Here is a 52,683-nt window from a genome sequence, read left to right as displayed (position 1 = left end):
GTTGCCAAAAGGGCCCATAGTGTGTGTGTGAGTCCAAAAACAGTGGCTGCCTCATTAGTCGTTACTTTCTCCAATCCCAATATCTTTTCCCCTTTGGCTACACGTAACCCTCAGTCATATCACACGGTCAATTATTCTGCTATCAAACTTACACTTTAAATAATCAACTTGATTGGTTGAATGATCAATTTATTTGTTTGTTTAAGTAAATATTGACAATTTAAATTTCGTTTTATACATACAATAGATAAAAAAAAATACAGTTTAAATTACTCTTTAATTATAGAAAAAAAGTATATTAATATATGTCCCAAAAATTTATTTTTATTTAAATTTTTAACTGTATATTAAATTAGTGAAATATATCATTTTTTGTTATAAATATTAACTTTTAATTTTTATAATTAAAAATTATAATTTACTTCATTACTACTTTTATCTTCCCTCATTCACCCATGTCCCAACACGCCTTTTATTTTTATTGATTGAAACTTGAAAGGGTAAATTGGTAAAACAATTTTTCATTTTTGTAAGGGATAATACATGTCACGTGCCTAATGTCACGTGACCCATATCCCTTTTGGACCATTTAGTCCCTATATATAGCATCCCCTTAAGTCCTTGTGGATAAGCATCAAAGAACAAAGATCAAAACTTTCATCCTTATCCTCTTCACTCAACAATGGAAGTGATGTCTGCTTCAAGATCCTCTTCTTCCACTTTGAATCCCAACGCTCCCATGTTTGTTCCTCTTGCTTACCGTACGGTCGAGGATTTCTCTGACCAATGGTGGGAACTTGTTCACTCTTCACCCTGGTTCCGCGACTATTGGCTCCGTGAGCGCTTTCAGGATCCTCAGAACGAAGCTTTCGACTTTGATTTTGATGAAGATGCTATCTTTCGTGAGCTTCATCAACTTGTTGACAGTAAGCTATGATTTCATTATCTTCTCGTTACTGTTTTCTTAGATCTCGAGTTCTAGCATGTAAATGTAAATTTTTCATGTTTATCTCTGTGTGAACAAGTGAATCTTGTGATATAATGTAATTGGGGTGTGAAAAGATTTAATTTTTATGGGGCAAATGTTATGGGGGTGATTAATTTTGATGTATAAAGTAAAGGGTTTAGGTTACTTTCTTTGTTGATGCAATTTATTTGATTGATGCAGCGCAAGAAGGAGTTGAAGAAGGAAGAGAAGGGAAAGAGTTGGTGAAATTGGGATCACTGAAATGGCAGAAAGATGCAAAATTTGTTGAAGTTCCAAGGTATGCAGAGAAGGCACCCAAGATTGTGAAGAACAATAGGGTGAGTCCAAGGGCAATTCACCAACCTAGGTAGAGAGATAAGATTTAAGAGAGAGAGTGTTTCACTCCGTTTGTGATCTACTACCATCTTTGTACATATATAAGAGTAGGGTTGTAGATGATAATGATGTTGTGGCTTCTAGAGCCTTTGTGTTAAGATTTCCCCATTTCCTAGGTTTGTTTTTTATTTATCATTTCTGAACATGCTGTTGTTCTTCGCCTTTGTTTCATGTAAAGAAAAAGAAAAAAAGGAAAAAAGTAATAATAACTGAATTTGACATCTAATCGGATTCCTCTTTGTTCTCTCAGCACAACTCATCCTTCAAAATTGTCTCTAAAAGTTTAAAAAGCCTTAAACAGTTCATAAGGAAGCAAAAGAAGCTGCAATTGTGAAGCAATAACTGGTTTTGACAAAGATAACAAACTAGCATAATAAGATGGCAATGGAACTTAATTGCCTCTAAAATCTAACATCAATAATAGTTATTAGAAAGTAGGCAAGTAATTCGTTCATTTTAGTACTGAATTTGTTACAATTGAATTGCTTCTATTCTAATGATTATGCAGAATCTGGTATATGCAGAAGTTAATTTGTGTAGGTAAATGAGAGAACTGTTAACTAGGCTTCAAAGCCTGAGGATTTTACACTCTTTACAATAACACTACTACTTGAACCTAATGCAAACCCAAAATATCAAAGTCGTTTTCAATGTCAATTGTGGGTAACAATTGTGGTGAAACAGGTCACTCCATCTGTCACGATGAGCTGAAAAAATTTTGACTTTTATTCACAAAAGTCTCATTCAGTCTGACGTGTAATAAAGTGCCTTTGGCACTCTCCTAATTATTAATTTTAAGCCGTGCAAATATAATTATCTTGCGTATTTATCAATTATCACTATGTTGCCGGTCGCAATAATAATGATGGCAAGTTAAGAAAAACTTTGTCCTGTTTCAAAACAAAAGTTTGCCACCAACTTTATACACTTATTTTTTATTTATATCAATATATTTACGTATAAATATATATGGAGTTATATTTTATATTAATAATTTATTTTAATAATTTGTTATGTTGGTTAATCGGAGATTAATGGGCTGGACTCGTTAGGTTGGTTCAATCGTTTGAGGAAGGAAGCCTTCAAGCGGAGTGGGTTTGCGTCTATGGGGCCTCCGTCCGACTTGTGAGTGTGAGAGAATGGGGTAGTACCTGCAAAGACATTTTGATGTCTCTAAGTTAGTCAACAAAGGTGTGAGTAGGTCTAAAGAGTATTGGGACTTAGAGATATTTGAGGGGTGTCAGTGTATTTATAGTGGTGAACCAATAACCACCGTTGGAGTAGTTCCACCTTTTAAGGTGGATAACCGTCCCTTTATCTTAGGGAGGTTACGATATAGCTCCTGGAAGTGAATTGAGAGATTTTAGGGGCAGTTATTATCTGCCAGCTAATCTTTGCTTCCGACTTCGTTAGGACAAGTCGTGAGGAGTACCGACTTCTTAGAGAAATGTCGGTATATTGTGAGGCTCAACCTTGTGGGTTGAACCTGTCGTTTGGACCTGAGCCTTAGTGTTGGGTTAGAGTATGAACATAATTAATTGTAGTGTATACTTAATATAATTCATTTATAATAGATGAATATTCCTATGATGAAAATAAGTATTAAAAAGTGGAGATGTTTAATTTAGAAATAAGTTGGTGAAGGATATCAAATCCCATAAAAACTGTTTCCTTTTATACAAATTTAGTTATGCCAGCACCATCAATGTTTCATAGTTAAAATAGAGAGTAAATGTAAAAATAAAATAAAATAATCATTTTGACCTAAGTATAGATTTTGACAAAAAGTATATTTTTAAATATGGTAATGAGAAAAACTTCTAAAAAAATGTTTTATTTAACAAAACTAACAGATATACTTGGTCAAATCTTAAATTTATTTAGCCAGCGATTAATATTTTATGAAGTTATAATTTAATTCTATTAAAATTTCTGCTATATTCATCTCCATATTCATCTAGTTAAGAGTTAAATTAATAATTTCTTAAAAGTTAATCGTTGATTGAATAAGTTAATTAAGGATTAATTATATGGCAGATACATTTTATCAAAAAGACTATATTCTTTTAGGATTATTTTATTATTTTAATTTTTAAATAAAAATTTTGTCAAAATATATATTTTTAGAGATTAAAATAATTATTTATTAAAAAAATATTTTTTCTAATAATTTTTTGCTTGAAATTTTTACTGTAATGGTTAGTTATAAGTTATTTAAATAAAAACTCTCAACACATAAATACTATCTAAAGCTAAACTAAAAATCACAAATAATCTTTTAAAAAAAAAACCTCTCCTAAGAGACCTTTATTTATTCAGAAGACTAATGGCACCCTACTTTGGTCAAGATAGAAAAATATACATATATACTAGGGGTAGGGGTGTATAAGGCCTAGTTCGGCTCGAATTCGAATACTTTTGGTACTAATTTGGTGTAATTTTATTAGATAATGGTATTAAAAATAGACCTGATCATGAATCACCTAAAGAGAGAATTCCATTACTTCTCAAACCTCAACCTCTTTTCGAAGTCGATCTTCTGCGCATAGCAGGATGCTACTTTGCTCCCATGGTGAGAGGTCGGTTTTGCAAACTTAAGGGACAAAGGAGAACTCTAATTGTAGATTCTGGGGTTGCGTCTATTTTAAAGTATGCTATTTTTTTTTCAATTAAACTGCTTGTGTGGTGGATTGAAGGGTGATAATGGTGAATTTATGTAGGTTCAACAAGGGTGCAATTTCTTTCATTGGGCAGACCCAAAGACAGAAGTAGAACAACATTCAGAAATTGCAAGAATGAGGAGAAAAATTTCGCCTCTAAAATCAAGAACGAAAGTTACAAAGTGAAAGCTGAAGGTCGTTACTGTCTTAGGATTTATTGGGTGGGTTGGCTTTGTTTATTTGCTGTTGTAGAAAATTTTGAAAATAAGGCTACCGTGTGTAATTCCATTGAATCTTGGCTGAACAGTGTGTTAGAGTTTGGATGGAGTATGCTGTTTTGGTTTAAAATTTATCGTGAATTTTGTTATTTTAAGTGTGTGCTTAGAATTAAATGGATAAATTGGGTTAGAATTTATTATTTAGATTAGTCTCCTATTTCAGTTAAGCTAAATTCTATTTCAAGTATGTATGAATGACAATTATGTAACAATGGTTGGTTTTTGAAATAAGATAAGAATTTCAATTTGGCAATTAGATGGATTTTGTTATTTTGTTTTGCATAATTTTCCTGTTATAAGTCTACTGATAAATGAACAATTCCATAACAAAATCATAAACAACAAACTAAATAACATCAACATAGTAAATATCAAAATAATATACCATATGAACATAATTTTTCACAAGAAATTAAATCCCAATAGGACAAATGGTCCAAGCTAATAATGCAGAATAACATTGAATAACCCATAACTAAAATATCACCAGCATGCAAATAGTTCAGAATAAAATAGAACTAACAGTACCTGCTTGACATTACTAAATTCAATACTAACTTAACCTAAAATAAGACCACATACATTTTATCTAAATATCAAATATTTTTTAATCGTCCAAATTTCTTAAAGTTGGCCCCATTTTTTTGAGGCAACTTTGCCATCGACCTCAATTTTTATGAAAAAACATGAGGTGCTCTAAAATTTTTCATAGAGAATTATGCATGTTGTCCAATTGGTTGGTTTGAAGTCTGTCTCATTACATGTTTATGTTGGTGTGGTGGTTATGTTGAGGGTGCGGTAGGGGTTGTTGAGATGCTAGAAGGGATGTGGTGTTTAATTGTGATTATGAAGGAGCTGACTTCTTAGACTGTGAGGATAAAGAATGTGTTGACTTCTTGGGCTGTGAAGATGAAAAATGTGTTGTCTTCTTGGGTTATTGTGTTGCTTAGGCTGAAGAATTGGACTTAGTTGTTCTTTTAAGCCTACTTTTAGACCTTTTGGACTGTGATGCAGAGTTGGATTGAGGGTGAAGAGTTAGGCTGTGTTACTGAAGAAGTTTTTTTCTTTACACCTATCTTAGTAGTAGGTTATAAAGATGCAGTTTTCCTTCCTCCTTTGGCAGCTTGAGGATGTGAGTTGGTGTTTGTTGTCTTCTTCTTTCCCTGTTTAAGATTTTTTGATGGTTGGGCCTAACAGACATATGCAAATTAAGTTTATAGCAAATATAAGACAAGTGAAAAATTAAAAAACAACGTAAAGACAAGTTGTGAAAAATTAAAAAACCAACATACCCTGTTCAATAGGTTTAGGGCATCTCCCCTTCTTGTGTCCAGCTGCACCACATCTTGAGCATCTTTGGATCTGTCCCCTCATTAACAAGTGAGTATGGCTGCTTTGTTCTTCTTTTTTAGTAGATGTTCTTCTCTTTTTCACCGATTGGTGACTAGGTCTTCTATAAGTTGGTGGCATAACATTATCATATTTTGTCATCTCCCAGAGATCATGTCCATTCAATAGGTGTAAACTGACTCGTAGTACTTCAAGTATGCTTCTTTCTTATAGCAATCGGCCACAAATGCTTTCATGTCAAGTCCCTTGAAGTTGATGTAACTAATAGCATGTGCACAAGGTATGCTACTCATCTGTCACCTTCTACATAAATACTCATGAGTACTTATGTCCATAACAAACTTTTCAATATCATTAACTACCTCATATTTTTTAGCTGTAGACCAACATGACCACCACTCTCCAGCTGACTTAGACCTTATCTCTAATCTTAGTCTAATTCTAGGTAAGATAGTCCCTAAATAGTTCTGAACCACCTCTCTGTTTTGTGCCCACCTAGTCATTAACTTAACCTTAATCTCTTCCAACATTATAATTATAGGCTTCTCTCTAGCATCTACTATAGCATAATTAAAACTCTTAGACATGTTGTTAAGTAGTATATCTATTTTAGAATGAACGGTGAACTTAGATTTAGATCAATATCTAGTTGCAATAGCAATTAAGTGGTGAAAAGCTTCTTGATTCATAGATTTGAGTTCTGCCATGTACTTCTCCTATTCTTTCTAGTGAGTCACCTTAGCACACTTCTATATCATTTGCTTCAAACTCAATCCTAGAAATTTTTTTCTGAAGTTGCTATATAAATGTCTCACATACAATAGGTTGTCTACACCTGGTATCATATCTTGGGATGCTAGGAACAAACCTTATTCAAAGATGATATTTTACATGATATAGTTAATCATAAATTACAAACTAAATCATAATGTATTGTACTTTACAATTTAAATGTACAGATGCTATTAGTGAACTGGACTTACTTTCTGTTGGTCAGACATGAATGTTGATCTTCCTATCTTCTCAATCTCGATGTCAGATATAAGATGATTCAAGAGCCAAGTCCATGAATTCTTGGTCTCGATCTCTACGACCGCATATGCAATCGGTAGCATTTGGTCATTAGGGTCCCACCCTATTGCAATAAGCAATTATCCACCCTGAAGTGTCTTAAAAACAAACATTCATCCAGACTAATGAATAGCCTGCAATGTTGAAAGCTCTGCTTGCATGCTTTCAAGCACACATAGATTCTTTGAAAGATACAATAATGGATCATGGATGAGGTTTGCACTTCATTAGCAAAATTAGGAGACCTTTACACTTGTATATGGACAGAGGAGTCTGTGTTTTTCCTCAATAGTTCATGACCATAGTCATATATTCTCTTATATTGCTCTCTAAATGTTCCCTGAGTTTCATTCAATGTAATTTGCTTTGTCCTAGAAGCCATTGATTTAGTCATAGTCAAGTTCTACTTTTTCAGAGGTTTGGAAACTAACTCATTTATCTTCAATTTAGAATTTGATTCAACCTTCTTTTTAAATACCTTGCCAAGTCATTTGGAGTGTAAAATTCTCACTCTATGTGCCTGTGTATATGTGCGCTTCAAATTCGTACTTCTAAACTGTCAACTATCCTTTTTTCTCATTTTGGCAACATATAGCCAAAAAGGACAGTCATTAAAACAAACTGCCCCTATCCTCTTAAGATCACACTTTCTAAATGTAATGGCTCTAGCAGTCTGCACAGTATATACAGTGACAGTGTCCTTGAATTTCTCCGAAGCTGCATACAATGTCCTAACTTTTCGCTTGTATTGCTTTATATCTTTTTGTGTCTTGTGAACTGGATACCTCACTCCCTTATGGTTTGACTCTGACCTCTCATTTTCACCATCCTCATCAGTCCAGCTCCAACCTCGTGGTCCAACTCTAATTTATCACTATCTGCTCGTTCATTATCTTCAAAATTCTCATTTGCCACACTTTTTTTCTTTATTGCCCTACATTTATCAACCATGACATTCACATTCTTGAACCTACTAATATCAGGATCAAGTTCATCTTCACTGTCGGTGAAGTGCAAATCATCTGTACTGTCATCTTTCTCTTCAGATGGTTGATACTCTCAATTGAGACTATCACTATCACATCCACCAACATTAGCAAACTCAGGTTCGTGATGCTCATCCTCATCACTATCACTAGACTTTGTCCTAGTATCATCAGCCTGGTTCATTTTGCTTTTTTTCTGTCTCATTAGATCTATCGACTATATCAACCACATTGTCACTTTCTTGATGTAGCTGCTGACCATCCTCAGCATGTTCTCCAGCATACACTACCACCTCATGTTCCTCACCTTTATCACCAACCCCTTGATTTTTCCAATATCACTGTAGCCAGCTTCAGGGAACACATCCTATCATCTTGAAACAACTTTAGATTATCCTCTACGTCTTCATTTATAGGATCCTTGAACTACAATGCTGAGATATTCTCCTCAAAGTAATCAAACTACTTTAACTCTGCATAAGTTTTAAACAAAGACCACCCATCATAGTCAATATCTTCTATAATGGTTATTTCTTCTCCCACATACTATAATGGCCATTTATCATAACTAAACCAACTTCCGTGATAGAACTTCAGTTTAAAATATTCCATCTTCTTCTTCAACACCCTATTAGTAAACAACTATCAGAACACATTACTAAATTAGAAGAGAAAAAAAAATACACAGATATCCCTATTTCATGGAGATATTAATCTCTAGTGCACTACAAATATATTTGGTCTCTATTCAATCATCAACAAAAAATGCAAGCTAAACCCTCAAATCCGAAACTAACTATTAGAAGAAGAGATACCATAGTCAATGGAAAGAGAGAAATCATATCTACACTAACTTTGCGATTACTGGTGGGCTAACTGTTCAAGACCCTTCCTTAGAACAAATCATGCTCGCCTGCTCTCTTTTCTCCAAGAACAACCTTTGTCATTTCTGATTTCGGATTAGAGCATAAAGCATTTTGGTTTCTAAAACATTATAGTTAATGTTTTGAGGGTTTAAAGACAAATAAATATATATGAAGTATTTTGCGCGAAACTGTAAAAAGCAAATTGGGTATGTTTGTTATTTTAAACAATATTTTATTTAAAAAAAATAATTTTAATACCAAATGAAATATTAAAGATAATTTTAAATAAAAAATAAGACTATAAACAATTTTTATTTTGACTATAAACTTTAAAACTAAAACAGTATTTATCCTTAATAATTATTATCCAGTTAGAAAGTTGCACAATACACTTACAGGTAATGTGTGTAATTACTTGTCAATCTTATAGTTTATTTGGTATTGTTGAACTGTATGTTTTGCTATTCTACTTTTTTATATATATAAAGAGATGCATTAAATTTTTTCTAATTCACTTTATGTAATAGATGGAAGATAAATCTTGTATCAATTCATTTCATAATAGAATGATACAAAATTAAAAAGGATAAAATATTATTTTAATTTTTAATATTTAAAGTGAATTTTATTTTGGTCTATAATATTTTAATTATTTTATTTTTATTTTAAAATATTTAAAATGATATTAATATTATTTTTAATAATTAACAAAATTAATGTACTATTAATAATGTTTTTATTAAAATTATGTTTGCTCAAGTTTCTTTTTTTACTTTTACTTTTTTATCAAGTCCAAATTTTATGTTTTTATTCATTTTTTCTTCTTTTTCAAATTTTGGGAGAGGGGTTTGAGGGAAAAAGAAGGAAATAGAAGAATGAAATTTAGACTCGTTGAAAAGGTGAAAATGGGAGAGGAAATTAAGCTAACGTAACTTTAACAAAAGTATTATTGTACATCAATTTCGTTAAGTGTTAGTGAAAAATTTAACGGTAGAATAACATTGATACTATTTTAGACGTTTTGGGATAAAATAAGACGATTAAAATTTTAAAGACTAAAATAAAATTCACCACAAACAAAGGTTGAAACAAAAATAATAGTTTATCTAAACTAAAAATATGCACAGTACACCTTATCTAATAGCAGACGTTCCTAATTAAATTAGTACAAGTAAATAAATATATCATTGGGTTGACTTTTAAAAAATTGTTAATAATAATAATAATAATAATAAAACAAAACTGAAAAGAAAATGAACGGTGATCATGAGATATCATAGTATATCCCAGAAAAAAATTAATATTTTATGTGAAAGATTAAAAAAAAAACAGGTGTCAGGTTCTAATGAAAGCTCAGTTGGGTGTTGATGACAAAACTCAGCAGGTTCATGGTGGTTGCCAACTTGCTGAATGAGTGGATTCCAATTACTCCCAAATCAATAACAAATAGGAATAAAGTTTTCATCAGCTTTTCAATTTGTTCACACAAAAGTAAAGGATGCCATAATCCAATTACAGAATCTAATTCCATCTTCACCTACATGCAATGTTCCTTATTTCTATATAAATCTTTTTGTTCAATCTCACAATCTGTTCAATACATTAAAAACAAACTTGCTCCTTTATTGAAGGCCTTTGCAGAAGAAAAGAAACATTTGTTACTAATTTTCTCCTCACAAGTCAGAATGACCAATGTAAGAGTCTAAGAACCAATGCACATCCATAAGCAATTGGATCATTTAGTTTAATTTTCAACAGAGGACTTGATCAGTATTACTTATTTTTCTTTCTTTCTTTTTTCCTTTTTTTGGTTCAGTTGGTAGAAGTAAAGGTTGGTTTGCACTGTGATGAATGTATCAAGAAAATTCTCAAGGCCATCAAGAAGATTGAAGGTAATTTCATTAATCAATTCATTCCCCAAGCTTATCATATTAATAAATAAACCTTGGCTCTGAATCTACGATTTTACTTTAATTTCTAGTTAGTTAAGTTGTTTCTGGTTGCAACTTTACAATTACACTTTGACAGCTTAATTTTGTTTCTTAAGTAATGTTGGAATCTTGGGTTTTGCAGATATTGAAACTTATAATGTGGATAAGCAGCTAAACAAGGTCATTGTTACCGGTAATGTGACCACAGAAGAAGTGATTAGAGTTCTTCAAAAGAATGGCAAGAATGCAACACCTTGGGAACAAGATCTTCAACCTCAACCCAATTGCTGAATTCACAATCAATTCTCTTACTATTATTATTATTATTACAAGTTTTCTTTCCCCATAGAAACATAATATATAAACTATTCATGATCATCTATCTATATGAATTTGTAAAACCTACCCAAGTTTTGTAATTCTTGTGACCTTTATTATATTGTCATATATTTTATTTTAGAGTAAAGTACTATTTTAGTCTTAAATGTTTGGTTAATTTTTAATTTAGTTTTTAATATTTCAAAGGTTTTATTTTAATTTGAAAAAGTTTTAAATATATTCAATGTTGTCTCACCTTTAAATTTAATATGAATAATTAATAAAGTGACGTGAACATTAGCAATATTTTTAATCAAGTCATATTTTTTTATTTTCCTAGGTTAGAAAAACATACATAACCAAAACTTTTTTTTATAACACTTTTTTTTTAATTTTTCTTTTCGTATAAAATCTAAAACTCTAGCAATCAGTCGTCAAAATTCTAAAATTTAAAAAAAATCATTTATATTGGTAATTGTTAGAGAATCAATTTTATTTACATACTGAAATCGAACGTTATTATATTTTCAATATGTTAATATATATGTTATTGTTTATATCAAATTTAATAGTAGAACAATATTAAATTTATTTAAAATTTTTTAAGATTAAAATAAAATATTAAAAATATTAAAAATAAACTTTAAATTTAATTCAGATATTAGAAGCTGAAATAGTACTTTACTCTCTATTTTAACTATGAAACATTGGCGGTGCTGGCATAACTAAATTTGTAAAAGGAAACAGTTTTTACGAGATTTGATATATCCTTCACCATTCACCAACTTATTTCTAAATTAAATATCATCTCCACTCTGTTAGGATTTGGTTGAATTAGTCCTACATTGCTTAGGATAGCAAATGGAGTGGGTGGCCTAGGCTATAAATATGAGGCTAAGTTCTTCATTTGTTTTTGCACCAGTCAGAAACACTTTAAGCTTGTATCTGATTTTTCTTTTCCTCTGTACTCTTTATTAGAGAGTGTTGTGAGGTGTAGTTAGATATTTGCTTTGAGAGAGTGTGGGTGTACTGGGGTGCCGGTGAGAGAAAGAAGTCTATGTGTTGTAACAATTTTCACATAGTGATATTCTCTGGTTGTCATTTGACAACGGCCGTGGTTTTTTCTCCGGTAATTGGAGTTTCCACGTTAAATTCTTGTGTTGTGATTGTGTCTATTTTATTTCTCTGTCAAAGGTGTTTTCTCAAGGGGGAGTTGGTGTATTATTCCCAACAAGTGGTATCAGAGCTTCGGTTCGGTGGGATTTATTCTTAGTATGCTCTGTGGTTGCAGCCTAGTCTAATCTCTTTGGTTGCTGTTGTTGTTGCTGGAAGGCAGTGTGACTCTGTGAGAGTGCAGTTTGGAAAAGGTTCTGGCTAAGGAAAGACTTGGTATTTAAGTGTGTCCATTGTGACCCACCTCTCTTTCCTGGGGACCCTTCCTAGTGCACGGTCTACAGTTGAGTTATAATATTCCAGTATACGGTTGCAACAATGTCAGGATATTCAAGTGCTGTGAAGCTTGAAATAGAGAAATTTGATGGAAGAATCAATTTTGGCTTGTGGCAAGTACAAGTCAAGGATGTGTTGATACAATCAGGTTTGCACAAGGCGTTGAAGGAGAAGATCTCTGGTTGCTCTCTCTATGAGAGAAGATGATGTTCTCTAGAAGACAAGAAGTATCCTCATGGTATTACCGCACTGCCATGGATAAGGATGAGTTGTGGCAATCAGGTCCACAATTGCACACGGGCATTGGTTGGCGTTGAGATGCAAGGTGTGTGGCGGAGTTAGGTCGATGGCTGAAGAACTTCCAGGAAAAGCCAATTTGGAAGTTGCACCATGAATTTTCAGCAAGGTTTCGATCTGTACCAAGGCGAAATTCTTGGAGTGGTCTAATTCCAAGTGAGTATACTTTCATGGTGGAGTATGATAGTTCTCTGAACTATGATTGTCGGTATAGACAATGGCAGCAAAGAATTGTCGGTGTTGACAATGGAAGCTGAAGATGTGTGACTATTTCAATCAAGGTGGAGATTGTTAGGATTTGGTTGAATTAGTCCTACATTGCTTAGGATAGCAAATGGAGTGGGTGGCCTAGGCTATAAATATGAGGCTAAGTTCTTCATTTGTTTTTGCACCAGTCAGAAACACTTTAAGCTTGTATCTGATTTTTCTTTTCCTCTGTACTCTTTATTAGAGAGTGTTGTGAGGTGTAGTTAGATATTTGCTTTGAGAGAGTGTGGGTGTACTGGGGTGCCGGTGAGAGAAAGAAGTCTATGTGTTGTAACAATTTTCACATAGTGATATTCTCTGGTTGTCATTTGACAACGGCCGTGGTTTTTTCTCCGGTAATTGGAGTTTCCACGTTAAATTCTTGTGTTGTGATTGTGTCTATTTTATTTCTCTGTCAAAGGTGTTTTCTCAAGGGGGAGTTGGTGTATTATTCCCAACACACTCTAATACTTATTAAGTAATTGGTAGGATACAGTTCGAAATAATTTATATTATTCAAGATATTTGAACACCAAAAGGTTTTTTATGCATATAAGATTGTACTTTGAAATGACCCTTTTCAAGTAGAGTCAATTTTATGTGAAGTTAATAGTTGAAAATTATTAAATAATTTAAAAAATTTGACTAAATTTTTATTTAACGTCTCTCAAATTATCAACTTCACATAAAATTAACTGTACTTGAATTTTCACTTAATTTAAATAACTTATAAAACTAATTCTACAACTAACAATAAAAACGTAAAAACTTCAAAAAAATGTTAAAAAAATATTTTTTTAGTAATAACAATTTTAATATCTAAAAAGAGATATATATTTGACAAAATCTTCGTTAAAAAATTAAAACAATAAAATGATCCTAAAAGAATATAGTCTATTTGACAAAATGTATCTACTATTTAATCAATCGTTAATTTATTTAATCAACCATTAATTTTTTAAGAAATTATTAATTTAATTCTAACCAAATGAATATGGAGATGAAAATAGTAAAAATTGTAATAGAATTAAATTATAATTTCATAAAATATTAATCGTTGTCAAAATAAATTAAGATTTGATCAAATATATGTGTTATTTTTGTTAAATAAAACATTTTTTTAGTTGTTGTTCTCATTACCATATTTGAAAAGATATTTTTGTCAAAATCTATATCTAGGTCAAAGGGATTATTTTATTTTATTTTATTTTTTACATTTTTATTGCAGTTAATATAGGAGATATTTTTTGAAAATTCACACAAGCGTGCTGCGTGCCCCCAAGGTTTTCACTTTCTGACGTCATAACGCAACATGTCACGCGCTTTCACGCTCCAAAACACAGCAAAAGTGTTGGGTGTTACCCAGAAATTTACGTTAAACCGTTGACATAGAAATCCCAACTCTCTAATATAGTTAGCATCAGCAAATCAAAATGCTCCACGTGTCATTATATTACATTTTTATTATCTTTTCCAATTGGCATGTGTTTCCTCTCCCCTGATTCCAGTAACCAGATTCGCCGCAACCCCTCTTAGATTTTCTCCTCTTCTGATCCCTTTTCCTTCCCTCTCTGCATTTTCTGCATCTAAAGTTTCCAACTTTGATCAATTCCCATAATTGGGTTCATCAATTTTCATACTTTATTAAAAAACAAAGATTGGGTTGAGCTTCAAATTCAACCATGGGAAATGCATTGAGGTTCCTGTGTGGGAAGTGCTTCGAGCCCTCAGCAGCTGATTCTGGATCACTTGGGCCACACGGTGTCTCCTCCGCCACCGTCGGCGTTTCGGCACTTGCTCATGATCTCTTTCAATTTGACATCACCTCTCAGGTAAATAATGCCACCCCGTACAACACCCTAATTTGGAACTAGGTTCATGCTTGAATAAGCTTGTTTTATGTTTAGAGCTGGTTGGTTATAGTGAGAAACTAAGAAATATTTCTTGAGATAGTTAGTTGTTGAAGCCAGAGAAAGCATGTTAGGATTATATGCTTGTTTGGTTTTGATTATTTAGTTACTTCTGCTCAAAGTATCTCAGAAAGTCAAGTTCTTTCTCTATTGAAAAGAACATAAAAAGAAACAGGTCTTAAGTACTTACCAACAAGAAAATCAGACTTGGGAATTCATCTAAGCTCATATGGAGCAATGAGCTAGCTTAGGTAAACTTGAACAATAAAGCTTGTAAACCGATATGAGTTGGCTCGAGTTTAATAATATGGTTACCACTTTCCAAATCTACAATGGCGCGGCACACTCGAGGCCTAATTGTGTTATTTTCTGCTAATCTAGGCCGGTTTTGTGAGATCTGTATTTTTTCTTTTAATTTTCCTTTTGTGTTTGTTTAGGTCCCGGAAGGACTGAGCAATCATGTTGTATCTTCTAAGAAGGCTCAGGCTAACTGGTATTAATCACATTCTTTACGCTGAGTTGATTACTGAATTGTTGACTTATTATTATGATTGTATATATATTAGTGCAGTTTCTGGTTTTTCTTCTTCTTTTTACAAATTTTTTGGACCTAAATTTGAAGGTATAGAAAGTTAGTAGATGCTTGGAGAGAATCAAAACCCCCTCCAAAGACACCTGAAGAAGCAGCTAGGCTTGTGATTCAGACCTTGAAGAGACACCAAAAAGCAGATGTTGAGGTTTGCATGTACTAATTACAAACTTATGTTCAAGCAATGAATGTGTCTTTTGACATACAAAAGCAAATCTTAGAAAAAAAAAGGGAAAAACTTATCTTGGTTTGTTTATAGGGATTACTGGCTTTCTATGGTCTTCCACTACCTCATACCCTTGTTGAAGTAGCTGCTCAACCCCCTACATCCTTGCCAGATGGAGTGAAATTTGAATTTCACACCTTGCCAGTAAGAGCAGTGTTTATGTTTGAATCTAATTTGGGTACATTTTTAGTGTATTTTATGCAGATATCCAAATCTATAGTATTATCATAACATTTAGTGATATGTGCAATCAAGCTTAAAATTTGGTAGCTGACATAATTTAATATCTCAATGGGACTAGGTTGATGCAAAAGCAGTGGCAGATGGTGATACTGTAACAGTGTATGTTAGCACAACAGACCCCAGGGAATCAGCATATGTCCCCGGCAACGTGCACGCAGCAGCGGTGCAAAGATCAGCAGCGCGTGCTCGGAGGAACTATGAACAAGCGGATGCACTTCACCAACAGATTATCGACTCAGGATATCGGTTAGTTTTTAGGAGTTTTCCAGTTCTAAATATCAAATGCTCCAAAAGCTACTTAGTTTTTGTTCAAATGGTTAGTAATTGTTGTCTTATTCAGGGTGATTGTTCATCAAAATGAGGAAGTCCTTGCTAAGAAGTACCGGATTCGACTAAGGTAATTAATGATCAAACTAACAAGAGAAGAGTTGTTTCAGATTAGTAAGAATTCACTGGACTTGAAAATTCGTACAGGGGAATTGATGCTCCTGAAAGTGCAATGCCATATGGAAAGGAAGCTAAAAATGAACTAACAAAGATTGTTCAAGGAAAGTCTTTGAGGGTCCTTGTATATGGAGAAGATCGCTATGGTCGTTGCGTTGGAGATCTCTACTGTAATGGTGTTTTTGTACAGGTAATTCGGTTTGTACTTTCTCTTGATTTTTCGTTCATTTGTCACGGTCACCTTTGGAACATTCTTGAATCAATGTATCTAGATACAATTAAATAATAACGAAATACATGTTAGTTCAATTTAGCTCTGTATAACATAGGATTGCTTTTAAGTTTCTCATTTTGCTTTTCTTTTATGATAAGGAAATGATGCTGAAGAAGGGTTTGGCATGGCACTACTCAGCCTATGACAAAAGACCAGAACTAGAAACAGTATGTGATATACTACTTTTTCTGGTTTCCTTCATTTCTTTGTCCCTAAGCTATATATCTAAACTTTATATTGCTCTTATTCTAGTGGGAAAAACAAGCAAGAGCAAAGCGAGTTGGATTATGGGCCTCAAAGAATCCAGAGAAACCATGGGAATGGAGAAAGGACAAGAGAGAAGCTAGATAACATCATCAAAATGCCAAATGCAAAATAAAATTCTGCCTCTTCCATTCAATATAATATGTCATTGTTGTAACTTGTAACAAATTACATGTATATGCAGCAGCTATTAACTTAACTAGAACCATTCTTTTTTTTTTTTTTTATTGAAGGCTTGGGTGATAAAGTTAACAAAAACATGAACATTGTACACAATTTTTACAGAAGAGGTTGAAACATATGGAAGATTCACATACCATCAGGTTTGAAAAGAATTACATATATTTGATGTTTAAGTTTCTCTAACTCCTTGAAAATGAGCAGTACATGTGCTTACTACATATAGACACAAGAGTGATCATTGAAGTAGAACCTTGTTATTTTGATGCTATAATAAATATGTATAAACTATCATATAGTACATGTTACAGATTACAAAAATGAAATTACAAAATTGAAATTGAATCTGGTAACGGAGCATTATAGTCTTATCATTACCCCTTACCCGTGGTAGTGAACTATGGAGATTACTTAGCATCGTTCTCCAGTCCATATGAATCTGAATCACTAGTTCTGTAACCTAAAATTCCACGAAGAAGAGGAAAATTACGACACAGAATGCTGCAATCTATTAACCCATAAAAATCGAGTGTTACCTATATGCTTATCACATGCTTTCCAAACTGAATTCCGACTTCTAGCTGCTTTATCGATCCAAACATTTCCCTTTAAACCAAGTTCATCACAGTATATTAAGTAACCAGAAGTTCCAAAGCAGGGTAGTACAAAACAAATGGCACACTACAATGAAATCACCCATTGCTATGGATCTAGATTGCCAATTGAGCTAGACTCAGAAATCATATAATGTCAACACCAAATACCAATCACAAAAGGTGACTCAGACCTTCTAATTCTGAACAATATGCATGAGTTTCATTCCTAGTCCCACACACTAAAAATGCTAACGTACAAAGACATCATAAAAAAGATAACTAATATATTAGTTTTTCTCTCTCCAACATTCACAAGCTAGGACTTTGCACTTCTGTCTATATCAAGTTATGTTTAGATATCTGTTGTAACAATAACATTTCTCACAAGGTGGAAACTCACAAGTTATGTTCTGTGTATACCAGTGACTAAGACTAAATTGTTATATAACCATTTTCAATTATTAACACCCTTAGATGACAATTTAGTCAAATCATCTATTAGTCTTCCCTATGGAAATTTACAAAGACGACTGCAAATGACTAAATTGCTATCTAACATTTTTAACTATCCGCAAAGATAGATGACAATTTAGTCAAATTAACTAACAATTCTCAGACATGAAAATTTACAAAGACAACTGCACCTAGTCTGATCCTTCACAACTATGCTAACATAAAACACAAAGAAATGAACAAAAAAATGTAACCTTTTGAGGATCCTTGGGGACCCCATATCCACTGAAATACATCTGAGCAACAAGGAGCTGCATAGAGGTGTCACCAGCCTTTGCCTCCTTAAGGGTATCATGGAACCACCGATTGGTACAATCTGCGACCACACGGGACAGTGGCATCCGACATTGTCCCTCCGATGTTCCCATCTTACCATGTTTTAGAGAAGGGACAGCAACCGTGTTTGTTTGCATCCTTTGTGGTTGTTGCTTCTGTGCTGTCGCCGTCCTCTTCGCATTCCCATTCGCAGATGATGAAACGATGCGACACAACTCGTGGAACCTAACCGCAGAGAGAATTGATTTTCCCATATATGAAATGGAAAAAAGTTTAGATTTTTGAAAAGCAGATGGTTGATAATGGATTGGATTTTTTTGGGTTTTGTTATTTTAATGTTAAAGTTTAGATCTTTGAGAAGTTAGCGATGGAAAATGTCTTGGGTTTTTTTTTTTTTTTCCCTCTTTTATGGGTTTTGTTATTGGTGGTGGAATTATAAAGGTGTGAGATTTTAAGGAAATGATAATGGAATTGGAAGAATAAAAGAATGGATCATAGACTGAGACATGGGGTTCAAGTTCAATTGCCAATGATCCTTGAATCAAGGGTTAAGGGTGCGCTTGGATTAAAACATAAAAATATCTGTCTTTGTCTTTTTTTGTCATGAACAAATATCTAATTTAAACAAATGTAATAGGCCTTTCTGAAAAATTATTATGAAGAAGAATTTTGTGATGATTTTGTCAATATAATTTCTATTTTTTTTTCCTCAATGGACTTGAAAATTTAAGTTTTGGAATCTAAAAAAAATTATATAAAAAATCTATACAAGAAAATGTAATAAACAAGGTCTCAAATAAGCATTGGCAACTGCATCTCCTATGATCCAATAACAGTTTCTGTCATGTTTTACATTATATGATGAATGAACCACCACACAATAAGTGAGGAAGAAAATTTGACAAACACTAAGCTGTTGCATTAATGTGGCCTATCCCTATTTCATGATGAAGACTGTGAGCCACATTTTACTGTGTTAAAAGGACCAAGTAAGGGCTTGAAAGAACATCACCATTCACAACACAAAAGCTTGCTCTTGAATTCTCATTCTCTCAACACAATGAGTGCAAATTGTCTCTAAAGCTCTACAATGATTTCATAAATGTATGACTTAAGATCAATCAACAGTATCAAAGAATAATTCATCATCCACAATCATTAGGGCAATAACTTCACACTCTCATAAGAAGGAACATAACTAATCCTCTCCACAATTATTTAATGCCTATTATTACAGATGTGTTTCATATGTGGGAACAAAAACACAGAAAATCTCAGGAAAGAAAAAAAAGACCCTCAAGTTCACACTTTACACATACATCTACTCAATTATTTACATGAATGTTCTAAAAACTTAGTAGAGTATCCCACAGTGTCATATACAAAATGCAAGCAGTGGTTTGAACTTTGAAGACCCTGCCTTTAAACACCAGGGATTAGGGAGATTCTCTGTGTAATAGTGGTGGTATTGGCGGGCTCATCATTCCCTCTTCCCGTCTTTCGTGATTCTCTTCTTTTACAGTAGATAGTGGCCTGTTTGGACTATGATATTCCTTGAAGACACTGCTTGAACTTAGAGGGCTAGGTGGTTTGATCATAGAAGGGGAAGAGTTGGTACCCAGAGGAGAACTTGTGCCGGAGTTGGGAGATGCAACATCTTCGCGCGGCAAAGGAGAAATCGGTGGTTGTTCACCAATATCAGTTTCTTTCAAGGAGAATTTTTCCTCCACAACATCATAGGTATTCCCAGTCCTAACTTCTTGAGCAAGAGAGCACCAGCAACAGCATAGCCAAAGTACGCAATCAGAAGCCGAAGCCTTACCAAAGCAGAAGTCATAAGCAGGCAAATTGAACCTTTTCCTCATTTGGATCCTCCAAAATCCACCATAAAGTAAACCAAGAAAGCACAAAAGAATCCCAGTAGCTACTAGAGCCTGCCTAACAGTATCATCCCCAATATTAACAGCAGCCAATATAAAAATCCAGAAAGGAGCCATACAAAACAGCATAAAAGTGGCAATATGAACAAACATATTTCCAAAGCCTAGTCTCTCCATATTCCACCCGAAGACACAAAAAGTGCAGAAAAGTGATAGATAAGCCTGAGAAATATCATCCCAAAGGTCAAGTATTCCTCCACTCCACTGAGGTCTAGTTTCAATTACCCTTTGACGATCATGGGTTGCAAATGAATATTTCTTCTCAAATGTTTTCACCTGTGGCTTTTGAGCAGGAGATATTCGAACCTGCGCTTCTTCGTCTGTTGGAGAATCATAATCTCTACCAAGAGGGCTAAGAATGGTATATAGACCAGCAGTCGCAGCTGCACCAATCGAAAAAGACATACATATTCCGACTCCTATGGCTGGGCGCTCAGATCTTTTGTACCCCAAATTTAGACCGCAAAGTGCATATTGAGAAAAACAGTTTAACTGAAGGAGAATCACCACCACCATCATGTGTGCCCACTCATGAGGCTTATATGTTCCATTCTTGCAATACAATTTTCTAAGTTTTGAGATATCTTTCGGACTCCATCGGCACAGAAGAACAAGGTGATAGACTCTTTGTGGGTGCTGATATAAACACATAAGTGTAAACAGTGCATTGAGTATTTGATTGTTCACTTCAAACCATGCATTCCTCTGGGACTTCTTCGGCAGCACAGCATTTAACATTCCAGTCATCACAAGGAATAGAATTGCACCCGAAACAGCGACGCAGAAGATCCACACAAAAAGGGCAATGTTCATTGGGTCCCTAAACCATTCTATGCACATCTTCTTGAGTGAACCCCAATCTAGTTTCTTAGAGAGCATTCCGCTGAACCTTCCTCTCAAGCCATGAGGGGAAGGCACAGCCTGTGAAATCTGGTCTTTCGAGGTTGCAAGCCGCTTGAATTTCGCAGATGCAGAACCAAATTTGAAGAGATTGAGCCTATTGGGAATGGAACTCAAGGTGCCCTGGAATTTCTTCTGGGGATTTTCGCTGCTCAGCAACGTTCTTCTTGAAGTTGAAAAATCTATCGAAACGAACTCCATTTCCTTATTACTTCCATTAGATTCCTCAATTTCATCTTTACAATTGTCAACAACCATTCTGATACTTGTACTCTGAGCTTTTCTCAAGTCAAGATCAGAACCTTATAACCAATTATAATGATACAGAACAATTTCACAAACACTGCAAGGGCATAAACAGAACCAGCTGAGATAAGTACTAAAAATTCCATGGCAAATTACAAGTGGATCCAAAGAACATGGAATATCAAGACACAAACTTTATATAAACAGATCATTCTAAACTGATCATTAAATGATCAAGGTCAAACCCCAAAATCTAATTCTAAACAAAATTCAACAGATCCATAATCTAAAAATCATGGTAACCAAACATGCTCTATAAGATAGAAATCTCAGAAAAGTAACATCAAAATTCAAAAGGCATATTCAGGAATTGGTGCAAAGCAGAAACAAAAACACACACATACATACCTAAGAAGGCGTTGAAAGCAAGTAAGAATCAGATTCGACAAAACTCAGAAAAGATGAAACCGCTGCAGCTGCAGGATTTGAAAAACAAAAATGGTTAGTTCGTTTATTCTTGCTTGGAACAAAGTAATAACTATAAAGCAGGGTTTGGAAGTAAAACCTTTCAATCATGAGAGTCAAAGAGATAGGTAACTGCCACTTGCAACCAAAAATGGAAAATAAGAAAATGAAAGGACACAGCTCATGCTATTGAAAATTCTAAATTCCATTTGGTGGGTGCAGGTTTCTTGTTATCTATATGTAAGAAACCAAACAATGACAACATTAAACGGAAAAAAACTGACCCAGTAAAAGAAAGGAAGAAAGAAACAAAGGAGAACAACAAGGAAACTGAAAATATTTTTTTTTCTTTTTCTTTTTTTAATCTAATCTAGTCATCTGAGTTTTGTCACCAAAGTGGAAGAGAAATATGGGTCCCACCATTGTGTAAGTGAAAAATGAATCAATGTTTGTTTATTATTGTTTTTTAGTTATTTTTTAAAATCTTTTACAAGTTTATCTGTAATTCATAATTTTTAAGAGATATAATAATTCTTTTAATTCTTTCTCAAAATTAAAGAATAAATTATCCTTTTATACATATTATAATGTAATAAACTTAATTATACACACATACAATATTTAAATATAAAATATTAAATATAATTTTTTTAGTAAAAAGTAATAACATAACAAATAAAAAAGAAAAAACAAATAATAAGAAATTGCTTAAGAAGCAAGACAGTCTCGTTGAATGCTACTCTCAAATTTTTTTTAAGATAACGAGAGCTTTACTTGGTGAGTATGATTTCTTATCGTTGTCTTTGTCATGATGTTTGCTCACTTTGTTTGCATCTCTCAAGATCAACCGAAGATTAACATGACATTGCTAAGACATAATGTCCCAAAATTTTAGCACCAAAGGATCAACAAAATCAGAGTTATCTGAAAATTATTGACAAGAGTAAAAGGCATTCATAAAATCTGTTTCACAAATAACATCTTTTTACCCCAAGTCATGGGCTAGAAGATATCATCTTCAAATAGTAAACAATTCTACTTGCAGAATATTAAGACTCTCAATCGTTTTCAAATAGTCACGTTGCCATTTGCCAACTTCCATTCCAATTTCTGTTACCACAGACAAAACCAACATGATCACCAATACCAGGATAACTTACATCATAATTAATCTTAAAAATATCCACCAAGAAAAATTCATGAATCACTAATGATAGAGGGGATAAAAATTCGTTACAACTCAAAAATATTTTGAAACTCCTTTTTCAAGGACAATGCTATACTAGTCACCTTATTCAGGGGTCAAGACTTGTGTGGATGTAAGATCTCATTATTTCTGAAACGCCAAATCCACCATAGACCAAAAAAGAATCTAAAAGGACATTTTTTACTATGAAGCAACAACCAGTTCATCAAATTCAAAGGTTGATCAAAAATTTCCAAAACTTGCCAAACTAGTTGAGCTTTCAGACAATCCTAAATACAATGAACAACTGATTCCTGACCAAAAAAAATATTGTAGACAACTATCCGTCAGTGAGATGTCCTTCCTGAAATGAAAAGTAGTAGTGGGCAAAGCCTCCCTAAAACAAAGTCAGGCCAAGAATTTATGTTTTACCGAAATAAACTGATGCCAAAACCAAAGCCAATTTCTCTGGTCCTCCAAACAAATTTCTTCTTATTAAGTCACAAATAACCACTACGAAAATCATAAACCTTTGATGTTGCACTAAACCAAAATCATTCTACCTCTAAACCTGCTTGCACATCTGGATTATAAAAAAAAATATTACCTTACAAAAACTGATTTAGAAGATAATAAATATTATAAAGGTGCCACGGTTCAGATGACCAAAAATCCAAAATCCGAAAATCCATATCATATATAATTTCAATTCTAGATAATTAATATATTCCATCATTTCTATTTTCATGGAATATAAAACTTGAAAAATGTTTATTTAATCCTAAAGCACATTTAATATATACTCCAAAAGCTTAATTTATCCAAACTTTAACTATATATTAAATTAGTTAAATGAGTAATTAATTTTTGTATTACAAATGTGCAAAATAATTATATATTTATTTGGCTACGTTACTATACAATACAATCATATTAGATATATATTAAAATCAACTACTAAAATCAGTTATAATATAAAATACACATTAAAATATAAAATACACACTAAAAATAAATTAAATTATACATATATTTATATATAAATACATAATAATTAATTTTAATGTACAAATAATATTTTTTTATACCATCATAATGTATAAAAAAATAATTTACTCTCTAATTTAAATAAAAAAAATACTTGACCAGTTACCTATAAACTTTACCAATATTAATATATCCTTTTGAAAAGTATAACATCTCTTGTATGGCATTAATTTTATTATTGGGTCAACTTTATCATATTTTATGTTAGCTGACAGGAGCTTGAATGCGATACACTTAACAGATCATGCAATGACATGTCTTTCTCCGTAGTTTAGGAATTTTAAATTAAAGAGTGAGCAAGCATTTTTTTTTAAGACGATACACTTTTGGTGTCTTAAATTCGCCACATTAATGATTACTAATAAACTATAATTATCAGCAACCAGAAAAAAGGAAGGAAAAAAAGGGCCAAGGAACTATAAACTTAATACACTTCTTTCTTTTTCATCCAACATAACCACATATCAACTTTCTTCATTTATCAATTGTAACTAATTTTTAGGTTAGGCCAATTTTGATATATTACCCTCCCAACCTTTTTTTTTTGGGTATCCCAAGGTATTCCCAATCTGGTAAGTCAAGGGCTAATCCATTACAAATCTAAATTTCATTTAAGAGTCTGTCGCTGACTAATGAGTTGTTGCATGCATAAATAAGGATTCGAACCTCCCAACATTTGGTTAAACAGACAAATAGGTTGACCACTCGATCAACCTTTCCAACTAAAACAGTTGAAAATGATGACATTTACCTTCTTTTTGCATGAATTACAATGGCAAAATAAAAGAATAAGAATGACTAATAATGAGTCAGATTGAATAACAATGTAATTTGCATTGTAAATGCCTCAAAATTAAATGGTATGTAAATATTAAAACATCTCCCTATGGATAATAATAGGTTCACGCAATCTCAAAAATAAACTTAGTTCTTGAATTTAAGTCCACTTTGAAACCAGGAAACAAGTACACTTTATATATAAGTTAGATTTGTAAGATGAACAAACTTGAACGACAAGTATAAAATACAAGGCAAATCATCAAACATGAGTCCAACCCACAAAAGACTAAGGTGTGCAATTTAAGTAAGATCATCCTCCTCAAGTTCTTTGGCTTTCAGCTTTTCCTTCACCCTCAAAAGAAGCGTTGTCTTCAATGAATCCTACACAAAATTCATGCATAAATGCAATATTCATCATCAAATAAAGACTAGAGCCTCTTATGGAATGATCCAAACAGGTGCAGGTTATATAAGTCGATAACAGCTTACCAGAGGGCTCATGCTATCGAATTCCTTGATAACTTCGGTAAATTTTGTGACATCTTCTTCATCCATCGCGGAAGCAATATTCTGCTCAATTTTTCAAAAATTTCAGTACTTCAACTGGATCACAGATTAGCAAGATTCTAAAAGGTCCTGGGATTCTTATACATTGTACTTTGTAATTAAAAATTAATAAGGAAATTCCACAACGGGTGACATACCGCCAATAGTCTATATTCACGTGTGCCTCCAAATGTTGGATCCATCTCCTGCCAAATGGAAAAAAAAAAAGGTCGCATAAAAAGAATTGCGCAACAAGCTATTTTTTCAGGAGAAAGTCTAAGGGCCAGCACTTTTATTAAAATTTGGTCATCATTTAACTAACAAAAGAAAAGTGAGTAATCTCACACCATTAAAAACACTAATGATGGCTAATCATAAAACCTGATGGTCCCCTAACACTCATCTTTTTCCAGACTCAAGTAAAGTAGTCTAAAAAATATTAGACCTGATATCGCTCCAACGCATTGGTGATAGCGACAACGTCTCCCTTGCAAAGTTGGCAAATGCCGGCATTAAGAAGATGCCCTCTAGCTCCATATTTCAGCAAATTATTGTTGAGAGATTGGCGTGCTATGTCTTCGTAAATCTCAATTGCCTTCTGGTATCTATAGAATTATCATAAGAACAAGCATAAATTTTAACTGAAATGGAAGGCTAAAATAAAGTAACTTTCTAAAAAGTAATTGCAACCTCCTATAAACGAAACAAAATGCAACTATGGACTGAATAACCGAAAAGAAAAAAAAAATATTTGAATTAAAAAAAACTCACTGTTCTAGTTGAGAAGCAAATTGAGCAACTTTTGCCTTGCACTGGTTTGCAGAAGTTGTCCCTTCTTCATTTTCATAAAAGTCAGCAGACTTTTCATAGTAAGCAATGGCCTGCTCAATGTTCTGTTCAGATTCATACAACTCCGCAATTTCCTGTGTGTAAATCAGTAAAAACTAGTGTGAGATGTTCATAAGGGTTCCAAAAAGAATACCCCCAAAAAGAGGGATACCATATATAAAAAAATATTCATACACAAAATAAATAAATAAAATATCATATGTAACCAAAAATAAAAAACATAATGTATACCTTCAAATATTTAGCTGCCATAGTGATTCTTCCAATTTCACAGAAAAGATTTACAGCTTGGTCTAAGCAAGATACAGCCTCTGCATTAAGAGAGATAAAAATAAAGTGAATTTTTGAATGGCACCGTTTTCTTCATATTAGTGCAAGCCATGGCATGTTAGCACAAGGTTCATGGTTAGCAACATATAGAATTTTAACTTGGGAAAATCAAGCTTAGCAAAATAGGATGCAAATAATCACCATTGTTGATTGAAAATTTTAAATCAACTTGCACGGACTAGAATCTTCATGAAACATGGTTAAAGAATTGAAAGAAGCGAAGTTTGAATTGAAAACAATAATCATCTATTTACTAGAAGATGTTGAAAATTTGAAGAATTACCAAGAATGTTCAAGAGAGGTATTTGATTATTAAAAGAATGATGACAAAGCATGCAAGTTCTACAAGCTTCATGATCATCACCAATGTAGTCTTAGTTGTTAAGAAAAAGAAATTATTATTTTACTAAGAAATTTAGTCTATATAAAGCCATACATGCTTTGTGTATTATGTGTGTTCCAAAAAATGAAATGAATATGTTTTGAAATGTTAGAAACTCTCCTTATTATTATGAGTGTTGGTGAGTTTGAGAGATTGAAAATATGGTAGTGTTACTTATGAGAGTGAGTGATCTTGGAGCCAATTAAGTGTGGGTATTATATTTACATTTGGTATCAGAGCCTGGTTAGATGAGAACCACTTTTAATATTGTGTGGTCCGGTCCCAAATTAGATGGAAAACTTGATTATAGTTATTGGGAGACTTTGATGTCTACCCATTTGAAGGCCTAGAACCTGTGAAATTTCATTGAACTATGTTTGCAAGAAAGAGCAGATGTTGTCTAACAGAGGAGAGATTAATTGGCGCTATCTCAATTTCATCAAGGTGTAGATTATATGGTGTTTGGAAAAATAGCAAATGCCAAAAGTACCAAAGAGGCATGGAACACGTTGAAGCTGTAATATAAAGGCATAGATAAAGCTCAGAAAGCAAAGCTACAGTCTTTCAGAAGGGAATATGAAAGATATGAGATGTCTAGCTCAGAAACTGTTGAGCAATATTTTACTCGTGTTACGGATCTTGTCAATAAGATGAGAGTCTATGGAGAAGATATGCAATAGTAAAGTGGTGGAGAAAATTCTTCGCACCATGCCGATGAAATATGACCATGTGGTGGCTACGATACTAGAATCTCACGATATAGATACCATGATGATTGCAGAGTTGCAAGGAACCATGAAAAGCCACATCAGTAGAATACTGGAGAAGTCAGAAAAATCAACCGAGGAAGCCATGAAAAGTCGAGTGAATTTAAACAATGTTGCAGAATCAAGTCGTACACAAGAAAGACGAGGTTGCGGTTTTAATTTTTAAAGTAGAGGCAGAGGAAGTTTCAGATGTAGAGGTCGTGACAATTACAACCAAGGAAGTTCTAATAATTTTACACCACCTAATCAAGGAAGAGGTGGAACAAATTTCAGGTCTGTCAACCGAAGAAGAGGTCGAGGCAATTTTTATCAAAAAAGAACCAATTTCAATTGCTTTCATTGTGGAAAGTATGGACACAAAGCAGCAAATTGCAGATTCAAAATAATGAATAACAATCAAGCACACATTGCAGAAAATCAGCATCAAAATATTGATGATGATCCGAGTACTCAAACTTTATTTTTTACAAGTAATTCATATGCTGAAGATGAAAATATATGGTACTTGAATAATGCCTGTAGTAATCATATGTCTGGTAGAAAGGAGTTATTTTCTTCACTAGATGATTCAGTTAAACTATTATTGAAATTTGGTAATAGTACAAAGATCCCTATTGAAAGAAAAGGGCACATACCAATTAGATTGAAGGATGGTTCTCTGAGTTATATTTCTGATGTTTTCTATGCTCCGGAACTTGATTACAATTTACTGAGTATGGGACAATTATCTGAGAAGGGATATAAGATGATAACGTATCGTGGATATTGCACTGTATTTGACAACAATGGACGGTTCATAGATAAATTAAAGATAATTTCAAACATAATATTTTCGTTAAAAATTCAATATGTTAATCCCTCTTGCATGAGTTATGTGATACTTGATGATAACTGGCACATGTGATTTGGGCATTTTCATTTTTTTTGCCTAAACTACCTGCCAAGAAAAGGACTTGTTTTTAGACTACCACAGGTTCATATTCTCAATTGTATTTGTGAGATTTGTCAAATAGGAAAGAAGCACAAAGATCTATTCCCTACAGGAAAGTCATGGAGAGTCAGAAGGTTACTTGAAATTGTATATTCAGATCTCTGTTCTGTAGAAATTTCAAGCAACGGTGGTAGTAGGTACTTTATCATTTTTATTGATGATTTTAGTAGATATACATGAATATGTTTTTTGAAGCAGAAATCCAAAGCATGTGATACCTTCAAGACATTCAAGGCGTTTGTTGAAAAACAAAGTGGCTATAAAGTCAAAATTCTTAGAACAGATAGAGGAACAAAATATCTTGCTTGTTCAGATTACTTTAAGCAACACGGAATTTAACACCAACTAACAACTAGATATACTCCTCAACAAAATGGAGTTGTTGAAGGAAAAAATAGAATCATCATGGATATGGTCAGATGCATGCTCAAGTCAAAACAAATGCCTAAAGAGTTTTAGGCAAAAGCAGTCACAACGGCAGTTCATATTTTAAATAGATGTCTAACGAAGAGTGTTCATTATAAACTCCAGAGGAAGTTTGGAGTGGAAAACGGCCTTCCATCTATCATTTTAGAGTCTTTGAGTGTATTGCTTATGCCCACGTACCAGATCAATTAAGGAAGAAGTTAGATGACAAGGTGAGAAGTGTATCTTTATCGGCTATAGCACAGACTCAAAAGCATACAAGCTGTATAATCCAGAATCAAAGAAAGTAATGAGACATAACGTTTGACGAGAAAGCCATGTGCGACTGGAACACAAAGACAGAAAAGCAGCTGACTATAATTCCAAATACGTGTGATGAAGTAGAAGAAAGGCAACCTGACACAACTGAACAACCAGAATCATCTAGAAGATCTCAAAGAGAGCGGAGACTACCTGCTAGATTAGCAGCTTATGAAGTTGGTAATGACAACGATCTGTCGGATGAAAAAAGCATAAATTTTTCTCTATTTTCATATTGTGAGCCGTTGAACTTTGAAGAAGCCTCTAAAGATAACAATTGGAAGAAAATAATGGACAAGGAGATTCATGCCATTAAGAAGAATGACACATGGGAGTTGACAGATTTACCAGCAGATAAGAAGCCGATTGGAAGAAAAGTGGATTTACAAAACTAAGTACAAATCCAGTGGTGAAGTTGATTGTTTCAAAGCAAGATTAGTTGCAAAGGAAAACAAACAAAAACTAGGTATCGACTACTTTGAAGTATTTGCTCCTATTGTTAGATTAGACACTATTCGTATGATTATTTCACTCTCGGCCCAAAATAAGTGGAAGATCCATCAAATAGATGTTAAGTCTGCATTTCTAAATGGTACTTTAGAAGAAGAAGTGTACGTTGAGCAACCTGTAGGATATGAAGTTCTTGGAGAAGAAGATAAAGTTTACAAGTTAAAGAAAGTTTTGTATTTAACTGCAACCAGACCAGATATTATATGTGGAGTTAGTTTGTTTAGTAGATTTATGGAGGAGCCTTGTACCAACCATTTGCAAGCGGCAAAAAGAATTATTCGATATATCAAAAGTACTTTAAATGATGAAATTTATTATGAGAATACTAATGAAATAAACCTTGTTGGCTATATTGATAGTGATTGTGCCGGAGATATAGAAACAAGAAAAAGTACTTCAAGATTTGTATTTCATCTTGGTTCTGGTGCAATTTCATGGTCGTCAAAGAAACAACCAGTAATGGAACTCTCTACAACAGAAGCATAATATATAGCAGCAAGTTGTGTAACGCAAACAGTTCGGTTATGAAGAATTCTTGAGGAATTAAACGAGAAACAAAGTACTCCAACAACAATATTTTGCGATAACAAGTTAGCTATTGCACTTTGCAAAAATCCAGTATTCCATGGAAAATCGAAGCATATTGATATTCGATTTCACAAAATTAAAGAGTTGATGAATGAAAAAGAAGTTTTGATTGAGTACTGTTACACTGAAGACCAAGTTGCAGATATATTTACAAAGCCGTTGAAGATCGAGTCATTTTACAAGTTAAAGAAGATGTTTGGAATGATTAATTCTGCAAGTTTGATTTAAGGGAGGCAATGTTGATTAAAATTTTTAAATCAACTTGCATGGACTAGAATTTTTATGAAACATGGTTAAAGAATGAAAAGAAGCAAAGTTTGAGTTGAAAACAATGATCATCTATTTACTAGAAGATGTTGAAAATTTGAAGAATTACCAAGAATGTTCAAGAGAGGTATTTGATTATTAAAAGAATGATGACAAAGCATGCAAGCTCTACAAGCTTCATGATCATCACCAATGTAGTCTTAGTTGTTAAGAAAAAGAAATTATTATTTTACTAAGAAGTTTAGTCTATATAAAACTATACGTGCTTTGTATATTATGTGTGTTCCAAAAAATGAAATAAATATGTTTTGAAATGTTAGAAATTCTCTCTTTATTATTATGAGTGTTTGTGAGTTTGAAAAATTAAAAATATGGTAGTATTACTTATGAGAGTGAGTAATCTTGGGACCAATTAAATATGTATATTATACTTACAACCATGAAAGCAAGCAGGGAGATGGATCTCAATTGTTGCCAACATACATGTACACAAAAGTTTTAATATCCAATTTAAGGAGGTGGAACCATGAAATCAGACTTTGGATAAAATGCATTGTATATTTGCAGCCAAGTTTGATATTTATACATGAAAGCTTGAATAAAGACTAAAGAGATAACAGCCAAAAAAACCTATATATTTAACCATGAAGAAAACCATAGATTTGGATTAAATTTGGTAGTATAAGTAATCATGCTGAAAGTAATTAGCCTTCCTGCATAAAGAAAATAACACTAATTGAATCCGCAAGAGTATTTTGGTGGTGTGTGCACAAAAAAAAAAAAAAAAGTAAAATGAAATTATCCATCATCTATCGTTCATTTCAATAGAAATGTTTACTTTTCTTTCGAGTAATATAAGCACACAGACATACCAAAATCAATATTTGTGAATGGTTCAACATAGTATTAAGTGCAGATAGCCATAAATTAATATGTAATCACATGTATATACAGACATACATACCACTTATATTAACTTTTTTGTAACTATGTGCTGCATCAACATAGGCACCGGCAGCTTCATGTTTGCTATCCAACTACAGGCCACGAGACAACATTGTCATTAGAAACTCAACACATGTACATCTGAACAAATCAAGCTCCAAAACTAAAATTAGAATGACGAAAAAAATAGAATCATTTACCTTGATATGGCAATTTGCCAACTTCACATAGGTGGCTCCTGCTTTATCCCCTGAAAATGTCACCATAACCAAACAACCTTAGCATCAAAGCATACTCAACCATTTTGATATACAATTACATCCACCAAAATCAACAAAAGGAGCCATCATTGATCATACATTCATGCTATGCAATATTATCAATTAAATGATCACTAACCCAAAAACGAAAAGAATATGAAGAAAAAGAAATGATCATTTTCAATCCAAAATTAAAAAAAAAAAGAGCTAAAATCCAAAGAACATAAAACAAAAAGATGAAAATTAAATTCCATCACATGGTTAAACCACCTACATGCATACAAATACAGGTACTATTACTTTTAATTTGGCCACCAAATTGTACTCATATGATGAACTTATTTTGAGTATGCATATATACAATATTGTTGACAACTATTAAATTGATATTTTAAACTTAGTCTTGAATTTATTTCAAGTAGTTAATGTACATTATTATTATTATTATTATCAGGAATATTGACAATCTTAAATCTTAATAATGGTACCAATCTCAAACATTCTAACAGTTCCATGCAAGCACAAACCAATAATTAACCTCGTACAACTAAGAACAAGAACAAGAACATGCAAATTCCATGGTTCCTAAAATTGAATGCAATGAAGAAAAATAATCCAACCCAACCAGGGATATTGACAATCTTAAATCTTAATAATGGCATCAATCACGAACATTCTAACAATTCCATGCAAACACAAACCAATAATTAACCTCATGCAATAAGAACAAGAACATGCAAATATATAATGGTTTCTAAAATTGAATGCAATGAAGAAATAGAGAAAGAAAGAAATGAATTGAGATTAAATTGACACATAACATACAAGATTTTGCGAGCTTGTAGCAATTAGCGGCTCTTTCGAATAGGTCTGCAGCATCGTCGAATTTGGAACCAAACAATCCCCAACCACCGAGCTTCTTCTCTGCTTTCTGTTCGTAATCCTGCCCTTTTTCCAAATTATCCCCCATTGCTATCGATTAGATTTTCTGAAATCGATTTTGATTGATTTTTATGTTAATTCATACATGAAGAATGTTGATGAAAGATTATGAAGAAAATGAACGGAGGCGTGTTATTACAGGTTGATACTATTCAGCACCAGATCAAAAAATTCAAAAATAAAAAACGATGCAACAGAAAACAAGTTTGCTTCTTTTTTAGTTTTTTGGTAATATGCTTTTTTTTTATTTGCCCCTTTCCTCTTAAGCGAACAAGTGTCAAACTTTTTCTTCTTCTTTTTTAAGGAGGGCTTCAATTTTTGGGTTTTAGGATTCTTATTGGGCTTTTTTCTGTCCATTTTAATTGGCTGATCCACTTAACTATAGGTCCTACTTTTTTGGTTCCCTATTCTCCCAATTTGATAAAACAACGAAAAAACAAAGGATTTTTTTTAATTAAAAAATCAGTGTAAAATTTATTTTATAAAAATATCTAATAATATATTTTTAGATCAACAAAGTTAGCTTTTCTAATTTAATTATTTATTACCCGAACAGTGAGTTAAATAGATGAATCTAATTAGATGTATAATTTCTTTGTGTGTATTATGAATATATTAAAATTATATTTAAAAATTAAAATAAAAAATTATAAAAGAAAGTATTCCAGTTGAATTTTTTATATAGAATTAAGAGAATAACTAAAAAGAGTATCATTATAGTTTTTGATAAATAACAAAGTGTATGGTTCATACCAAAAAAAAAAAGTGTACTGTGATGCTCATTATAGTAGTTACAATGATTATATTATTTTAGTAACACTTAAAAATTATTATTAAAATTAAAATTATATTTTTTTATATTTTTATAATATTTTTTGTTATTATGTACTTACATAGTTACATACACTAAACACTACTCACATATATAGGTCAGTAGGTACTTCAATTTAAGTCCAAATCAAGTACAGTAATTATAATTAGAATTTAACTAATTTAGGACACATTTTAAAAATAAATGATCTTATATATCCAAGTTCTTTTTTATGAATCAAATTTAATTAAGTTAAATAATAAAATTTAGATAATATTATTTATAATTAATTTTTTTATATTAAACTAACTTAGTTATTTAGTTAACAGAAATACTTAATGTGTAGTATTATTTTTTAAGAATATAATAATAATAACTTTTTAATGCTTTTAGTGCATTCAATACATTGAAAATATAAAAAAATTAATCTTTATAATATTTTTTATAAAATACTTTATTTTATAGTATGTTTAACTTATCCTCTTAATACGTAAGTTAGTTAAATCCTTCAAATAATTAAGAAGTATTTTTTAAATAATAAAAAATATTACTTTAATTTTTAATAACATTTTAAAATTACAAAAAGATTTTTTCCCGTTTTAAGCAAGTAGATGGGAAAACGTGATCTGGTTTGGCTTGTGGAAGATTTATGTTTGAATGTAGAAAGATATGAGGAATGACCAGATTCGATCTTAAAATACTGCCAAAGATTTCTAAGCTGGCCTAAATGGACGGTGTGTTTAATACAAAATTCTGAGAATCTAATCGGTTAGTGAACCAAAAAATTAGAGATTTAAGAATTTAAAAATTTAATTAAAGTTTAATCCAAATTAAATTGAATATAAAAAAATATATTTTTGTATGAAATATATTTTTTTATAAAAAATATTTTTTTATTATTTATTATTTTAAATGAATTAACCGTTAAAATTATATGAGTTTGACTGATTAACTTATTTTTCAATCGATTTTTTTTTTTGAGCAGCTCATTACTAATTATTTTTTTGGTGAACTAACCAACTCAATCAAAATCATGTTTAATGTCAAAATCATGGTTTAATGTCAACTATACGATGATGAGTTAAGAATAAATTTGACATGTTTAATCTTATGAATACGTCTAATCTTATGAATATTAAATTGATATTTTTTTGGGATTATTTTAATTATTAACCTTTTAAATTAAATGTCTTACAGTATAATTGAAAAAAAAAACTAAAATTCAATATTAACAATTAATTGTCAAAAAATTTATAAGAATGCTATATATATATATATATATATATATATATATATATATATATATATATATATATATATATATTAAGTTACCAAATTATTCACTGTATGTTCGTATATAAATTATATATGTTGCTTTATAAATTTTTAATAGGTTTAATTATTTTATTGATCTCTATAATTTTGTGAAATTGTTAATTAGGACTTTATATTTTTTTTAATTAAGTTTTTGCATAATTTTTTTTATTAGGTCCTTATATTTTTTTTTCATTTATTTGGGTTCTTACACCAAATTTTTTTACTTGAATCCTTATACAATGAAATCAATTACTATTAAGAAGGACCTAATTAAAAAAAAAAGAATTGGTGCAAAGATCAAATTGAAAGAAAAAAAGTATAAGAACCTAATTAAAAATTTTGCAAAACTATAAGAACTAACAAAATAATTAATCCTTTTTAATATATATTTTATACGAATTACTAATTTTTAAGTATTTTTTAGTATAGTTGAAAAAACACACTGGCACTACTAAATTTTTTTAAAATTATTCGAGACAAAACTGAAATATTTTAAATTTATAAATTAAAAATAAAATTTTGGATAAATTTTAGGGACATTTACTATATTCTTCCCCCTAAAATAAATAGTAAAGCGTTGTCTTTGTATATTGAGCAAACAAAAAATGATGTATCATTTCTCAATTTATTATTTAAAAAAATATTAAATAATTATTAAAATTTATTGTTTTTTTATTATTTTTAATTATTAATCTAATTTTTTATTTTAATAATCTAATAATATATTTTAATATTTTTTTATTTGAACAAAATTTATACTTTTTAAATACTTATAATTAATTAATAACTAAAAATAATAATTTTTGATGGTCTTATATAATTAAAAAAAAATTAACATGTGGGTTTTTATTCTATGAAGGGAGCATGAGATTGGCGTGCCCAATAATTGACAACTAAGAAACTAAGATAGGACAGACAACGTGGAAGAAGAAGAAGAAGAAGAGATAAAGATGAGAATTCAGAATTCTCTGTCAACATTGAATCCACAATGAAATTGGAACCCAACACAATAACCACAACCGCCACCCAAGTTAATGTCCCTCTCCTCGACGACTCCCAGGAAGATTCTCAACAACATGGGTCCATTTCCGGGGCAGTCTTCAACATCTCAACCACCATGATCGGTGCCGGAATCATGTCGATTCCGGCAACCATCAAGGTTCTGGGCATACTCCCTGGCTTCATTCTTATTGTTTTTGTGGCGTTGGTAACCGATGTCACCGTGGAGTTTATGTTAAGGTACACCGCACATGGAAAATCTCTTACATATGCTTCCATGGTTGGTGAATCATTTGGCTCATTCGGCTCCCTTGCCGTCAAGATTTGTGTCATCATAACAAACCTTGGTGTTCTTATCATTTACTTCATTATTCTCGGTCAGTTCTTCTTTACTTTCTTTCTTAATTAATTAATCATCATTCATCAACAATTTCTATTCAATTTTCTCCTCTTGTTCCTTTTTCTATAGGCTAAATATGGATTTTTCCAATTTTGTCTCTTTTTTTTTATTTCCTATTTTAAGCAAATTTGGGATAACGGATAAGGAAAAGCTGGAATAGATTTTTATGATAGTCTATAAAAATTAATTACTTGGTTGGCCTAATGGTTTGGTGAGATTAAGCTGCAATTAATACATATCAGAGATTGATAGATGGTATTAATTGCGGTATGGTATGAAACAATGAATGTTGCATTACTGAGTTTTTGGTAGATTGTATGTGGGGCCAAACTTGTTATGGGCCAATCTTGTTATAGTTCAGAGTACTATGTAATCAAAATTTCAGCTGCTGTACAAATATGCATTTATATTTAGTTCACTCTTAGACTATATTTAGTAATAATCATAGGACAAAAGTATTAAAACAGTTACTGAAGTAAAAATATAATAGAAAAAATTGGTAGAACTGTGTATGCATGTGTAATAGTCTAGTTCACCTGTTTAAAGATATTATCCGTTTTGACTCTTTACGAAAATATTTGGTAACCAAAAATAATTAGCCAAAGATGAACGAAACCACTTAACTTATTAAAACACACTCAAAAAAGAGTATCTACATTTTTATAAAACATGCTGCATTTTCTTCTCTAATTGATATAGGACTTTATAGATAGTATTAGAAAATCGATGTCCTAACAAAGGCCTTGAGTCCATTGGTGGTGAAATGTAGAATCCTACAATTGGATAAGGCATCGAAACATACCATGTAAAACCTTCTTCCTTCTGAATGTGTTTTGATAGATAGATTGAGTAATTTCTTTCCTATACTAAACAAAAGTGTAAGGTGAAGACTTACGTGCAGTTGTTTTCATTGAACCTGATAATTGAGAATTATTAGATGATAATTTAGTAAAATTTGTCAGATTATCTAACAATTTTTAAATATTAACTTCACATAAAGACAACTGCACGTAAGTTTTCACTAAATCATTAGCCTCAAAATGTCGAAACAGAAAAATGAAAGATTGAGTTGAGTGGGCATGGTTTTGTAGGAGACGTGCTGTGTGGAAATGAATCGAAAGGAAGCACACATTTGGGCATCCTTCAAGAATGGTTTGGGATCCACTGGTGGACCTCGCGCGCTTTTGCTCTTCTTCTAGTTGCTCTTTTCATAATGCTCCCACTTGTTATGTTACGCCGTGTTGGTAAGTCATTTTTAATTCCTATTCAAATTGAAAAATGAAACAAGTTTGGTTGATTAACTAATTAAGCATATGATGTTGTTTTGTGTTGATGTGGAAAAAGATTCATTAAGGTATAGTTCAGCAATATCAATCCTACTAGCATTGGTGTTTGTTGCAATATGCTCTTCCATGGCTTTTTATGCATTGTGGTGCGGCAAAACTCAGCCACTGAGGTTACTTCCTGATTTCTCTCAAGTCACTGTCCTTGATCTTTTCACCACTGTCCCTGTCTTTCTCACTGGTTTTGGATTTCATGTCAATGGTTAGTAACTACTTTAATTTCATCATTAAATCATCCATTTTTTTAACTTTTTTTCTCCAAGAAATTAAATCATCAAGTTTAAGAATATTGAATATATACAATTGTATGATATTTGGTGGTGCAGTTCATCCAATTAGAGCAGAGCTAGGAAAACCAGGGGACATGAATTTGGCAGTGAGGATAGCATTGATGATATGTGTAGGCATATACTTTGCAATTGGCTTCTTTGGTTACCTGTTGTTTGGAGACTCAATCATGGCAGATATGTTAGTCAACTTTGACCAAAACTCCAACACAAGTGGTGGTAGATTGCTCAATGACATAGTTAGGTTAAGCTATGCACTCCACCTTGCCCTTGTATTCCCCATCATGAATTATTCCTTGAGGGCCAACATTGATGAACTTATTGCATTCTCAAATCGTGATAATAACAATAGGCCTCCTCTTGCATTAGACACACCAAGATTTGTGTCATTAACTCTTGGATTGCTAGCATTCACATATTTGGTGGCAGTGGCAATTCCAAACATTTGGTATTTCTTTCAGTTCTTGGGCTCTACTACCATTGTTTGCCTCTCATTCATTTTCCCTGCCTCAATCATTCTAAGGTATGTCATTTTCTAATATGAACAATGTTACATGACCAGCAAATATTGCCAGTAATAATTTGCACTCATATTTACATGGGTTTTGCACACAAGAAGCATATAGTTTACACTTTACATTTATATTTACTGGAATTTTGTACACATGAATCAATATAGTTTGCATTCACATTTTTCAGAATCTACACATATAAATTAATAAAATTTATTTGTTATTAGCTCCTAAGAGTTTTTCTTCTAATATATACTAATGTTTTTGCCAATTATATGATATATATGAATTTTTCTCTCCTAATTTTGATGAAACAGGGATACGCATGGCATATCAAAGACAAAAGATCAAGTGATGGCAATAGTAGTGATAGTTTTGGCTGTAGGGACCAGTGGAATTGCTATATGGACCAACTTGTATGGTTGACCATCTTGACATTAATGAACTGTGTCTTTTTTCTTTTAGTTCCTTTTTTCTCTCTCTCATATTATGGATCTAAGAGGCAATCAACATGTATATAACTTCTTATTTTCCCCCTTTGGTCATTTGAGTGTTTTTCTTATATTCGGTGATCAATATTATTCCAATTTTTTTAATAAAATTATTTGCATTTGTAAGTTCAGTGTATGAATAAAAGCTTTAATAATTATTTTATGTCTCATATTTTGTCTTTATTTTTTGCTTATTATTTTTTTTTAATCTATCTTATACTAAATGACCTTTTTATTTTGAATGTAATAAAGATAAAATTTTAGATTTTTCAATTATAAAAGTTTTAATACCATATTATAAAATTATTTATTTAAAAAATGTAAATTAACAAGAGATAAATTATTACATCTTTAACACATGTTATCATAAATATACAATCTTCATTTTTCATTTTAATTTTCTATAATTTAATTACCAGGAAAATATGTTTAGTGTGTGAAATCTATATTTATGAGGTTAAGAATATAATATTTCTATTATGGGTTTTATAAATGGTAGAGAGCACTGACAGAGCTTGAACATAATTTTAGGGTGGGCAAAAAAATTATGACAGATAAAGAATAATTGTCTAAATAATTTTAGTATAGGTTTCACTTAAAATAATTTTGTCTAACCTCATTTAGGATGTTATTATAAAATTTCAAATTATTTTTTGAAATCTCATTGCAAATAATTAAAATCAAATTTATTATTAAATTTGATTCTTTGAATTTTTAAAAGTTATATCTCATTTTTTTAATTATTAGAGTTGTAGAACTATCAGTATCAACTGAAGAGTTGATATTATTGAATTTATATTTTTCTCCTTTTAGTGTATTAGCCTTCCTTTTAAAAGAGTACTAATTTTTTAATTTTTCATTATTATAGTTGTAAAAAATTTGAAATATATAAACTACAAAAATATTTAAAAAATAATAGTTCGAATCATAAATACTAAAAACTATAATAATTATTGAATATTTGAAATCTTTGTTTAGTAAAAAAAATTCAATAAAAACTCATAAAGAATAAAGTAATACTAAGTTAAGTAGATAAGGAAAAGCCGAAAAGCAGTAAATAGTAATAGTAATACTACTAAATATTATCATTTTAGGCATAAAACTTGGCCAAACAATAGTATATACCCATATTTGTCCGTGTTTCCATATAAGAAACATATAATTTGTACCTATATTTATAGAGTTTGTACATGAGTCAATATAATTTATACCTATATTTTTTATTACACACATAAATTAATAAAATTTATTTATCGAAGATAATTTAGTATTTGTGTTGGTCAAATAATTACTAAAATCTGTTGGCCGCTAGAATTTCTGAAAAAAAAAAGTTTGCAAAATTAAGAATTTAAATTTTAAAAGGTCTTGTGATTTTGTGTTTATTTAATTGGGTGTTTCAATTAGTCAAAATTTAAGAAGCTCAATTATTTAAGTCTATTTTATCTATTAATCCAATATATTATATATTATTATAATTAAGTATGAATTTAAACTTAAATACTTTAAGATATTTGAGTTAGAAAAGCAAAAATATTAACAAATTAAACAAACAATATTACGTATAACAAAACTACTGCCGATGGTAGAGAGCAAGATATTGCATTATTGCTCTAGATAAAAACCACGCATTCTTGAGTTTTGAATTTGTTTTTGCTTTTTAATTTTAGTGGTGGTGGTAGCTACCTGCTTCCCATGTCACTATAACGTGCATGTTCAATACACTTTAATGGGGCCATTATTTCAATATTCTAATAATGCAAGCAAAGGCGTTTTCGATTAAATGAATTACTGGTATGCTAGATCGATCTGTGTGATGTAACTTGACATAAATAAGTGGGGAAGGGAGGTGTTTATAAAATGATAGACAGAAGGCACCAATGAGGTTTGATCATCATTTTTTGTTTTTTGGTGTTTTGGGTTGAGGTTGATGTAAAGAATGAGAATCGTGGTTTTATTTTTAGGCCAATTCTCCCATACCTTTAATTTTGGTGCCTAAATTGTCGAAGTTGCTTTTTGTAGTAAGTTTTAAATATTAAAAAATTATTTATTTTTATATTTTTTAATTTAAATATTAATTTTTATCTCTTTTTAGTAAGTTAGGCAAGTGTATATAGGCACCATAGCATACATCTTATTTTTATCAGCGTGAATTTCATATTAAGTTAATAGTCAAATTAGTCTCTGAAAGATAAGACATTTTTCAAATTTATTTTTGAAAGATTTTTTCAATTAAATTGGTCTTTTAAAGATTGCGAATTAATCGTATTTGTTCTCAGGTCACTCCATTAACAATTTTTTTCAAAGATTGATATTATAAAACGTTAATTGATAACATATATAATATCTGATATGTCTAATTAGATATATATTGACCAAATATGTTTATAAAAATTTATTAATTTAGTCATTTTTTTCAATTATAAAAATTTTATTTCTAATATGATCTAGTGACTAAATTGATAGATTTTCGTAAACATATTTAGTCAATGTCTAATTGAACATATTATGTGTCGTGTATGTAATCAGTTAACATTTTACATCATCAATAGTTGATGAAAATTGTGAGTGGAGTAAGTGAAAGACAGATACGATTAATTCGTAATTTTTAAAGGACCAATTTAATTGAAAAAAAATTTTAGAAACGAATTTAAATAATATCTTATCTTTCAGGAACTAATTTGACTATTAACCCATTTCATATTAGACGAGGAATTAAAAGACAAATTTCATAGGTAAAATTGTTGTTACCTTTTTTTTCTAAAGGTTTAGAATAGATACCTTATATCTCTTAGCATTATTACTAATGCAATAGTTAACATAAATAAAGAGTGCAGTGCTGGAATCCTAAAAGGGGAAGGAAGTAGCTAGAGGTGGTGGGATGATTGTCGATGAATGATGGAACTAGGTGGAAAGAGATTTAGAAATTAATTATGTTATATAGATATTAAAAATTAGCCATTATATAAAATTACGTGTTTAGAATTAATTTGGTTTAATCAAAAAGTTAATTTACTTGTCTACGTAAATAAATATTAGATGATTTAAATTTTACTTTATCTATATAGTAACTCATTATTTAAAAAAAAATGTTTAAATAAAACTTTGATCGACTGTAAATTAATTTTTAGTATGACAAAATAAAAAATATTGTAAAAAACTAAAAATTTAATGTAATTGATAATAATACAAACTCACTTGATTCATCTCCAAAATTTAAATTTTGAATCGAATTTATCTTACATGAATAATACATTCTCTCTATTTTATATTAATTTTTTTAATTTTATACAAATATTATGATGATTATGAATTTTTTAAAATATAATTAATTAAAGAAAAAGATAAAAAAAATTGAAGTACTATTTTTAAATTAATTTTTAATCTTCTAACTTTTTAATAATAGAAAATATAATAACTAAAATATAATTAATGATTTTAAAAATTAAAAATAAGAGTTAATTTAGAACAAAAATTAAAATAAAAAGAGTGTTAATATATAAAAATAATACTAAAGAAATATTATTATTTTTTGTCGATATTTAATCAATAATAATTTACAATTTATATCCATATTTTTTAAAATTTATACACATAAATTAATAAAATTTATTTATTAAAAATAATTTAATATTTATATTAATTAAATAATAATAAAAATACTAAAAATTACTTCTGTAAGTCTAACTATAAAATAGAAGGGCAGGTCGCCATCGAAATTAATTATACAGAGTTACACTTACACATATACATTGACAGAAATAGCCATGACAAACAGAAACGTTGAACATCATCTTATAAGCCAAAAGCCGAATAGTAAGAGGAAAACTGGAAAAGGGTATAACATTCACATCAACCACTTTTCCGTCCACATTCATTGCGCGTCCCCATTCACCATTCCAACCTGTCTCTCACACAATCGCATATTATACTAACCAAACAAAAAGCACCACGCAGAACCTCCTCATTGGAATTACAATCCTACCCCTATCCCCCATAACACCTTCACGTTTAGCACGTGCACATTCTGAGGGTATTATTGGTAATCCAAACACCCCAATCATTCATCTCACGTGCCTATAAAAACCAACACTGGTTTTGTACGTTAATAATAATAATTTCTGCAAAATAAAGCTGCTTCTGCTGCTTCCTTTCTTCTTCTCTCTTATTCCTCTTCTGGTGACATATTTTCCGTGAAAATGTCCCCGGTGGCCGGAGCACGCGTCCCACTCTTGCCAGCTACTAAGCTGGTGGCGGAGGTGCCTCCGGCGACGGTATCCGGTGCCGTGTTCAACGTGGCGACGAGCGTAATTGGCGCGGGAATTATGTCAGTTCCGGCGACGATGAAGGTGCTGGGAGTAGTTCCGGCGTTCTTGATGATATTTGTAACGGCGATTCTGGCGGAGATATCAGTGGAGTTTCTGATGAGGTTCACGCATTCCGGGGAAACGACGACGTATGCCGGCGTGATGAGGGAGGCGTTTGGTTCGTTAGGAGCAGTTGCTGCACAAGTTGGTGTTATAATCACTAACCTTGGATGCTTAATTATGTACCTAATTATTATCGGTAAGCATGTTTCTTTATTTGTTTTGATTTTCTTTTCTCAAGTAATCAAATAAGCTTACTTAAATTAATTTCCTTATTAGTTGTTATGAATTCGAGCCGGAGAATATTTTAGCTAATTTAAGGGGAAAAATCTATAAATGTGTGAGAATTTAAGTTGACCAAAAATTTGTAAATTTAGTTTTTTTTAAATACTATTTATATATTAAAATTAACCACTTATTTTATGTATAAATAAATATATATTCGAATAATTTATTTTTAATATACTTTTTATTTTTTATATTAATAATTAATTTTGGTGATTGATTTTAGTGTATATTTATCAATCTTGTTTTTTGTTTAAATTAAAAATATTAGAATTTTAGTTTCTTTTATTTTAAATTATTGTCCGGGTTTAATAACGTAATTTTTTGAGTGAACAGGTGATGTTGTTTCTGGGAAGCAAGGAGAAGGAGAAGTACACTTGGGAATCTTGCAGCAATGGTTTGGAATTCAATGGTGGAATTCTCGTGAATTTGCACTCCTTATTGTCTTGATTTTTGTTATGCTTCCCTTGGTCATGTTCCGTCGCGTAGGTAAATATCACAGTTCATAATGGTTAGATATATAATTTAATATATTTAAATAAATTATTTAACACAATACATATTCACGGCTTATATTTTGGTTTCTTTTGGCAGAGTCGTTGAAATTCAGCTCTGCAATATCAACGTTTCTTGCTGTGGCATTTGTTGGAATATGTTCGGTTATGGCTATTATTGCTATTGTGCAAGGACACACACAAATGCCTAGATTTTTTCCTCAATTGGATCAAAATACTTCTTTCTTTGATCTCTTCACAGCTGTTCCTGTCATTGTCACAGCCTACACTTTCCATTTCAATGGTACTCATCTTTCTATCAACCAAACTCTTCATTGAAAGATACTCTTGGCCATAACATTACTATTTTGCTAAGATTGATCCATGTTTTGCAGTGCATCCAATTGGTTTTGAGCTTGAGAAGCCATCAGACATGACGAAAGCGGTTAGAATAGCATTGTTGCTGTGTGCCGGAATATACTTTGCAATAGGGCTATTTGGGTACCTGTTGTTTGGAGATTCAATAGAATCAGACATTCTCATAAACTTTGATCAGAATGCTACTGGTTCTGCTGTTGGTTCATTGCTTAACACATTGGTCCGTTTGAGCTATGCTTTCCATGTGATGTTGGTGTTCCCTTTGCTCAACTTCTCATTGAGAGCCAACATTGATGAGTTCCTGTTCCCCAAGAAGCCTCTTCTTTCCACAGACAACAAGAGATTTCTTACCATTACTCTCGCATTGTTGGTGTCTAGCTATGTTTTTGCTATAGCACTTCCAGATATTTGGTACTTCTTTCAATTTCTTGGATCAACTTCTGCTGTCTGCCTTGCCTTCATCTTCCCTGCTTCAATTGTTTTAAGGTACTTTATTTATACCCGCTCCAAGTGTTTTAAGTCAGAAATATAAATCAATCATATTATATATGTTTATAATCATTTATACAAAGAGAAACTCTTGGGGCATTAGTTTTTTCTTTTAATTTTAGCCATCGTTTAATGGGACTGTTCAACAAATAAATTTTACTTATTTATGTTTCTAATTCTGAAAAAAAAAATACAAAAATTGAATTGACTTATGTAAGTAAATTTTAATAAATATAGGTTGTAAATTATATTTTTTTCTAAATTTTTTATAAATATAAATATAAATATAAATTATTATTGACTAAATACGTACTCAAAATGATAATATTTATTAGTCATATATTATTGTTTTTATATAATTATATTTAAAATATAAAATATATAATAAAATTATATAAAATAACATATGTATTACATCTATGGTGGTTATTTTTTTTATATATAGATATAAATTAATCATATTACGTATGTTAATTTTATAAAATATATATTAAAATACAAAATATACGTTAAAAGTATTGTAAAACAATATATATTTAAATATAAATATATAATAATTAATTCGATATCTGAATTTTTATGTGTGTATATAGTATTTTTTAATATAAATATATTGAATAAGCAATAAAACATTCAAGAACATTTTTATATTTTTTTTTTTTATTTAAAAATTAGATTACTTGTTTTAAAACAAAATGTATTATTTTTGTATCTGTCTTAGTTTTCAAATATGTTTGTATTCTTGATTATATCTTAATATGTTGATCGAAAATATCTGCCAAAAAATAACCGTGACAGATTAGGGTTGTCTAACTTTTACAAACTAGGATTGTCTAATTTCTTTTTCCCTTTTTTAACAATTACAGAGATGCTCCTGGTATAGCAACAAAGAGGGACAAAATGATAGCACTAATTATGGTTATAGTAGCTGCAGTAACAAGTGTGATTGCCATCTCCACCAACATATGCAATTATTTCGGTAGCAGTAGTTCATGAATGTCATTTTCTTCCCTCATTTGTAAAAATTAATTTTGATTAGAAAAGAGGTTGAGGTGGTGAGAGAATTATATTCTAGAATTGAGGTGCTTGTGCTTCTTGAGTTTGTTCTTGGATGGCATTTTTATTTGTTTGTACAAATTTCATATAGAGCCATCTATAATATATAATGGAAGAATGTAAATTATCAAGAAGACTAATATAATATGAGAGATGGAAGGTTCCATTTGTTGTACCTTTTGATCTTTTTTTGTTGCAAATTTTGATTACAATATTATGCAATCCCCAAGTATATATATATGTTCACATTCCCAATCAAAATCTAAAAGATGTGGAGTCTTATTAATTATAACATGTATTATTGTTTAACTCTTAATTAATAATTATTTAAACAGATCTTGCAGCCGTACCTCTATTGATATATCTTGTATTTTGTATTATTATCATTCGGTCCATAATTTCATGAATTATTTAATTTACAAAAATGTTAGGTGTACAACTTTTTTTTATTAACCAAGTTAACAAGTTGTTAAAATTAAAAACCCTCACACTCGCTCTCTTTTTCTTCTTTAACGAACAACGAAATTACGTGGTGCTTATAAAGAAAGCTCACTCTCGAATCCTTTTTCTTTCTTCTTTTTCTTCGCATCGTGCTCAACTCTTTCTTTTTCCTTTTCTTTCAATTTTTTTTCACATTGTGCTCGACACCTTCTCTTTCTTTGCATTTTGTTCAAAATTACGTAATGCTTGTCTGAGTTTTCGTTAAAAATGTGAATCTTTGGTAATTATAAAAAATTATAATTTAGATGAACTAAATCAATGTGAATTGGATGTTTTTTCTGTATCAAACATAATTGAGGAGCTATGAATAATTTTTTTTTGTAGTGAATGATTCTATATTTAATGATTCTGGCAAATTAGTTAGGATATTAGTTTTTATGTTTGATATTTATGTGTTATTTATATATATTTTTGTTCTTTTGTTCTTGATTTTGGTTGTTTATGATGATTTTAGTTTTTGTTTGTTGAGTTGTTGTTTGAAAAATTAGTATTGTTCTATAATTTTAGTTTTTGTTCTATATATGTGATTGTATTCTATGCTACCTAAAATATGTGTTATGCGTAAGTATTTGTATATATGCTGCACCAAACCAATTTTTTTTTTTATGTGATAATCACTGTGGCTATTTCAGGATCAGTTATTGTATGCTTAAGATTGCAAATGCATAAAAAGAAGAAAGAAAGAAAGCTCTCACTAAGGTAATTTTCATATATCATTTTATATTTTTTTATTTTAATCTTATTTTTAATTCTCTAAATTTGATTTTTTTTTTTTTTAGGATTTGAATTTGGTAGATCATCAATGGTGGAGCAATGTTTAATTCTTTATCATGGACAAAGCATGATTCAATCAAATTGAACATAAATTTGTAAACAAAGAAAAATAAAGATATTTGTAATTTTGCTTTTTCATTATTTTAGTTAGAAATTATGATGGATTTTAATGCATGTTAGAATAAAACAGAAAATGAGTTGTTTGTGCTGACATAAATATTTTATGTGCTACGCTAAACAATTTGTGTGCTAGGCATGACAATTTTGTGCTAGTATAATAGTTTTTGTGATATACAATAAAGACAACAACAAAACGAAATTTACAAAATATTTGTGATCTTAACATTAAATAAAGAAAGTAAATTTATACAATGAGTTTTTAACAAAATTTCCAAAAATTTTAGAATAAGCAAAAAATAAATATTTGTGTTATTGACATTGAAACTAAGAATTAATATTTTCAGCAGGCTCTATTCGTTGTTGATTCACTTGTGTCAAAGCTGCTTTCTCAGTTGATGACTGTGTATCAATCCCAAAATCAAAGGACAGACATGAGAAATCTCAATCTTTGGTTACTTTTCAACCATCCACAACTCAGCAGCAACATATGCTTGATTAGCTTTAGCCAAACTATACAAAAACAAAAGAATTTGGTTATACAGAAAAAATTTTGTTGCTCAACACATAAAATACAAAGTATAACACAATAATTAGCTATTCTAGCACATAAAATTAGAAAAACGCACCTCTCAGCCACATCTGTCGGATCTTTAATTGCTGGCTCAACAGTTTTTTCCTCTTCCTCGCTCCTCTATGCGAAATGTTACATGTGAAAAGGGTGGATATTGAGGAACATCTATAACTTGTTCTCTTTTACTGAAACATCGATTATATTAATTTTAATCAATCTATATAAAAGTATATAAGAGAACATGCAAGCAACACAATATTTGGTTCTCAACACATAAAATACAAAGTACAACACAACAATTAGTTATTCTAGCACACAAACAAAAAAACCTCTCAACAGCATCTGTCTAGTCTTGAGAGATGTAGCAACAAAATGTACAGCTCATTTGTGATCGCCAAGAACAGAGATGTGTTGCATTTCATAACTAAAACTATATAATAAAGTAAAGCATACAAAGAATAAAACACAACACACAAACGGTGGACCTCGGTATATAAACATTTAAACACAACACACACTATGAAACTCAGCACTAAAATACAAAATCAAAGCATGTAGTATGAAACTCAATACAGAAATATAGAATCAAAGCACATAAAGAAAAAGAAAAAGAAAACAGTACTGAAAAACAAAATGAGGAAAAATCGAACTCATTATACCTTGAATAGTCATCAGTTTCTTTTCTTTTTAGATTTTATTCGAGTTTTTATGCTTTGATTTTAAAAAATTTTGAAATCTAAAGATTAAGATGAAAAGGTTTTAAAATGAGAGTGAAAAAAGGGTTTTGAAATGAGGGTGGAAGAAGAACAAAATGTGCGTACTTTGAATTGGCGTTAATGTAGTGGGTGTGCACGTGTTTTTTTTAGAGTATTTTTAGTTGTTGTTGGATTAACTTAATTGAGTTTGGTTGCCAAAAAAATTTATACATATAGTAGTACTGTTTAATTTATTCGTCTTTTGTCCTTTCTTAAATTTTCTTTGAGAAGATTGCTCAAGTGCTCAAATCAAATCTATTTAGATCACTAATAGATTTAGGTCCACTTTGGATAAACAACTTAATTAAGTTATTTTTAAAAAAATAATTTAAACAATAAATTATTATATTAAAAGTAGCTTATAATAAAATAAGTTATTTTGTATTTAACTTTTTAGTTCTAAAAGTATTTATTTTATAGAAATGTGATAAAAAGTAGTAGCATTATTGTTCCGGGGCTTACCTAGAACCGGACGGTGGTTGGGCTTGTTTGTGAAGCCCAAGCGTTGGAGGAGTGTGGTCTACGACTTGGTTTACGTCTGGGAGCCGCCTCCGAGTTGTGTATGTAAAAGAATGGGGGGTGGTACCTGGAAAGACACTCCGATGCCTAAGTCAGCATGGGGTTAAGCAGGTTTAGAGGGTATTGGGACTTAGAGATACCTGAGGAATGTCAGTGTATTTATAGTGGTGAACCAATAACCACCGTTGGAGTAGTGCCACTTTTTTAGGGTGTTAACCGTCCCTTTATCTTGGGGAGGTTAAGATATGGATACTGGAAGTGGTTAGAGAGATTTTAGGGGCAGTTACCCATCTGAATGAGTGTTTATCTGCCAGCTAACCCTCGTTCCCGACTTCTTTAGAACAGGTCGTGGTGAGTGCCGACTTCGTAAGACGAAGGTCGGTGCCGGGTGAGGCTCAATCCGTGGGATTAGGCCTTTTGTTTGGACCTGGGCCTTTACTATTGGGCCAGGGTATGAACAGTGCCCCTACTCGAGCCCAATTTTCTTTTCAAGATTTGGGTTCGAGTATTCTACTCGGGGTCGTAGCCGACTTGTTGGAGGACCGACGTGATGGTCTGAAACCGACGTGATTCTTCCTGACCTTTTGGTTCTGACAGTTACGTCTAATCAAGCGTCGCGTCCGTTAGAGATGTGCGTAGGGATTGATGGTCTTGGTAACGGTGCATTCTCATTAATGACTGCCCCGCTTTTACCATTGTGCCCCTAGCATATTTATAAATACTTTCCCTCTCTTTCGTTGTTTCGTTTCTGCGATTTTCAAATTTCTTCTTCATTTGTTTGTGCTGCATTCTTGTGTTCGAAGGCATTTACTTCCCCCAATCCTGATTTTCGGATAAAGGTTAGCTTTTTCTTCTTCTGTGACATGCTTTCTATTTGCATGCCTTTATTTTGTAGATAGATAGGTTGGTTTGTAGATTTCTGTTTGGTTCCGTATTCCCTCCCTTTAGAGACCGTGTTTTTTTTTTATTTTTCTTTTCTTTTTCCCTTGTAGGTTTTTGTCACCTTTTAAGAAAAGAAATGTCTTCCGTAGATATCCATTCCCAGTGGGTTGATGTTACAGTCTTAGGGGAGGAACCTTCGGTCGATACTGAATTTATCACCCACCTTCGTACTCGCCACAAAATTTGTACTTCTGAGGTGGATGAGCCGAAGTATGAGTTGGTAGTCCCGGGCCCAGAAGACCAGGTTTGCTTTGGGAGGGCCAATGAAGCGGCCCCTCATTTTTTCTTTATGTATGAGTATATGATCACCCGTTTGGGTGTTTTTCTTCCTTTTTCAAATTTTGAGATGTCTGTGTTGCGTCACTGCCGAGTTGCCCCTACTCAGCTTCACCCTAACTCTTGGGGTTTTTTGAAAATTTATCAATTTATCAGCCAGGCTTTGGAGTTCCCGACCTCTCTGAAGATTTTTTTCTATCTTTTTCATATGAGCAAACCCTTTAGTGGGCTAAATAATAAGCAACAGTGGGTGCCTTTCCGGGCCATACAAGGTCGGAGAGTTTTCACCCTCTTTGACGAATCTTTCCATGACTTTAAAAATTATTTTTTCAAAGTTCAAGCTGTAGAGGGTCACCACCCCTTTTTCTTGGACGAGAGTTCTTCTCCTCGCTTTCCCCTGTATTGGTTGGAGGCCTCCCCCTGTGAGAAATATGGTCTGGACGACCTAGACGAAGTGGAGGCGGCCGTTGTGGGGTTCATCCGAGAAGTGTGGGGGAGGGCCCCGTATCTGGACACTAAGAAATTCCTCCAGGGGTCTCCGACTTTTATCCAGACGCAACTAGGTAGCTTTTGTTTTTCTAATTTGCTTCCAACTCGTGATTTCTTGTACCAACTTGTTTGACTTTTAGTTACTACTTGTTTTTGTAGAGATGGCGAAGAAGAACGCTCAGGAATCTTACCAGAGAGTCCAGGAGGCCAAGGCAAGGTCTCGAGCCAGGACTGGTGGCACCAAGGCGATTATCTCTCCTCTTCCTCCTCCTTTCCGGAACACGGGGACTCCTTCTCAGCCCATTGTGATTTCTTCTTCAGCTTCATCTCGGCCGCCCCTCTCTGCCCAACCTCCTCCTGAGCCAGAGAAGAAGAAGCGCAAGACTTTAGAGTCTGGCTCTTCTTTTGAAGGTGAGGTTAAAGCGGATGCTCTTGTATTCATCCGAAAGTATATCTATCCCCATGCTCGTATAAGTATGGATGATGTTTCTGTTCGGAACCACCTTACCACTCTAGCTCAGGAGGGTCTCAGGGCGGCGGGTGTTTGTGGTAAACTCTTAGATATTTTTGAAAAGACTCCTCTTAGCTCTTTGGGTTTAACCTCGAAGGTTGAAGAGCTGAAAGGAAGGCTTCTTATATATCAAGAGCATGAGAGGGAGTTGAAGGAGGAAGTCGCCAAGCTGAGGGAGGAGAGAGATAGCTTCCGGGAGAAGGAGAGTAAGTTGCAAGCCCAATGCAACATGGAGGTGAGCCTGAGGAAAACAGCACAGGAGAGTTATCAAAGTTTATTTGAAGATCTTGTGTCTGTGAGGAAGGATCTGCTGAATTCTCCGAATGCATATGCCGAGTTGGAGGACTCGATTGCTGACGGGGCCGAGGAGGCTTGGAGGATTTTTAAGGAGCAAGTCGGAGTCATTGCTCCTGACTTGGTTCTTTCTCCTTTGGATCCTGACAAAGTCGTTATCGACGGTGCCATAGTGGATCCCCCTGCTCCCGTGATTGTTTCCGAGTCAGAATTGAAGACTCGGGGACATAGGATCATTGAGTCCCCTCCTCGCCCAAAGGACGCTCCGAGCTCTTCCGTAGTTCCTTCGACTTCCTCTTCATCTCCTATGGATGCCTCTCTCCCTGATCCTGATGCTGCTCCTACTACTCCTTCTGGTGGTGATCCGTCTACTCCTCTGAAAAAATTATTTTGTTGGCTATATAGGGGCCCGGCCTGTGGGTCCCTTTTTTAAACTCTTTTATTTGTTTGTTTGTTGGTGGTTTACTGAACATTTTTCTTTTTGGCCTTTTAAGGCTGTAAACAAAACATTTTATAACACCCTTTTTTAATAGGGGTTTTAAGTTAACAAAAAATACCCTTTTTGGATAAGGGTTTAAGTTACCTTATGCGTGTGTACTTTTTCTGGTTTTGATTTTCGGAAGTTCCCTTGATCTTTTCTGAAAACCCTTGGCTTGTCTGTCTTTTTAAGCCTTTTTGTTTTCAAGGTTTTCTTTAGGACATCTTTTA

General features: G+C 32.0%; 8 protein-coding genes across 9 annotated transcripts; 5 read left to right on the top strand and 3 right to left on the bottom strand.

The window, feature by feature from the left end:
* Positions 1–571: 571 nt before the first annotated feature.
* On the top strand, positions 572–1,589 carry LOC112702321 (protein EARLY RESPONSIVE TO DEHYDRATION 15). The gene is made up of 2 exons (XM_025753306.2): positions 572–926; positions 1,169–1,589. Exons 1-2 carry the CDS (start codon positions 683–685, stop codon positions 1,336–1,338), a joined length of 414 nt encoding a protein of 137 aa, XP_025609091.1. The 5' UTR covers positions 572–682; the 3' UTR covers positions 1,339–1,589.
* An 8,422-nt stretch (positions 1,590–10,011) lies between these two features.
* Positions 10,012–10,990, top strand: LOC112703953 (copper transport protein ATX1). Its single transcript, XM_025755563.3, has 3 exons — positions 10,012–10,268; positions 10,391–10,466; positions 10,648–10,990. The coding sequence occupies exons 1-3, from the start codon at positions 10,116–10,118 to the stop codon at positions 10,794–10,796; spliced, it is 378 nt and encodes a 125-aa protein (XP_025611348.1). The 5' UTR covers positions 10,012–10,115; the 3' UTR covers positions 10,797–10,990.
* Positions 10,991–12,957: 1,967 nt separating this feature from the next.
* On the top strand, positions 12,958–17,081 carry LOC112702319 (staphylococcal-like nuclease CAN2). Its single transcript, XM_025753303.3, has 9 exons — positions 12,958–14,647; positions 15,163–15,218; positions 15,348–15,462; positions 15,574–15,684; positions 15,842–16,029; positions 16,124–16,180; positions 16,258–16,417; positions 16,600–16,668; positions 16,754–17,081. The coding sequence occupies exons 1-9, from the start codon at positions 14,498–14,500 to the stop codon at positions 16,850–16,852; spliced, it is 1,005 nt and encodes a 334-aa protein (XP_025609088.1). The 5' UTR covers positions 12,958–14,497; the 3' UTR covers positions 16,853–17,081.
* Positions 16,212–18,989, bottom strand: LOC112702320 (uncharacterized). Of its 2 annotated transcripts, XM_025753305.3 has the most exons (4): positions 18,249–18,989; positions 17,482–17,551; positions 17,331–17,405; positions 16,212–16,495 (listed from the first exon to the last, which is right to left on the bottom strand). In XM_025753305.3, exons 1-3 carry the CDS (start codon positions 18,582–18,584, stop codon positions 17,353–17,355), a joined length of 459 nt encoding a protein of 152 aa, XP_025609090.1. In that variant the 5' UTR covers positions 18,585–18,989; the 3' UTR covers positions 16,212–16,495; positions 17,331–17,352. The 2 variants fall into 2 exon arrangements, with proteins under 2 accessions (XP_025609090.1, XP_025609089.1); XM_025753304.3 differs by lacking the exon at positions 16,212–16,495 and having other exon boundaries at positions 17,057–17,405.
* A 412-nt stretch (positions 18,990–19,401) lies between these two features.
* LOC112702318 (uncharacterized) lies at positions 19,402–22,284 on the bottom strand. Its single transcript, XM_025753302.3, has 3 exons — positions 21,982–22,284; positions 21,825–21,892; positions 19,402–21,513 (listed from the first exon to the last, which is right to left on the bottom strand). Exon 3 carries the CDS (start codon positions 21,426–21,428, stop codon positions 19,767–19,769), a length of 1,662 nt encoding a protein of 553 aa, XP_025609087.1. The 5' UTR covers positions 21,429–21,513; positions 21,825–21,892; positions 21,982–22,284; the 3' UTR covers positions 19,402–19,766.
* A 2,742-nt stretch (positions 22,285–25,026) lies between these two features.
* LOC112703952 (alpha-soluble NSF attachment protein 2) lies at positions 25,027–33,291 on the bottom strand. Its single transcript, XM_025755561.3, has 9 exons — positions 32,881–33,291; positions 31,996–32,045; positions 31,815–31,887; positions 26,521–26,600; positions 26,212–26,363; positions 25,886–26,045; positions 25,599–25,646; positions 25,384–25,464; positions 25,027–25,275 (listed from the first exon to the last, which is right to left on the bottom strand). Exons 1-9 carry the CDS (start codon positions 33,023–33,025, stop codon positions 25,195–25,197), a joined length of 870 nt encoding a protein of 289 aa, XP_025611346.1. The 5' UTR covers positions 33,026–33,291; the 3' UTR covers positions 25,027–25,194.
* Positions 33,292–35,965: 2,674 nt separating this feature from the next.
* On the top strand, positions 35,966–39,283 carry LOC112702317 (amino acid transporter AVT6C). Its single transcript, XM_025753301.3, has 5 exons — positions 35,966–36,501; positions 37,616–37,768; positions 37,869–38,069; positions 38,194–38,677; positions 38,984–39,283. Exons 1-5 carry the CDS (start codon positions 36,114–36,116, stop codon positions 39,090–39,092), a joined length of 1,335 nt encoding a protein of 444 aa, XP_025609086.1. The 5' UTR covers positions 35,966–36,113; the 3' UTR covers positions 39,093–39,283.
* Positions 39,284–43,219: 3,936 nt separating this feature from the next.
* Positions 43,220–46,423, top strand: LOC112702316 (amino acid transporter AVT6C). The gene is made up of 5 exons (XM_025753300.3): positions 43,220–43,720; positions 44,143–44,295; positions 44,401–44,604; positions 44,696–45,164; positions 46,034–46,423. Exons 1-5 carry the CDS (start codon positions 43,354–43,356, stop codon positions 46,161–46,163), a joined length of 1,323 nt encoding a protein of 440 aa, XP_025609085.1. The 5' UTR covers positions 43,220–43,353; the 3' UTR covers positions 46,164–46,423.
* The last annotated feature ends 6,260 nt before the right edge of the window (positions 46,424–52,683 follow it).

Source organism: Arachis hypogaea, chromosome 7, assembly GCF_003086295.3.
Source record: "Arachis hypogaea cultivar Tifrunner chromosome 7, arahy.Tifrunner.gnm2.J5K5, whole genome shotgun sequence".
In the NCBI taxonomy this organism is placed as follows: Eukaryota; Viridiplantae; Streptophyta; class Magnoliopsida; order Fabales; family Fabaceae; genus Arachis; species Arachis hypogaea.
The sequence above is the reverse complement of the archived record's forward strand: the minus strand, read 5'-3'. Positions and strand labels throughout refer to the sequence as shown.

What these genes read in the sequence shown, in the direction of transcription:
- LOC112703952 (XM_025755561.3), bottom strand. Translation starts at nt 33,025, where the DNA reads ATGGGGGATAATTTGGAAAAAGGGCAGGATTACGAACAGAAAGCAGAG. An exon ending in TTTGCTTCTCAACTAGAACA is followed by an intron (nt 26,046 to 26,211) that starts GTGAGTTTTTTT and finishes ATAATTCTATAG; the next exon opens with ATACCAGAAGGCAATTGAGA. An exon ending in TCGATAGCATGAGCCCTCTG is followed by an intron (nt 25,276 to 25,383) that starts GTAAGCTGTTAT and finishes AATTTTGTGTAG; the next exon opens with GATTCATTGAAGACAACGCT.
- LOC112702319 (XM_025753303.3), top strand. Translation starts at nt 14,498, where the DNA reads ATGGGAAATGCATTGAGGTTCCTGTGTGGGAAGTGCTTCGAGCCCTCA. An exon ending in AATTTGACATCACCTCTCAG is followed by an intron (nt 14,648 to 15,162) that starts GTAAATAATGCC and finishes GTGTTTGTTTAG; the next exon opens with GTCCCGGAAGGACTGAGCAA. An exon ending in AAGAAGGCTCAGGCTAACTG is followed by an intron (nt 15,219 to 15,347) that starts GTATTAATCACA and finishes CTAAATTTGAAG; the next exon opens with GTATAGAAAGTTAGTAGATG.
- LOC112702317 (XM_025753301.3), top strand. Translation starts at nt 36,114, where the DNA reads ATGAAATTGGAACCCAACACAATAACCACAACCGCCACCCAAGTTAAT. An exon ending in CATTTACTTCATTATTCTCG is followed by an intron (nt 36,502 to 37,615) that starts GTCAGTTCTTCT and finishes ATGGTTTTGTAG; the next exon opens with GAGACGTGCTGTGTGGAAAT. An exon ending in CCTGCCTCAATCATTCTAAG is followed by an intron (nt 38,678 to 38,983) that starts GTATGTCATTTT and finishes TTGATGAAACAG; the next exon opens with GGATACGCATGGCATATCAA.
- LOC112702320 (XM_025753305.3), bottom strand. Translation starts at nt 18,584, where the DNA reads ATGGGAAAATCAATTCTCTCTGCGGTTAGGTTCCACGAGTTGTGTCGC. An exon ending in TCCCCAAGGATCCTCAAAAG is followed by an intron (nt 17,552 to 18,248) that starts GTTACATTTTTT and finishes CTTGGTTTAAAG; the next exon opens with GGAAATGTTTGGATCGATAA. An exon ending in AGCATGTGATAAGCATATAG is followed by an intron (nt 17,406 to 17,481) that starts GTAACACTCGAT and finishes GTGGAATTTTAG; the next exon opens with GTTACAGAACTAGTGATTCA.
- LOC112702321 (XM_025753306.2), top strand. Translation starts at nt 683, where the DNA reads ATGGAAGTGATGTCTGCTTCAAGATCCTCTTCTTCCACTTTGAATCCC. An exon ending in GCTTCATCAACTTGTTGACA is followed by an intron (nt 927 to 1,168) that starts GTAAGCTATGAT and finishes TGATTGATGCAG; the next exon opens with CGCAAGAAGGAGTTGAAGAA.
- LOC112702318 (XM_025753302.3), bottom strand. Translation starts at nt 21,428, where the DNA reads ATGGTTGTTGACAATTGTAAAGATGAAATTGAGGAATCTAATGGAAGT.
- LOC112703953 (XM_025755563.3), top strand. Translation starts at nt 10,116, where the DNA reads ATGCAATGTTCCTTATTTCTATATAAATCTTTTTGTTCAATCTCACAA. An exon ending in CACAAGTCAGAATGACCAAT is followed by an intron (nt 10,269 to 10,390) that starts GTAAGAGTCTAA and finishes TTTTTGGTTCAG; the next exon opens with TTGGTAGAAGTAAAGGTTGG. An exon ending in GGCCATCAAGAAGATTGAAG is followed by an intron (nt 10,467 to 10,647) that starts GTAATTTCATTA and finishes TGGGTTTTGCAG; the next exon opens with ATATTGAAACTTATAATGTG.
- LOC112702316 (XM_025753300.3), top strand. Translation starts at nt 43,354, where the DNA reads ATGTCCCCGGTGGCCGGAGCACGCGTCCCACTCTTGCCAGCTACTAAG. An exon ending in GGTCATGTTCCGTCGCGTAG is followed by an intron (nt 44,296 to 44,400) that starts GTAAATATCACA and finishes TTCTTTTGGCAG; the next exon opens with AGTCGTTGAAATTCAGCTCT. An exon ending in CCTGCTTCAATTGTTTTAAG is followed by an intron (nt 45,165 to 46,033) that starts GTACTTTATTTA and finishes TAACAATTACAG; the next exon opens with AGATGCTCCTGGTATAGCAA.